Source organism: Olea europaea, unplaced genomic scaffold, assembly GCF_002742605.1.
Source record: "Olea europaea var. sylvestris unplaced genomic scaffold, O_europaea_v1 scaffold398, whole genome shotgun sequence".
NCBI classification, from domain to species: domain Eukaryota; kingdom Viridiplantae; phylum Streptophyta; class Magnoliopsida; order Lamiales; family Oleaceae; genus Olea; species Olea europaea.
The window spans coordinates 4,798-75,621 of record NW_019259379.1 but is presented as its reverse complement, the minus strand read 5'-3'; the positions used below and the strand labels follow the sequence as shown (position 1 = coordinate 75,621).

Genomic DNA, 70,824 nt, shown 5'->3' with positions numbered 1-70,824 from the left:
GTTAACAGAATTCTGTACAAGTTATGGAAAGACAATAGTCCCAACTTATCTCATATGAAAGTTTGGGATTGTAACGCTTATTTGAAGCACCTTGAATTGGATAAGTTCGAGACTAAATTCGATAAATAGATATTTGTGGGATATTCAAAGCAGATATTTGAATATAAATTGTATTATTGGGAAGAAAGTCTTCATCTCACGACATATCGTCTTCTTAGAGAAAATGTTTACTCTAGGGAATGACAGTGGAAGTAAAATAGAACTTGAAAGAGTTCAAGAATCTACATATATAGTTAACCAAGTAGATGAATCCGAGTTTGATCCCACATCTAATATGTAACATACTCTTGATCAGGAAGTAGAGACTCTTGAGGATATGACAGCTTCATTTAAATCTAGTAGAATCATTCGACCTTGAAGAATGTGCAAATCCATGATTACTAATCAGGTATTATTGATTCAGGATGATGAACCTACTAATTGCACAAAAATAAAGTCAAGCGTTGACTTAAGAGAGATAACAAGAGGTCACAAAACCCGAGATAAACTCGACATATGTGAACAAGGTTTGGACCTTGGTCAACTCTCCTGATGGGATAAATCCATAGGTTGTAAATGGTTTACAATAAAAGGTTGACATGATTGACAATATTCATAGATACAAAGCAAGGTTAGTAGCAAAAGGTAACAAACAAAGACAATGTATTGACTGTGAAGAAACTTATTGCCTGTAGCCATGCTGATGTCCATTCGAATTTTGGTTGCAATAGTTTCATACCATGACTATTGGTTAAAACAAGTCTCTTGGGGTTGAAATATTTGATTTGATGGAAAAATCAAAATGTTTGATTTTATCAAATATGAAGACGAATTGTGTGTTTACAAGAAGATAATGGGAACATTGTCGCATTCCTAATATTATAGGAAATGACATCCCTATGTTTCAATTGTTGAAATAATGGTTGTTAAAGGATTTATTCATGAACGATATAAGAAAAGCAACTTGATCTATAGAGATAGATCTAGATGATTGTTTAATTTATCCTAATTTAAATAGATGAAATCTTGATAAGATTTTATATAGAGAAATTGGTTTACTCTTAAACAGTGAGTTGAAAATGTTCCAAACATGAAACAATCGTTAATTCAATAGCAGAAACCTAATACATGATTGCTTCAGAAGCAGCAAAGAGTTGCAACGTGGATCAAGATGTTCATTAATAAACTTAGAGTAGTTCCTAATATTGTTGATTGAATGCCATTGTATTGTGATGACAATAGAGCCATCGTGAAAGCGAATGAACTAGGGTCTCATCAATAATCCAAACATGTATTAATGTGGTATAATCTCATTAGAGAGATAATACATAGAAATGACTAAAGAGAAGAACGAATTTCCACATTTGACAATATTGCAGATCCACTGACAAAGAGTTGTCGTAGCATAAACATGATCGTGATATAGACTATTATGTTATTAGATACATAAGTGATTGGATTTAGTGCAAGTGGGAGTTTGTAAGTGTTATTCCCTAGGTCCAATCAACATTAGACATAAATACTTTTAATATATAACTAATACAATTTAATGGCAGATCTATTATTTAATTAATAGACAATTAAATTAAATAATAAAGTAATAGAGTCCGTAGATTCAGATCTTCGTAATTTGTTAATCACAAGGAGTTGTGATTGTGAGATACAAATTACATATGATTGAATTTTAAATTGTCTGTGGTCGTAAGTAATAACGAGATATGTATATCGTTATTACGGATAGACCATCACGTGTGGCATTTCTTACTTGTGAAGTAAGTAACTGATCTCACAAGTTAAAGTGTGGTGACACTTAAATGAACACGTGGATATTTTGTTATAGAACAAAACATTGAAAATCTGCCTAGAGATTCCACATGGATAATTATCTGAGTATCAGTGGTTAATCTCTAACGTTTGGTGGTGGGATTGGTCTTTTGACTTGAGGTCGTCATAGTATCTTATATGAGGACAGTCATGTTTTGACGATATTGGATGTTGCTCTGCCAAAGGCCGCTAATACGGCATCGTTCGGGTATGTCAAGAATCTTATGAAAGTTATGAATGACCAATAGAGGATTTATCATTCTTAAATAGTAAAAGATTATGATCTTCATTTTATTCAATTAAATCGATAACAAAATTCTTGGTCAAGGTGTACTCATAAGTCGAAAAGGAATTTTCGACTTATATTAATTTAATAATAAAGTGAAAGATATGATCAATAATCGAGATTGACACACTTCCATATCTCGTAATTGATCGGATCATATTGACAAAGGGATTATAGTTTCACGGTAAACGAACGAGTTTGATTTTGTCATACCACGTGACATTTTCCGTAACATGTATTGTCCTGACACATTGCTAGATGTCAATATGAGATTGCGAGTGTGAATTGGTGATAAAATAAAAGGCTATTTTAATTTATCAATTTTGATTAGATCAAAATAATATTTTACGTCGCTAGGCATTGTGATCGGGAATCTGATGGGTCGCACACAAAAGAGAATTGGAAAATTGTGATTTGTCAATTAATTAATTTAACAAGCATAAATTAATTAATTGGGTTGCTTATTTGTAGGCCAATAAATTCACAGATCAGATTTAATTAAATAAGTTAATTAAATATTGGACCAAGTTAGGCCAAACCCGTTTAGGATTATATAACTATGTGATTAGGGTTTACAATTTAGTAGATAATTCATTATTCCTGCTAGCACAAGAAGGAAACCCTAATCTTACAGTCTTGTTCTCTGTGTGGATCACCGTTAGTGGCTGGACAATTGGGCAGCTGTGGGTGACGAATCAAGATCATTGGAACAGAAAAAAAAAAAGCAAAGGGGTTTGTAGATCTAGAAAAATGTACGACGTTTATCACAATTTCTATCTAAATACAAAGATGAATCCTGATGAGAATCGAAAATTGTTTTAATTTTTCACTATGCATGTTAAGTAGATTTTCAACACTTATAATTAGATTGCCCTATAAATTTTGAGCTTTGAAAATTTCTCTAATTTTCAGAATGTTGCTGCTCTTCCGCCTTCAAATTTCTTATGGTACTGCATTCTACAGCAACCTGTTGAGGGCTGATGGATGTTCCTTGAATTAGATTATTTCAATTATTACTGTCATTCAAAAACTGGAGGCCTTGGATCATTTTGTCTTGGAAGGGATTCAATTTATGCCAAAATGCAGGATTATTGTAGAAAGAGAAAGGGTTCTGAAGCTGCATGTGGAGTTGAAGTCTTTCCAGAGCAGAACTACTAAGATTCTACAAATAATTGTTTTCCTCCCCACCATTTGCATCTTTTGGATCCTGATCTGAAATTGCAGATGGTCGGTTCATGCGAGAATTTTTGTGCCTTCCGAGTAACTTTTTCTTCAATCTAGTGTTCCGATAGTTTTAATATCATTGTCTGTTCATCCAGGCAGTAGGGCTGCTATTACAGACCACTTAAGATGAAACAAATTTGAAATAAATAAGCCCATGTATGAAGAATTCAATTATCAAGAATAAATATACAGTAAAAGAAAATTTTGATTCTTGATCTTGAACATTTGAAACGAAAGGTAAAGATACAATGATTATAAGTATGACCGTGCAGAGAATTAAATTCCATTAGACAGCTGTGTATTTCATCTAAATTTCTTGACATGATTATGTATATCTTTTCATGATTTTAATGGTTCTTTGATTCATCAATGGGTGAGATCAATTTGATTGGTCAAATATTTAGATGAATTGGGAACTTGAGAATAAGCGGAGTAGAGAACATGAATTCGTGTCGAGAACCGTCAGCCTGTAAAATAGGTACAGTGACTGTTTAAGAATTTTCTGTTGAACGGTTAAAATCTGAGCTTAGTGTTTAGCAACGGTTAAACTTTGATATTTGTGATTAGTTCACAAGATCGTTGAAGAAAATGAAACTTAAATAAGTCAAAATAATTAGAGGAGCAAAACGGTCAGTTACGCTCGGATATCGGACGGGGATAAAATACATATACGGTAGGTCAGAGAAAATTATTACAGATTTATTGACTCCTGTGATCTTATGTATTCCAAGCGTTCAATCTTTTGCCTTTTGTAGAAAAATCAATGACTAATAACTAGATTGGGTGGTCTAAGGTCGACTAGAAAGGATCTAATTATTGGAGTTTGGATAATATATGTCCGATCAGGTCCTTGCGATAGCTCTATAAGGTATGGGAACTTAATTACAATAATTATAATTTTTTTGGGCTTAATTGTAATTACAATAAAATTTTCTACTTAGTTATAATTAGTACAAAAGTTGTAAACTTAATCATAATTGTAATTGGAGTTCAGCACATATAATTAAATATAAACTAATTGGATTTGGATTTTAATTAAAACTCTTACTTAGATTTTAATTAGAATTCATAGGATGTGGAATTATTATTGTGTAAGGATTGGAACTCTTCTATATCTATAAATAGATATTAGATGGATCATAGACATCGTATTGAATGGAACTGTACAACGTTCATAATACATAATTCCATGGTATTCAAATTTTGGAAGGAGAGAAAATGTTTTTCTTGATTTTTTCAATGTCCAGTTCAAGAATTGATTTCTTAATTTAATTAAAAGAAGGTCCCCACCCACTGGTGTAGCCTTGACTTTGGAAAATATAATAGAAGACTTGAAGAGTTGAAGCACCAAGTTCTGGAATTAAAAAGTTGGAAGTTCGTGATCCAAAAAGCTGAAAGTTTGAGGTTCAGAATTAATTCAAGATTTGATTATCGAATTTTGGTAAAAGTTTGAATTATTTGTTTCTGATATAACATATACGTAAACATCTAGACGATCTTATTTTTAAATTAAAGAAAATTTTAATTTCTAGATAATTTCGCTTCCACATCCAACAACTGGTCAGTGCAATCTAGATCGTTCAAGTGTTTTTTTTTTGAATCTTGATTGCATGTTCTAGTCGAGTGATGTCTAGAAATAATTTATTATATGTTGATTGAATGATTTAATTATTTTAAATTGTAAATCAATTATTTGTGGCTAGTTCTTGATTGTAATTCGTTATTTCGAGTTTGTAACAAGACAAGTGGATTACGACTCCATCATCTTGGTTTAAGTTTTTGTTCAATTAGATTCAAAAATTTTGAGCCTATGGGACATAGGAATTATGTAATTTTTGAATCTCGTAAATTGATTGAAGACAAATACTTGAAAATCGAAGATAGAGGACGGAAAATTCAAGAATTACCAAAAAAAAAAAATAATAATAATAATAATAATAAATAAATAAATCTAGTATGAGCATCTACGGCGTAACCTGCTTCTCCATTAGCAGTTCGCGAAACGGCCTGGTGGCTCTTACATTATACGGTGGTCAGCAGCAGTAAATGGAGTAACTTGTCTCAATTAAAGGAATGTGGGCAACCATCCTTACAAATATTATAAATGGCATCAATGTGATTATTTGATCATAACAGATTTATAGCAAATCAATAAAATAATGGGTATTTAATATGGGAAGAATTCAAAACTAAGAGTTTAACTATAACCTATTTCAAAAATAAGATAAAATGTTTTAAATTTCAAAAATCAGATATATATTAAATTTTATTTTTGAAATATTTAATTAAAAAATATTTTATTAATTAAATACATTAAGGTCACAATTATATACAATTTGGTCACAAATTATCAAAATAACTGATTCCAAATAATTTTTTAGTCACAAATCAAAAAATTTATAGGTCACAAAATATTTTGTGGTCGCAAATTAAAAATTCTATCCATCACAATTTATTCATTGATCACAATTATATACAATTTGGTCACAAAATGTCAAATTAACTGATTTCAAATCATTTCTTGGTCACAAATCCAAAAATTTATAGATCACAAAATATTTTATGGTCACAAATTAAAAATTTTATCTGTCATAATTTATTCATCGATCACAAATTAACTGATCATAAATCATATCTTGGTCACAAATCAAAAAGTTTATAAGTCACTAATTATTTTATGGTCACAAATCAAAAATTTTATCGGTTACAATTTATTCATCGATCACAAATTAACTAATCATAAGCCATTTCTTGGTCACGAATCAAAATATTTATACATCACAAATCAAAAAATTTATAGATCATAATTTATTCATCGGTCACAAATCAAAAAAAATTATAGGTCACAATTTATTTATCAATTAAATTTAACAAATTTCATAAGCTGTAACTTATTACACGGTCATAAATTATTAAATTTTTGGTCAGAAATTAATAAATTTTTAGATCAAATATTATTTATTGATAACAATTTATCTATTTCATTGGTCACGTACTATTTATTTCACAAATTAGTCAATTTATTAGTCACAATGAGCCGATAATTTGTAACCACCGTCGCCACCATTGTGACCGCCACCTCTATTGTCTCCAATATCACCACCGTCAGCACCACCACTACCAGAACCACTACCACATCGTGACAACAAGTAACACTGTCATATCCATGACAAACAAACCACCACTACTTTACCACCACCTCCTCATCACCACAACCACCTATAAACCACCATTTTCAACAAAACCATCACTGCAACCGTCAAATCCAACAAAATCGCCTCCACACAAACACTGTCACCACCGCCACAAAACCTTCGCCACACAACCACCACCACCACCACACAAAAACATCACTCAAATCTCTGTTGCACCGTCGCGCCACCACATCAACGACCATCACAGAAAACATCACCACCACCTTATCACCGCAACGGCACAGCCAACATCACTACCACAACTTAACACACGACCAAAAAATAGATCCAAAAGCACCACCAAAACGACAACCACCATCGGTTGCACCACCGCATCACCACCAGCAACATTACCTTACCATGACAGAAACCCACCCCAAAATCATTGAAGCACCAAAAACCAGATCCAAAATAGGAGCCCACCGCCTTTCCACCACCGTCGGTCCACTAGCTCAGGCGTCGATTATGAAGAGAGGGGTTCATTTGCACAATGAAGTGGCCAGCGGGATGGTCTGGCCGTGGTGATGGTCCAGTGTGAAGGCAAGGTGAGAGAGATGGGGAGAGAGAGGTGAGAGGAAGGAGAGTTAATTAGGGTTTGCATGGGGAGGTATTTGAATTTTGAAATTGGAATTTAAAAAATCTGGCCTCCTTGATTTTCCTCATTTAATATTTAGTGATGGTGGGCACAATTTTTTATTTTGATTTGAGGCAGAAGCATAGTACTAGCACCTGTTTATGCGGATCCAATTTCTTGTATGGTCGTTACGTAATTTTTCGATTACAAGTTCTATTGCTGTTTGGATTGTTACTGTTGGATCCTTGAAATTTTTTGGGTTGAAGATTTTAATTAAGTATTGGGCTTTGGTCCAATTAGTTTTATTTTTTAAATTTAATTCTTGAGTCGTTTTTGGTTAACAGATAATTGTTATTTTTATCGCTAAATGAATATTTTAATTATTGTTTGAAAAATATTATCATTCTAGTTATCATGACATATAAATTTATTTGTGACATCGCTCGTGATACTATGAATATGATGCATATCATTGAACACCGATTTTTCTTTGATTAATTTAATTTAGATTAATTTTTTCTGGAAGGAAATTCTTAATAGCTAGACTGTACATTAATTTGATAAATGTGAACAGTTGATAATTATTTTAATTTTCCTTTATTAATTTAATTTAGATTAAATATTCTGGAATTGGAAAATCATAATAATTAGACTGTATACTAATTTAATTAATATGAATAGAATATTATTTTTTGAGTTTTCCTTAATCAATTTAATTTAAATTAATTTTTTTTCTGGATGAAAAATTCATAATAATTAAACTTTATATTAATCTTATTAATATGAACAGTTGGTAATTATTTATTATTAAAATTCATCACTTAAAATATATTGAGTGGGAGCTAGTGTTTATTTAAATTAAAACTCACGGTCTCCATTGGTCAATCAATAAGCAAAGTAATGTGCTTGCCTCATGCCGGTAATACAATGAATTCCCTATAGGAGGGCCACGTAGTTCAAGCTGCTTGATTGGATTCCTTTATGGTAAGATCGTCTAGATAAGATAATAATTTGTGATCATCGTATAGATAACGAAATTATTTTCAAGTATTTAGAGATTTAAACAAGGGTTATACACTCAAATCGAGATCATCTACGAACCTCCTATAGAGTCTCTCGTTTATGATCTTGGTAACCAAATAAAACGATGTTATGCTTAATGTAGACATTTGTTGTCAGATATATTTTTGCCTAGTGGGAAGGTCTCAACTTGATCAATTGACAAATTGACCTTTCCTATAGAAAGGCATGTTGGATCACAAGGATCAAGTCATCATCGCATTATTGTAGTTAAATGGATCTACATGTGCATCATGCATCATATGCTAAATTGTTATTTGCTGCTCAATTTTAATATGCAATGTATGATTATTTTTAAGTGAAATATTACTTGGCCAATTTTTTCGCTATTATAAAACAAAGCCAACTAATTGGAAAAAATTATGTGGATTTCAAACGTAATTGCTCAATGTGGAAAAACTTAACATTGTGCTTAACGGATGTTCTGTTGGACCTACTAAGGCCATGTGACAAGCCCAAAAGGTTGGGTATGTTGAGTGGGAGAATGTAGAAAGTACCTTCCATTACATACTAGAACATCCACATGAAATTCAGAGTGCTTGTGAAGTTTCATAGTTTGACTATGATTGCACACAAACATAGCTGAGAGTCTGGATGCAACATCTATCTAGGATACTTAGTTTTTGACATGATATTGAATTCTTTACTTGATAATTTTTTATAGTTTAATATGGATTATCACTTACTCAAGATGAATTACCATTGACTAAGTTGATGGTAGAGTTGTAATGTGGAAAATGGTCTTGATGGTACAATAGCGATACTCATGCATCTTTTGGTTGCTCCAAGCTAAAAGGCAGATTTAAAAAGAAGAGAAGAAAGCTATCAATAAGGATGGGAACAACAAGAGATTAAAAGTAGATGGAAAGACTTAAGGCGAGTGTTCCAACTGTGGATGAAAAGGACACTGGACAGAGTCTACCCAGATGCACCAGCCAAAAAGCAAAGTGCGGGTGGGGTTTTCGTTATTGAGTATTGTTTAGTATTTGATACTACAAATTCCTGAGCTGTAAATTTTAGAACCATAATCATAACTGCTTGTTGACGCGGGTACTTTAGGAAAGCAGAAACTCAGTAAATGTCAGTTTAAAATTATAATTGGCACAAGAGCAAGAGTTTTAGCAAGAGCATAGGAGTATTTTATCTCAATTGTGGTAGGTGTTTAATTCTTAAACTATTATATGTCTCACGAATGGAGCAAAAATTTGTTTTCTATTTTCGATTTAATAGGACAAAGTTATTCTATAAAATCAGCGTCTGATATGCTTAGCATTTTAATGAATAAAGTTTCTGTTTGTGCTAGACATTTGATTAATGGTCCTTATATTTTAAACTATTCCACACATAAAATAAAAATGTTACTCTTGTACTCCATAAAATGTCGCACCATACTAGTAATACATATTTAAGGTGTCTTGGATAAATCAACCATAACAGAATATAAATTGACTACAGATGGTTCTCTCAACTTGGTTAAGATCGAACCATTGACAGTTTGTGAGTTTTGTTTGGAAGGCAATAGGACCAAGGCATTCTTTTTCAACAAAAGGATAGGTCCAAAAATGTATTAGAACTAGTGCATTCTGATATATGTGGATCTGTGAATACACTTGGGAAGGAGAGCTATGAGTATTTCTTTATAGATGATTACTCTAGATTCAAATATACTTACTTAATGTCTTGAAAGTTAAAACTTTTAAGAAATCGAAAGAGTATAAAGCTAAAGTTGAGAAATATTGGGTAAGAATATCAACAGATCTAGGTGGTGAATACCTCTTGAAAGAATTCAGGGACACTTAACAGAAAATGGTACTATTTCTTAATCGAATAAGCATGATATACCCAAAAGGAATGGCTTTTCAGAACGAAGAAACGCCACATTGTTAGATATGGTTAGATCAATGACGAGTCTCACTACTCTATCTATCTCATGTTGGGATATAACTGAAACATTTTGATATATTTTTAACTTAGTTCCTTCTAAATCTGTTCTCAAGACTCTTCTGAAATTTTTGAGTGGATACAAGTCCTGCTTGCATCACAACCAAGATTTGGGAGTCCAGTTTATGTGTTAAAGGAGAAGGCAAAAAAGTTGGAGTATAGGTTAGAGATGTACCTGTTTGTGGGATATCCTAAAGATAACAAGGGATAATTTTTATAGTCCTTTAGATATGAAGGTTTTTGTTAGCACGAATGCAACCGTTCTAAAGGATAAGTATATTAATAATCTCAGTCCAAGAATAAGGCCGTGTTGGAAGAAATGAGTCGGAGCAATTCTATCTCATTAATTCCTGAAACATGACTTGGGCAGACATCCCATGGTGTCAAGTAAAAATATGGGCAACGTGATTTGAGTGAGAGAGATGAGTAGTCATCTGATCCAATAGATCGATAGAACGTTGAAGGTAATGGCATCACTTAATGGTAATGTCAGTATTGATAAAAATATGACATTCCAAATTGAGCTACATTCATAGATCAATCGTCCTTTAAAGAAAGTTGGAAGATTATCAATTCACCTTCACCTTCAAAGTACTTGTTGAGTGGAGAGTCCAATATTATGATCTCTATGATACAAGTTGATGATCTAACTTCATATAAGGAGATTATGGATGATGTAGATACAACGATCTATTTATGAATCAAAGCAGACATCATGATCTTGGATAGAGATTCGACAAAGTGATTAAGACATTTGATTTTAATCGGTACTCTGACTAATCCCGTATCTGTAAGAAGATACAAGATAAAATTGTATTTTTCCTAGTGCTTGTGTAGATGATATTCTACTTATTGGAAATAATGTGAGTATGTTATTATCAATGAAAGCGTGGTTGGCCCTAGAGTTTCATATGAAGGACTTAGTGATGCTAGCTATATTCTAGGTTTCAGATCTTGAGAGATCAAAAAGACAAGATGATAGCTTTTGTCCCAAGTCTTATCTACTAACAAGATACTTGTCAGATTTGCTATGCAAGATCTTGCCCTCAGGTGTCAAATCCAACTCTTTAAGGATTAGTCCGCGAAGACTCGTAAAGAGATTGAGTACATGAGTGGGATACCTTATGCGTTGACGTAAGTAGTCTTATGTATAATATGTTGTGCAATAGACTTAACATTTGTCATACTGTTGATGTGGTGAGTCGAGATCTATTTAATTTTAGGATCGAAACATTGAATGGTGATAAAGCATATCTTTTAGTACCTCCGGAGAACAAAGAATTACATGCTCATCGCTAGATCTTATTTCGATAGATTAAAATGATTCAAACTTCCAGAATGATGAGGACCACCACATGTCTACATCAATATCGTTGTTTACACTTGATGATGGGGCCATTATTTGGAGAAATACCAAGCAATCATGTATTACTGATTTCACCATTAATGCCAAGTATGTGGCAGCTCATAAGCTACCAAATTGGCTGTATGACTTAGAAATCCTAACGGACATCAAGGTGGTGCCTGCATTTGCACATGTCTTTACACTGTATTAGGATAATAGTGGGATTGTGACAAATGTTAAAAAACCAAGAGTCATCAAAGGGGTAAACACATTAAACGAAAAATATCATCTCTTGAGAGAGATAGTTGGCAGAGAAAATGTGGTTGTTAGGAAGATTGCTACTAGGATAATCTTGTAGACTCGTTTACTAAGAGCCTATTGACTAAATTTTTCGAGGGACATCCGCAAGACACAAGGTTGCAAGACATGACTCATATACTCTAAGGCAAATGGGAGATTTGTTGGTTTGTGTGTCCATATAGTATATTTTGCTATGATAAAATAATCTTTTATAATAAATAAATTGTGGTTTTATTTATTTATTGTATTATTGATTATTGAGCATGCAAATTAAAGTGCATATGATCACTTGAGATAATATGAGTTGGGTACTTGTGTTGAGAAGTTCAGTATCACAACTTATATTTTAATCATAAATAATTTGTTCACAACTAATGTATAAGGGTTTGGCACATTGTACTGGAAGGTTGTAGTGTTGATCGATTCACTATTTAGATTTGTGTTTTGTCCTTATCACAAAAATACTTAAATGTAACACTAGTATACTTGGAGTGTATTGAACGGACTGCGTGTCGAATTTAATTCTATAGCATGTTGAGAGGAGAATTAAATTTTACTATACCGTTGTGTATTTCATCTAAATCCCTTGATAGGATTATTATATATTTTCGTGACATTAATGGTTCTTTGATCCATCAATGGGTAAGATCAATTTGATTGGTCATATATCTTGCTGAATTAGGAACTTGAGAATGAGCGGAGTAGAGAACATGAATTCGTGTCGGGAACCATCACCCAGTAAAATAGGTAAGTGACTATTTGAGTATTTTTTGTTGAACAGTTAAAATCTGAGCTTAATGTTTAGCGATGGCCAAACTTCGATATCTGTGATTAGTTCGCAGGACCGTTGAAAAAAATGAAACTTAAGTTAGTGAGAATAATTAGAGGAGCAAAATGCTCAGTTATACTCGTACTTAATTATCGGATCTTGGACGGGAATAAAATACATATACAGCATGTCAGAGGAAATTATTACAGATCCACTGGCTTCTGTGATCTTATATATTTCAAGAGTTCAGTCTTTTGCCTTTAGTGGAAAAAACAAAGACTAATAATTAGATTGGGTGGTCTAGGGTCAACTAGATAGGATATAATTATTGGAGCTTGGATAATATATATCCGATCAGGTTTCTACGGTAGCTCCATAAAGTATTAGAACTTAATTATGGTAATTATTAATAGTTTTGGGCTTAATTGTAATTACAATAAAGTTTTGTATTTAGTTGTAATTATTACGAAAGTTGTAAACTTAATTATAATTGTAATTAGAGTTCTACACATATAATTAAATGTAAACTAATTGAATTTGGACTTTAATTAAAACTCCTACTTGGATTTTAATTAGAACTCCTATTTGGATGTGGAATTATTATTGTATAAGGATTAGAACTCTCCTATCTCTTTCATGGATCCTAGACATCCTATGGAATGGAATTGTACAACATTCATAATACATAATTCCATGGTGTTCAAATTTTGGAGAGAGAAAAAGAGGAAAAAATTATTTTTCTTGCTTTTTTTAATTGTCCAATTCAAGAATTGGTTTCTTGATTTAATTAAAAGAAGGCGTCCACCCACTGGTGTAGTCTTGACTTTGAAGAATATCATAGAAGACTTGGAGGTTTGAAGCATCAAGTTCTTGGAATTAAAAAGCTGGAAGTTCGTGATCTAAAAGGTTGAAAGTTCGAGGTTCAGAATTAATTCAAGAATTGATCATCGAATTTAGGTAAAAATTCGAATTCTTTATTTTCGATATAACATATACATGAACATTTAGACGATTTTGTTTTTGAATTAAAGAAATTTTTAATTTTTCAATAATTCTGCTTCCGCATTCCAACAAAGGCTATAGATGATATTATCTTCTTCCTCACTGAATCTGCCATTCTTGAGATTAGGTCGCAGGAAATTTAGCCATCTGAGTTTGCAACTCTTTTCGCATCTCTTAAGCCCTATTATCAACATTTCCAACAAATTTATAATCAGAATATGAAACACAACACATAAATACATACAGAGAGATCTAGGGAGCCCATAATTGAGTACCAATTTTCTGAGGAAGAGCAATCCAATTTCCACCAGTTCCATACTCCTCAATATATGCCTTTGAGTTTTGCATCTTCTTCAGGAGACCATGGTCCCTTCTTAACATTGGCTTTGTCACAGCATGGGGCTCTTCCCATCTTTTTCTATCTCTCTATAAGTTTGATAGTTTTCTTTTTCTCCAATTCTCAACCAATTGAAACGGATAGAATTAGCTTTCTGTAATTTCTGTTGAGGTAAAATGTCAGAAGGGAAGACCTAGCTTTATAGGTAGAAAAGTATGGTTGAAATACTTAGATGAACAAAAAGTCTTACCATCTCAATTCTAGGGTTTGTGCCTCTCTCTCATAGACACACATTTGGATTAGTTCAGTCATAATACGACATGAAAAAGTACTGCGAAATTTTTTCTCAAATTCAATCCTATACTAATATCAATAAACTTTTTTGGATTAGCAATTGTAAGAAGAATGTATTGATCACCAAAGATAGCACAGGCTCAATTTATACCCACTTCCAAACACCACAAGCCGACAACGACCCAAGACAATACCAAGTTCCTCTTCCGATTGCTAATGAGATATTTCACTTTAGAGACCACAAAGGTGCAAGAAAACTCATACAATATCACCACCAAGATTGTAGTCACAAAGAGACAAAGAAAATGAAAGAAGAGAACACACAAGATTGGCTGAGAGAGAGAGGCAGTGAGACGTCTCTCACTTTGAGAGAAAAGAGACCAATTTATCTGGTAGCCAATAGCCCAAATAAGGTAAGTGTAAGTAGGTTAACTAATGGGTTAAGTTAAAGGCCCAAAAGATAGTTAAGTGGGCTCACAAGTTTTTCTCTCAATTAAAAAGGCCATCCAAGGAAGTGGATTGGACCATGAGCAACACTAAAATATTTAGGTTGTTTCGAGTGGCACAATTAACCTTTGGATCGTATCGTCTTGAATGTGGTGTTGGATTCTCATTCAATTATTTGGCTAGGCCGATTGAAAAATTAAACCGAGTAACATCATAACCCGAGGGAGATTGTTTGACAATAAATTGCCTAATAGCAATAATTTAATATGGTATGCAGTTTGTAGGATAATGCTAAAGCAAAAATTAAGAAAGGAAAAGCCTCCATCCTCTTGTAAACTTCCTGGAAATGTTCAATATCTTTGGGGGCATTTAGGTCTGCAATAAATTCAAATTATTTTAAAACATTATCCTGTTAATAATTCAGGATTAAATTGTCTAGGTTTATACGAAGGGTAATTCAAATTGTAAAAGTTCGGAGATGATCAAAAAGACCAAGTTTGCCAGAATAAATATTTGCATCGTGTAGTAAAGTGGTTATCTTACCCATATATTGCTTTGAAAAGTAATTTTTCGATGACATTAAGAACAAGGTTTAACTTTGTCAAAATGAATGAAAATGATTGTACCCAATCTATAGCTAGCCTCAAGGCCCTTAATGATTGATTTCTACTTAGCTCGATTCAGGTTCATTAGGTTATATAGAAAGACAGAGAACTCTTTAACTTAGAGGCCATTAGCATCGGCACACATTTGACATCAAATAGGCCGAATTTCGTGGCAGATTTATCTATAAATGGTAAATGGTAATCCTATAGATTTTTCATCTAATTTTGGATTTATAATACAAATAAAATCCATTTTACATATTAGGATTTATAAATTAGATTAGTGAACTTCTGATATGAAACGGCCTAATTTAAGATGGTTACATAGATATGCAGAATATTTCAAGAAAATCACCTGAAGTACCAAGAGAATTCAAAATTTCCTATTACAAAACATGCTTTTGATGTTAGCTTTAACCAAGAAGCTTCATTGCCTCAACTTAAACATGGTCACAATTGGTTTAACACAAAATTAGAATGAAGGTTATGCATAGAAAGTCATCTAAAAGTTTTAACTTGTTAAAAATGAGCTTTCTTTCATGCAAGATGGATATTATTTATCAAACAAAGATGTAACCACTTACTCTTTTTTATCTTATAATCGAATGATGATAAAATGTGAAATTAAGTCTTTTATTGCTCTGACAATCAAGTCAACTACAAGCAAGACTCGAGATGGACACGGTTTGAGATGGAGGATTTTTGAACTATTTTCAAATCAAACTATTTTATTGACTTAAAAAAATTTCAAACAAGGCCAAACCATATTTTTTGGTTTGATTTAATTTCAGACCACGATTTCAGTGACTAAAAATACCGTCTTTCAAAAAAGTGAAAAAAATAAATATTTTAGTCTAGAATTTACTATAAAACTTAGATTGAAACATTTAAATAATAAGCTTTACAATACAATTATACTTGTTCCAATACAAGTTTAAACCAATAAATATATACAAGTCCAACTATATAAATTTAAGTATGCAAATTCATTCTTTAGATAATTTTCAGGCCGTGGCTCGACTCGAAAAAAGCTCGAGCCCGCTGGCTTGAAGCTCAGACCGAGCCCCATTTTGAAATGTCGAGCAAAGCTCCAGCCGGCTCAAGCTCATGAGCCTATATTTAAAATATATATATATATATATAAATAAATTTTTTTTTTTTTAAGGCAACATTGCAAATTCATTCTTTAGATAATTTTCAGGCCGTGGCTCGACTCGAAAAAAGCTCGAGCCCGCTGGCTTGAAGCTCAAACCGAACCCCTTTTTGGGATGTCGAGCAAAGCCCCAACCGGCCCATGTGGCTCGCCGGCTCAAGCTCATGAGCCTATATTTAAAATATATATATATACATATAAATAAATTTTTTTTTTTTTAAGGCAACATGCCTATTTTAGGCAGCGGTTGCTGCCTTCTTTATTAAATAAAAAACAAAAACAAAACCACAACAAAAATCGAGTCTGCTCAGCTCGAAAAGGCCCAAGTCGAAAGCTCGGGTCAAGCCTAATTTTCAAGCTCGGCCTAAAAAAAACTCGATCATTTTACCCTAGTCAATCCCAACCTTTAAATTTCGGTTCGCGAGTCGGCTCGACTTAATTCGTTGACATCCCTATGTTCCCCAAGCTCGGTCCCTTCCCTTTCTCTCTACAAAAAGTTTTGTGCCCATTTAAGCCCATTGCGTTGTACTTATTTTGTAAATTTCTGTACACGTTCCAACTTCTTACCTATTACCTTGGCAATATTATATTTTGGACATATTCAATATAAAAAGTTGAACCCCAATTTTGAGGGCCTCCACTATCCAGCCCCTGGAGTATCGTGAAGGAGGTAAATCGTGAAATGTACCATAGCAGGTCAGGGAACAAGAGCTTATCTGTACACTGGTGCCCATAAAAAATCTAATTTCATATGTCAGGAATCGAACCCTCACTCTACGGCTACCAACAAGGCTGAAACTACCTCACTCCTGTTCTTTGCACTACTGGGTTATGCCCCGAGGGCAGACATATTCAATATACATTACATAGATATTTTAATTTGTTTTCCTTTTTGCAATACAGCATAACTAACAGTACTAACATCTCATTTAGGTCTTCCATTCTTTGAACAAACCATTATTTTGTACTAGATATCAACTGTCACAAATTCAGAGAAAAATGAAATCCGTTACATAAAATGGTATAGACATATTTATTAACCTTGTCATTTTCGTCTAAAATGTGCATGGATTATGCTACTTTAACATAATGAACACCATAATGGTGTGCATAATGTCCAAGTGGCGCTCCCTCCAACAGGGGGCGCCACTTGGGCATTATGGACACCATTATGGTGTCTATTATGTACCCCAAGCATCACCCAATGTGCATACCCTTTCACTTTGCCACTGCATATTCACCTGGCACGTGTGGCCAAAGTCAAACGTACTTGAGAAATTGGTCTTTATTACGTACAAATTCCTATATTTCATAGGCAGAACATTGGGATATAGATGCCATCATGAATTTGACTTCAAGATTTGTCAATCTCCTACTTAAAAGCGTGTGTAAATAAATAAAAATAAATAGTGAATATATAAATATTACTTGTAATTTGTTGACCTTCAAAATAGCAATGGGTACCTCAGCAAGTGCTTCAATTGGACTTCTTGGGACCTCAGCAGCAGCTTTGAAGGCACCTCGATTAGATCTCTTCTTATGCCTCGGTTAGACCATTTCGAATAATCTTTAGACAGCTTCGGATTGGGTTTAGAATGCACATTGGCTGAGCCTTGGAGGACCTCGGTGGACTAATTTGTCAGACACTTCGACCATCTAGGAATGCACCTCGGTTAGCACTTGAAGGCACCTCGACTAGCCCTTTAAGGCACCTTGGATGACCCCCTTGAGAGCTTCGGCTTGGGCTTTTACTTGGCTGCCTCTTGGGCCTATGTTGTCCAACTCTAGTGGACCTCGTCCGGGTCCAATAATAAGGTCCAATGTGAAGTGATTTATGTGTACGTGAAGTGATTTATGTGTATAACATATTTTTTATAAAATGTATCGATAACAAATACATTGATAACACATTTATTTTTTCTTCTTTGCCGTTATCTTCAATTCCAAGAAGAGCGCTTATGAAAGCAGCTTTTTCTTTCACAACTCTCTCTGTCACAACAGAAAAAACCTCATGATCCCTTTTGAACTCAATTCTCTATAAATTCATTTTTTTTCTTAAACTCATTTTCAATTACACATTTGCTCAGTAAAATAATTTATAAGCAAACCAAAAATTTCCCCCCACTTGTTAACTATTCATTTTTCAAAAAATCACTAATACAAAATCTATTTCTACCAAAAATAGAGCTCAGAAAACCCTATATATTGATCTAATTTGCATATTCAAACCTTTTTAACATTTATTTTCGGCTATAACCACTACATCGGTCTGTGTAATTAGAATGTTGCAGTAGGTAACTCTGTCTTCCAAACAAGAAAAGCAACTGTACGAAGCAAGATACCTAAATAATAATAATAATAATAATAATAATAATAATAAATGGGTATGCACAGGGGCGGAGGCAGAGATTTCGTCCAATACGGGCACAATTATAAGTATTGGCTACGATGATTTTTTTTTCCTTTTTTTTTCCCGAAATTAGTCTATGAACAAAAAGAGTTTCATATGATCAATGCAAAGTACATTTTTTAACAATAGAAGATAAAATGATGGGGTCCATTGTATAAACAATAAATTGATGGGCCGATAAATTCATAACAAGGCCTATAAATTTTTTTCTAAGAGCCTAATTACAGAGTAGGGCCAAAATCTAAAAATTAAAAAATTGGCCCAACTCCTACCCTTCTTCTTCCCCCTATGCTTCCTCTTCCCTGTTGTCGGCAAATGTTATTTTCTTCCTCCTTTCATTCTTTGGCCTGCAGACAGCACACGCTTTCTTCTTCTTTCTTCCCTTTTCTTCTTTTTCTTCTTCTTCTTAGTTCAGACGTCCAGTGCAGGTGAAGCACACTGGAGTTTCTGTGTCAAGTCCAGAGTCCAGTGTGGGCATTAGCCTGCACTGGACTCCATGTAGCTATGCCCCTAGGTATGTACCATCAACAGAATATGTAAACTTGTGCCTCGGGCTTTAGGCTGAGTCGTGCATGTTTTGCATGGTCGAAGTAAAGTTCGAAGGGTTTATAATCAACATTTTCACCATCCCCAATTAACAAACTTAAATATAGAATGAACAGAGTCTCGAATGACAATTTTACAACAGAAATTAGTTACAAACAATAACACTAGCAATATTTGTACCAAGAAATATTGATATTTTCATTTTCTCCTATGAAAACCAAAACCTGTTCAAATATTCATTCTTCCTATCAGTCGAACACATAAATGAGCAGAAGAAGAAACCAAATACTCTTCCCTCATACAATTCCAAGCTAAGCTTACAAGAACGCACGCGATATGTCAATAAAGAATGCTTTGCGTAATTCATATAACCATGACAATTGTTTTAGTAAACATCTCATGAAAGATTCACACACACAATAAGTTCCACTTACTGTAGAGTAGAGAAAAGATTTAAAGGAGATGCACAAGAGTCGTGCTTAGTTAATGCATTCCAAGTCTAGTCAATATCCAAGTATCACATTGGTCAGAAGACAGAAAGGAATATGCCCTCAATTTCTTTTTTTTTGTTTCACTCAAAAGCAAATACAAAAACAGAATATAGATGCCCCAAGCTTCACAAAGTGAACACCACAGAAAAAGAAAAAAATTTTGATTTTCATCCACACTATGGTATTATACCTTCTACATCTCAAAATTACTGAAGGTAGAGCACAAGGTGTAATTGTTATTAAAATTGCAGAGTATTTAGTATAAGATAGCGCCAGAGTATATGGTAGATATATGCCCGACTATATAATGTGAAGCTTAACAGCATAGTGCAATATTATCCCATCAAATTCAAGAGACCGGGAATCATGAAAAACATCCACGTCCCTGCACAATTAAACAAACAGGAAAATTTCAGAAATAAGTAATAAATTATAATTTACTTTCTGGCACTGCAAAATATCGGTCTCTGCGTACAATATGTAAAGTTTGTGCTACCAGTGGTGTGTCTAAAGGCATATTATTGCACTTTATACCATGAGAACTCATGTAAAGAATACAAATATCAAACATTCCATTATTAACATGTGCGTTCTTGTGACTGAAATCCTCTTAAGCTGACAAACCTTCCGAGTAAAGTTAGAATAAATTTTCAATGAACACGTCATTTCAGATTCATTCCTGCGGCCATGTTTCTCAACCTCTGAGAAATTTCGGAGAATGAGGGCCTCTCGGCTGGATCACAGGCCCAACAACTTTCCATCAACGATTTCCATTCCGGGTCACACCATGTTGGAATTTGTGGGCGCAGTGTGTTGTTCACTATTCCTCCTACACACCATAAACAAAATTTTGAAGTCAAAAAAACAGTTGTAATTTTCATTGTTGATATTGATTTAAATCTCAACAGGATTCTATAATATCAAACAGAAAAAAGGTATTCAGGTCCCACCAAAAAAATAAAAATAAAAAAATTTCAGTCCCTTGCATTATTATTTCAAAAAATTGGAAAATGTACACTTTTGCTCCATAAAATTGCTGTCAACTCTCAAGCAAGCTAGGAAAAGGTTGCTGGAGTTTTACGCACATACTTGCAAGCCTCAACAAATAACTTGCCTAAGCAAGCCCCAATATATATTCAAAACTCTACCCTCAATGCCCGCAAACATACAGCAACAATTAGTGAATAATTGCAACTAAGCAATCTGTGTCCCTTTTTCTTCTTTTTATCTTGATAGTAAGTACCACATCATGATCATACATAAAATAAATGAATCGCAGAACAGAATGGAAACACAAAATAACTCAATTATGCGGCACGTACCAATTATAGAAGCACAATGCATATCTGCATACGGTTCATCTCCGGTAAGCAATTCCCACATGACAATCCCAAATGAATAAACATCGATCTATACAGCAGAATCAGACATCAAATGAATTAGTTAAGGGGGGGAGAGAGTGAGAATGAAAGAATTTAGTGATCACATTAGATATCTTTACCTTTTCAGTGACCATGCTACTTTTTCCACTCAGGAGTTCAGGTGCCATCCAAGGCAATGTCCCACGAACACCTCCAGATACTAACGTATGTTGCTTCACCTTTGACAAGCCAAGATCACCAATCTAAATTGGAAATTCAGGCAAAATAAGCAAATGTGAATCAATATAACACCAAATACACTCAGATAAAGAGGAGAGAAAACAACGGGGTTGGAGAACCAGAGGCTGAAGTAACCTTTGCAACAGAAGTGTTATGCACTGTAAACAAAACTTAAATGCAAAACAAGCTGATAACAGAACCTAAAGCTTCATATCCCACCAGGGTCCAATTACAAAGCAGCTTGTAGAATAAGATATTGCACACACTGCATGTAATTCATGACTTCCAAAAAAAATTCATATGTCTAGGTCAGCTATTCAATCTGCATTTCACACTGGTCTATGTGGATCTCTCATTTACTCCAGATACTCATATTTTCGATCAAAATGAACAATTTCCTTGCGTGTTAGTACTTCTTCCCAAATGCACTATTCGTAGCTATTATGAGTGTTACTGTGTAAAGCAAAGAATATGTACTCAACACAATTGTCTGGTTCAGCTGCTCAACTTACCTTGCACACTGGGCGATGCGGATCTCTCATATTCACCAACAGATTTTCACATTTTAAATCAAAATGAACAATATTTTTTCCATGCAAGTATTCCATCCCAAATGCAGTATCCATAGCTATCATTAGTCTCTTGCGCCGATCAATAGTCCTGTTTAAATTAGTCATCACAGTAAAACCAGTAGTAGATGTAGTGAATAAAATCTGGACTAGGTCTGAGAAAGATACCTGTCCTTTTTCTGCAGAAATTGTTTTAAGGATCCATTGACCATGAACTCTGTCACTGTTGCTAGAGATCCATCAGGGCCATCACGAACTACACCATAGAAAGCAACAACATTTGGATGGTGCAATGAACTTAATATCAGAGCCTCCTTCCAGAAATCTGCAATCTATACATCAAATAAGATGAATTCAGTTGCCTATGACCGCCAAAAGTTGCACTAGTTCAGCCCTATAAATACATCAATGGCCACAAAGTTATTATATTCTTTCAAGTCTGAAGAAAAGGCAAGAAAGCACATGCAGTTGTAGAAGTCACTCTTAATAGATAAAATGGCATTCTGCATGTTTTACACTTACAATACAGTATAGCAGGTATATCACAATTATCTATGGAAAAAAAGGACGCTAATATCAAAATCCATCAAGCACTTCTTGTCCCTGCAACAAGACTAGAAAATCATGGAGGATGTCAGATGTTCTTTTATTCCCCATGTCCAGCTTCAGACGCACACAAAAACCAAGCTATGTTCAAGCCAAGTGAATTATTTATCACGATGCAGCGAAAATGCATGAATGGAGAATACATTTTGATCTCAATCTAGTAATTTCTGTTTTTAGCTCAGCAGTTGGTCAAAATTAACTTTACAAATGTTGCTTCTTGACTCGGATTCACACGAGCCAATTTCTCTGAGACCAATATCATCATGTCAATTACTTTTTTCCATTGGCAATACTACGTGCCTAATAAAAGGTCTATAACACAGCCACAGGTCATGACTGTGCAACTCCATCATGCGACTAACAATGAGATCATAATGTTTTCTCAAAAAGGGCATATAGATAATATAATATTTTCTCTCCTTTAAATTCAAGAAAAAAATAATCAAAGCAAAATAAAAGTAATGGCAGTTAAAGTGGAGATGTAACAGAAAAAAGACAAGGTAATCAAATTTACGAAAGTGTACCAAGCGCTCCCTTTCAGATGGCTTTCCGGCAAAGCAGCTGGATTTGATTCTTTTGATTGCTACATCTGACCCCTTCCACTTGCCATGGTAAACAGCACCATAGGTTCCAGAGCCTAACTCTCGGATCTCCTCCAGATCTTCATTTTTAATTGTCTACATGGAAAATGACGTAGCAACAACAGATGGTGGAACGTTAGAAGACAAGATACAGTTACTTAATACATCGATTTTCTGAAAAAGGAAGTCCCAAATGGATGTAGGTGGCAAACAGATAGAATAGTATGCTTAACTACATGTATATTGAAAGTAAAACAGATCATATATCCACATGTAAAATGGGAACCTGCAATCCTCTATCAATTGCTTCAGCCTCAGCAGTAGTGGGCTCGATCTTGGAATTGCTGAGATTGTCATTATCAGAACCCATCTCGAAGTCCCCATTGCCACCCTATACAACAAGAGAGGATGTTTTAATGACAAAATACACAACAGAAAATTATTAAGAAAGATTGTGGTTGATTCTCACCAATCCATCCGCGTCATGCTGTGCATCGTCTCCTGCAACTACATTATGCTCAATCCCAAAATCAGTATCTTCTCGAACTTTAGCTTCCACCTTCAGACTTGCCAAAGCCACTTCTTTTACAGAGGCAACAAACTCAGGTAACAAGCTCAAACAGTCTTCCTGCAGCTCAGCAGCAAGGCTAGCATTGGTTTCTTCCACTTCCGTCCCGTCATTGCTTTCCACTACAGAATTCATAGACTTGGCAGGTTCCATTGCATCAGGATTTTTGTCATTGACTACATGCATGTTAGTATCTCCAGCCTCCCCTCCAAGATTCAGTTCTTTGCTCCTTCTATAGATACTGTCCTCATCCAACTTGCCCGGTTCAGCAATATCAGCATCATTTCTCAGGTATGACATGGAAGCTGCAGTGACCAACTTGTCATCAAAAATGAAAGCAGGATCGGATTTTGCAAGGTGCGTTACGGGACCAGCAAATTTAGTCATGTCTGGGACTGATGGGTTGGACTGCATAGTATATGGGCCCTCGACAGTGGGCACCAATGTTGGAGCTTGGCCACGAGACTCATCAAAGCCCACAAGTTTTTGTGGCGACTCTACCCAAGGATTTTGATTCTCCAACTCAGTTCGCAACCTGGGACTACCATCCACTGTACCCCTAATAAATCCAGTGCTCACAGAGCCATTTGCTAGCTGAGCTAAAACAGGTGTTTCATAAGAGGGACCTCCTAGCAATGGGGCATGACCATTTCTCCATAAAGCATGCAAAGGCACATGGCCACGAGGAACCTGGTACACATTATCAGCTCCATATGTACAGGGAAGATTGCTGCAATGAACTCCATGCTCATCCAGAGACGGAACATGAACCTGTGATCCAGTGGCCACAGCTTGGTCGTTGAACACTTGATTACCAACGTCTGCAACAGGTCGGGCATACCGTATGTCTTCATGATGGACATAGTGAGATTGCACAGGGTGGACATCGCATAAACTGCCTTGCCCAAGAGGAGTATTTGTAGCATTTTCCATTATATAGTTATCAGCCACTGCCAGTCTTCCAGCAGTAGAAACATGGGGTCCAGGTTCGTCAGGCCGAGGATTTAACTGATGTTGTAAAACCCATCCTCTTTCATGACCACGACTCTCGTTATAGAAGTATGGATGGTGCACGTTTGGATCTGGATTCAACGTGTACATTTCCCTATTAGGGGGGCACTCAACACAAGAATTAGTGACTGGATGATATCCATTCCCCATGTTAGTTGGCTCAAGACGTGGCTGTTCTCCAGGCTTCCAAGGGGTATCTGGATAAAGTTGATTTCTTGGAAACGTTATCTGGCAATGCTCACAACCAGTGCCATGAAGTATATTACCTGGAAAACCAACATTTTCACTGCCTACAGGTCCTGTTGTAACCAAGACCATATTCTCGGCATACTGCAGCGGCTGCTCATATATGTTATGATGATTGATTGGAGGCCGATTGTATTCCTCAGGCATTCTATCAAAATTTCTGTCTGAAAACTCCCCATATGGAGCTCGATAACGGGAAGATGAAGGCGAAATTGGATACTCAGCCGCAGGCTTTTGGTCCAGGGTTCCAGGTTGCCGAGGTGAATAGTAAGCAGGACTCCATGGAGCCTCATTGTCAGAGTACCTCTGAGAAACTGGTTGTTGGGGCTGCCCAGAACCCAAATGAGGAATTGCAAGCTGACGCAAATTAGCATACGCCATAGGCAACTCTGCATTCCTCTGACCATGGATGCTACCCTCTAGACTCATCTGATTAAAGTACTGCTCAGCAACATTGACATCATCTAATGACCCCATTACCTGAGACCCACCTAGCTGATTCCTGAATTCAGGAGACTCGTTAAGGTTGTTCAAAGCATCAACATACCTCCTTTCATTTTCCCTTTCATCTCCATCCCCGAAGTGCACCGAACCATCTTGATCAGGATTTGAAAACAGAAAAATCCTCAATCTAGTAAATCCATCTCCAGAGCCTAACTTGTCATATTCCTCCATCATATTGGTGACATCATCATCATTCACAACCGATACTAGAGCATCAAGATCCTCATCAGGCTGCTGGTATTTTAGCGTTGTTGCCCCTTCAAAAAGCTCCCTCATCTTCCCCATGAGCTCCTCGTAGTTAATATCACACGGGACACTCAATATACGTGTCTCGCCACCTACATACCTAAGTTTCCCATCTTGGGGCCGCGGCATTATACTACCTGAAAAGCTACACAAGAATTTGACACGCGGCTTTTCATCATTAGAGCTCTGGTTAGAGCCTGGGGTCCCTGTAGGGCTATCCATCAAGTCCACAGCTTGGTGTTGCTGATCAATAATTGGATTCTCAAGTTCCAATTCTGATTCAATCAAATTTTCAACTCCCTTGCTGCAACACATCAGCCGTTCTCACGGGTATTTAAAAACACATATCCTCATTCCAGAAGACCCTCAAATTTTCCAAGACTCAATACAGATCCCAGCTTACGTCTCCTATTAAAACCAATGACGAAACAATAAATTTAACGTTGAATAGCCTTGTGCAAAGGGAAATCAAAACTTTTGAGCTAGGATTTACACAAAAGAACCAACTTTTCGTCCAAAGATTCAAACTTGGTACTGATTAAATCCGGGTAATAAACACAAATCAAATCAGAGTACCTGGAATTGGAGATTATTCTGATAACAGAAGAGCCCTAAATCTTTCCTTAAATTCAAGAAACCCTAGGAAGAAAATCTTCCGCCAAAAAATCTTGAATCTCAATTACACTTTATATTTTATTTACTTATGAAACATACATAGAGTGAAAGACGGAAATTATATATTATATTATCTGTACTTGTGTTTGTGTTTGTTACATCATATGACTATATAGAGAGACTCAGAGAGAGAGAAAGAGTTTCCTAATTTGTTTCCGAGTTCCGGAGGAGAGATGCCTCCGAGGTATGGGTATGATGGGATGTTTTGCGGGGAAGCTCAAGTTGCCAGGTGGGGGTACACGTGGCAATTTTTGAGTTATTCGAATTGGAGAATCAATTTTAGCAGTGCGTGAGCATATTCTTTCCATACATACCAAGGGCATCTTCGGTAACAAGTATAAGCATTGATTTTTTGATCGTTAAAAATAGAAGTGGATCTTACTTGTGAATGAACAAATCAAAAATGACGACTCAAATAATGAAATAACGATCAAAGAATTGATTTTCTGAGATGAAAAATTATTCCTATAGAAGGGCTAATTTCGTTCCTCCTCTCCTTTGTTGGAAAAAACAGGGAAATATAGTAAATTAACTGGGAAAAGTAAAGTTGGAGAGAAAGCATTGCCGCCTGCCTTGACTAACTAGAATTCTCTCTCTTGATAGAGATTTAAGTTGTTGATGACAAAAAAGTGATTTTCGATTATTAGATTCTTAATAAAATAACAAATCTTCTTACGTATGAATTAAATATCAAATATATTTAGTAGAAAGTGCAATAAATATCAAGTCACGTTTTATTTTTTCCCACAAAAACTCACCTTTTCTCCCAAGCTCCAAAATATGCCAACGTGTCAAGAATGTCAATTACGTGCACATGGAATAGGCATCCAAGATTCCCATGATGTTTGGCAGAAAATATAAGGCTATGAAGATCGAATGAGTCATTTGGTATCCACTTTTTGGCTTTCTTGTCTTATTTGACAAAAATCTTTTTACTACCTACGACGAATGAAGTCCATGATCACACCATAAGAAGGTTTCTGAGGCCATTTCCATTCCTCTACAAAAAATTATGATAAATTTTGTACAATTATACATCAAATTTTGCATCAAACTAAAAATCATTTCCGACCCATTACACCAAAAGTTATTTCAAATAAACAATGTTTAATTATTTTGCTTATTTTTTTATTATTAACAATTTATATATCTGAAAAATTATTTATTTATTGAATTCACTACTACATAAATTTCTACATAAATAATTATGTTTCGTTAACAAATATATTAAATTCGCTAATAAATTTTAAAAATGTAGTACAATTAATAAAAATACCATAACTAAGAGAAAATATTAAATCATAATAATAAAAATTAAATAATTATTAAATCATAATAATAAGAAAAAAATTATTAAGGTTTATTACCAAAAAATAATAATAATAATAATAATTAAAAATTAAAATTCACGTATAATATAAAATGACACAAATACCCTTAATAACATTTGGTGCTAAATGAAAAAAAGGGCCCAAAAAAAAAAAAAAACCTTTAATCAACTATGTGCAAATTTTGGTTTTGGGTTGGAGTGATATTGCATCAAATATTTGGTGCAAAATAGGGGAAATTGGTGTTTTTGGTGCAAGGGTTAGAGCTACCCTTATGATCGTGATACTAACAACTAATGTAAACTCGTTTTAAGCTTTCCAAATCCATCTGAGATATGGTACAAAGGATTTTAAATTCTAAATAGAGAGTTGAGAAACCAAGGTAATAGTAGCAATATATACAAATTGCATGACTGAGATAACTGTACATGAGATCTGGACAATGTTCGTCTTCCAACTGCTAGACCATACCGCAATATAGCAATCTAAAATCGAAACTAAAACTCATGCCAGAGCTTCGACCATTATTGAACGATGGGACAACTGCTGCTCATAAAGTTCACGGAAGATACGATATTTAGCATCGTGGTACTTCTTCACTTTTGGGTCGTTAGATGGATAGACAACCTGCCAAGATATAAGCAAACAGCGAGAATCGTTGATCTTAAGATGAGAAAGCTTATAGCTTCAGTAATTAACTTCTAATCTTATAATCACTTTCAACAAGCAGCAGACAAAAATAAGTCAACGAATAAGCTAAAAGTGTGTATACCAAGTTTGAGTTGACAAGTTCCATGGAAGAATATGCTACATTAATTAGCCTAATTTCCCTTTTTAGAGTAAATCCTAATTATGCAATTAGCAAACATTTTGCGTACCTGACCGGCTGAGTTTAGCGCTAGCATAGCCTCTCGCATGGTGGAATATTTCTTTGAAGCAACGGCACCAAGAATAGCAGCACCCAAGAGCACTGATTCATTTTCCCGTGGAAGAGTAATAGGATAACCTGTCCAAATTCAATTACAGTCTAGAATTCATCAAATTTTTATACCAATGCAACTGATGAGTGAAGCACGTTGCACATAATTGAGGTTAGGAGCTAGTGGTAGCCGAAATTTATACCCCAAAACAACCCTGTAGATATCGTTGATGAATGATACACATAATTTGGCTAGGATCTAGTGGGGCTTTTGAAGTGTCAACCTCATGTAAACTCTGAAAACAACGGTGCTTTTGTATTTAACTTTCTTTAGATAACATTTTATAAACCACAATATTGCAAAATTTATCTTAGAATGACACTCATTCTGTTCATTCCACATTTAAAAGCCAACAATTTTAATGGAGAGGTGAAGTCTAAACCCGAGAGCCATGAAGCTCCCTGGAAACCTTGATGGTGCAACACAAGACTAACCAACAAAAGATAAAGTTGAATATATGGAGATAGAAACGCGATGCAAAACCAGTTGAATGTCCACAAATAATAAGAGAAATCAGTTACAAATTATAACATGCTTTCCCCACAGTCCGTCATGTGTCTGTATTGTGTCTGAAGAAACTTATTTGCATTTATCCTCTCTCTCTCTCAAAATTACCAATGCAATGTGATAGGTGAAGTGTCCAACTATTTGCATCTATGTAATACCATCTAAGTTTTATCTGCATATGACCTGGAACTACAAACCCTTGAGGGATCTAGAATCATGCTCTTAGAGAAAAAGGTTTATAGTTTGACTGGTGCTATACACCTACGATATGCATGCTTCAAGTAGTCACTATAAATGTGTAGAGTTGGCGGACATGTGATATATATCTATCAGATTGGTATAGCAATAGGGAACACAGAGAGAGAGAGAACCTATAATATCTGCATGCTCTTGTATGAACAAAGAATTCTTAGCTAGTCCACCGCATGCCAGCAATGTATTGATCTGGAAATCAAAAGGTAGCGAAAGAACATTTACTCCGAAAGCAATAAGAAAGCCTTGCACGTAAAATAGATATTTATGTGTCATAAACTATGGGGTGTACATAGACTTCTAAAAAACATTATCTGGCACCTGGGGTTTTCGTGCAACTTAAAAAATGTTTTCCCATCAACTGGGGACGTAGGCACTAGTAGGAAGCGTGTGATATTACAGCTAGTTATTACACCCACCTCAAATGATAATAATAAAAATCCCAAAACGGTATTACAAACTTCAGTAATAATAAAAGACAGTGCAGTATTCACGCTTCATGATTTTCAGATCAGATCATGTAGTTAAGACTTTTATTTAGAGGGCAAGGGCATCTAGAATAGTATTAAAAATAAATATGCAAGAATCTCCCTACTAGATCTTGTTTTAACAGGAGATGTAGTTTCAGAATATCATAATACACTATCTAACGTAATCGATTTTGCCAGTAATTCTTGTATTAGCTTCTATTTCTGCAGCTTATTATCAAACCCTTTGTGCATTAAATCAATATCCTAACCCAGCACATGTTATATGCATTTCTAGTTTACCTACAAACATTTTATATACATCTTTATTTTACCATAAACTTGCTAGCTTAAAAGCTGACAAAGTCTACAAACGAACGTACTAACATTTTCCTTTTTATTTTCACTTTTTTCCCTTTTGGATTCAGTTTATACACTGCAACAAATTTTAAAGAAAAAACTAGGAGATTTCAAAAATGGAAAAAGGAAAATTTTGAGGTACAAGTATTTGCAGAAAGGCGCTTCTCTAACTTGCACCGTCTTCCTTTTGTATAGACATCAAACAAGAAAATAACATGATTGTGATTTGATGTCATCATGATAATATTATGATTCATCTTTATCATGTGATTTGTTGTATTTTACATGAGAAAGTAATAAACAAATTATACTAGAGTTATCAGTAATGGCAAAACTGATACGTGGTCAACGGTGTTTTGAAACACTAGGTGACAAATGTCCTTACTTTGTGCCCATGGGCATTGCAGTGCTCTACAATATGGCGTGTCCCATATGCAATACCCTGTATGGTTGCAAGGTATAGAAGAGCCAGTTGTTTTTCACTTGTGTCAAGAGTTAAGCCACATATCGTGCCTTTCGATTTTGGGTCTGCAATGGGAGATCTACACAAAAGGTTCAGTGTTAACTATTCATTTGTAGCTACACGAGTACGCAATTGATATTGAAATTCAGATCTTTTACCTGTTTCCGTGGAAGTCAGGGAAGACATGTATATCATCAGTCAATGCAGCAATAAAAGGAGAACCTAATTCTTGTTTAATTGATTTCAATATCTCATTCAAAAGTTCAAAGATTGAAATGCCTATTAAATCAAAATGATGAGTGGTTATGCCAGTCAAAAGTAGAACACGGGTAGCAATACATCATTGTTGAAAGTAACATTTTTGAAGTTGAGAAAATCTCACATCGAGAAGCAGCTCGATTTGCCAGGTGTGGAGAAGCAACGTGGTTCTCAATAATATAATCTAGTAATGCACCAGTGGCACTCTGACCTCCTTCTGTGAGCCAGTACTGAGGCACCATGGCTAAAAATATTTGTGACAGTGAGTGAGAATAACTTTAATCCCACGGTTACAACTAAAGAAAGATATGAACTATCAATTAACCAGTAGAAAGCCACCTAAAATTTTGTTCCTAATAACAATATAACTTAAAGCAAATTTGAACACAAGACCCCCAGCTTAATTATCTAGTTGGGTAAAACTCATTAAGACTAAAGGCCTCCAAGCAAGTAGCCATTTATCAACTGTTGAGCACAGAAAAACTATGGATTCCTGCAACTTGAGTCTCTTCATACCTAATAGACGGAGAAAGAAAAGGTTTAGTAAACTTGGTAGATTTGAGTTGTATCTATAATCAGATAAGGTTGTTTAGTTTCTTGGACATTTCAGTCAAAGCCCATGGCCATAGCACTGGCAATGTCTCCGGCATAAATGCAAGGAGGATGTATAGCTGTATATAGCATCTTGTGAAACAAGATTTGATTTTGCAAGCGATCGGTAAATACGAAGAAGTATTGATAAAATGCAGCCAGATGAAGAAGACTCTGATAGGATTCACTATGCAATTTGAGAACACAGTTAGAGCCAGTAATTGAGATGCTGTTTGATAGATGAAAACTGATGGAAATTACAAAATAGTAAAAGAACTCATAGCCATTCAAATAGGTGAATCGAATGGCAGGTTTGTCGGATTAAGATCGAGTGGTTGCTTCAGTAGATAGTCTAGCTATTGCTCTTTTTTTCCTCCTTGTATCACATGGACATGGGATTCCAATCCATCCAATAATGTAAGTGTAAAGAGGGGTGATTATTAAACATTTCTTTTCATTTCAGGCAATATCGTGTATTTAAGAAAGTGATCCCCATAGCAGTACATCTCAAGAAAAATGAAATTAAAGCAAACATTATTTAATGGAAAGGAATATACCTGACCAGAATGGTCCCCAGACCCCAGGAATAAACAACTTGCTTTGTGAAATAGCCAAATGGCAAGTGGAAGTTCCACAAACTAACACCATTCGATGACATATTGCTTCCTCATCAACATCTACACTTGCAGCATAGTCGGTTGTAACATATATACAGAAAATACAGATTCATACAGCCAAAAACCTTGCAGTTAAAAGACTATGCAAACAGAACCTTTAGCTTCAGAATCTGACACAGGCATACTTTCCATTACACCCACACCACCAGCATGAGCATCAATTAATGATGTTCCAACTGGTATCCCTGCCAACAGACCCAATTCCTGAAAATAAAGAGATTCTTATTGAAAGAATGAACTATCCATGCAGAGAGCTAATCACCCTTCCAGAACACCCAAAAGGTGCTTTTTGTTGTTTTTACTCTAATAACGTTAAGCATCATTTGTAGACTCAAGCAGGCATCACTTGAAATCAAAGAGAGTGTCACTTGCCTTTGCAGCATCAGGTGTTAGACCAGAGCCCAAAGCATGACCAGGAAAAGCTACACTTCGTCCTGTACATGATTATTATCAAGTAAAAAAGCACCAAAGGATTATTGAAAATCAGATAAATACTGATGCCAAAGAACTTGTTATGAATAATTATATGCAAAGTTTCATAAAAGCCAGACATTTTGAAGTACTCAAAAACTTCCCCCATGAATGCATAAGAAAAGTTAATTGGGTATTTGCATCTTCTTCTTATTCTTCAGTGAAGCATCTTATTTAACGCCTGTTGTCTTTTTTAACTCAGTTAAACCATAATTACAAAATATTTCTGCAAATTGTGTAACGTGTTGAAAGCGTCCCAGTAAATAACTTAGTTTGTTACATTGGTTAAGCTTCATAAGAATAGGAAAACTAATAAGAATGACAGTGAATCAGAGACACGTGAAACTATCATGTAGCAAAGGTGAATGATATGCCGAAACAAAAAATGTTAGGAAGGCCAATGCATATAAGTAATCAATGGCGAAAAAATAATTGAGACTTTTCACCTAGACATCCTACTAAAGTTCTGATTTATCAGATGACTAAAATTTTTTTGCAGAAAGAATTAGTGACTGTGAAAGTATTAACCCGCTACATCATAAATTTATCAATTATTAGCAATAGACAAACACAGCAGGTATGAGGAAGCCATCAGACTTTCTTAAAGTGCTAAAATTTCAATAGTTGTGACCGGTAAGGATAGTTAGAGGCATACTGCATACCAATCTTTGAATGATGGCCATCAACAAGATCAGCTAAACCAATCTCTTCCCAAAAGTCATCATCCCATCCACAAGCTTCCATATCACGGGAATCTTTTTCATTTATCTGTTGCATGTGTGCGTGACCTAAATATGTCCATTTGCAGACTGTTGTGCACAGACTCCGAGTATCATCTCCTGTTGCTCTGGAAAAATAATATCAATAAGAAGGGTTTTGTTTCCACTGCACAAAAACATATTAATTGAGATAATTATGGATGACAACTTAATGGCCTACCTATAAGATAGCCAATCACTCAGATCCATCCACCTAAATGCCATTGACCAAGACTCTTGCAAATTTTCTTTGACCCACAAAAGCTGCAATTACAGTTTACAACAAAGTTCAGTCCATAATACAAACAGGAGAAGCAATCTCTCTGTTTCACGAAGCATTTAACAATAGTAGAGGACATATTTTCCGAAGGGAAGAAAAGAGAATACTGACACTGTTATACTTGCATAAATACCTTTGGTGGCTGCATCTCTGGGAATACAGCCCCACCACAGTATTGCAATACAGGTGAGTTAGAGGAATTGATCCTCTCAGCTTGCTGCACAGCTCTGTGGTCCATCCACACTATGATATTTCGCCTCGTATCACCACTCCAAGAAACTGTTACAGGTTGTCCGTCAGAATCAACAGCAACTGCATACCAGACAAGTTTTCCCTATTAATTGTTAGGACACAAGATGCACGTTCCTGAGTATATAGTTCAAGGAAAGGTGATTTGTCCATGTATACAAACCAAGAGAACAAGTAGCAGCAAATCCCAAACTAGTTACTTCTTCCCCAGAAATATTTGCAAGAGAGCATGCTGCTTTCACTGCCGTGCAAGTTGCAAGCCAAATATCAGTTGAAGATTGCTACAAGAGTCAACAAAACCAAACATACTTTAATGTTCCTCCTGGACAAATATTAAGAAAATGCATTTCATTCCTTAACCTTGCAGTCTAGGGTATGCCTTCAACTAATATGAGCAAGGCACAGTATACATAAAGTAATTCATCGAAACACACACTGATTAATCATTTATCACCTCAACACAGTCACGATCTTTCCATATTTGTATCGGGCTACTAGCAGAACCCAAAAGTCTTCCACCATCATCAAAAAGACCTGCATCAAACAGCAAAGGGAGATAATAAACAAGAAGCACCTTTAAAAATATGAATCGTAAATAACCAAGTGTCTTCAGAAATTAGGAGTTCAAATTTCAACTCCCATGGCAAAGCAGCATACCAATTTAAGCATAGTTTCATCATTAGCAAGAAAAAACATTATATGTACACATACTAAACGATGTATGACAATTCTATAGTAAATAGGATTTCTTGTTAAAATAGGGCTTTTTCTCTTTTTCTTCTTTCTTGTTTAGAGTAGGATTTCTTCTTTCTTAATTAGAATACAATTTTTTTCTTTTACTACTTTTAGGATTTTAATTACTCAAGTCATTAGGATAAGGAAATTAATTTGTCTAGTAAAGCAAAGCTTTGTACACTTTTTCATTCACCAATTTATTACAATCAAATAATTTTCTTACAAACTTTCGAGTTTCAAATTTTCTTCTTGTTTTCAAATATTTTAATTCCGGTACCTTACCACTGAATCCAAGGGCTAAAAGGAATATATGCGAAACTTCCATATTCTAAAATATCATTGGTTAACATATTCAAACGAATTCAATTGAAGTGTGCGTTCTTACAGTTTAAGCCAATAAGACGTTGGTTATTTCGCATTGACAAATTCATCAAAAACATATCAAAGATCTCAGATATCGACAAATATACATGTACCTGATGATCCTTAATTTCAAACAGATAAAAGGAATGAATTGAAAGAACAAACTACTAATAAGGCATTAGAGCAAACTGAAATTTCAACCTAAACTACCTCATAGAGTTATTGGTATAAACTACTAATAAGAAATTAGAAATGCACCAAAAATGCAACATTAAACCCTAAAAGGGAAAAACAAAATAAAACCCGTTCCATACCGAGAAAGTTTTTAGCACTCCAGGAGTATGAAAACTCAATACTCCTAACACTATTTAATTAACATGTGTATTATTGATCCACGTTTGGATGCAATTATTCGATACACGTGTCATTTAAATAATGATAGAGAGTACTTCATACTCTGAGAATACTAAAAATTTTTCGATACAAGTGTCAATTAAATAGTGACAGTGAGTACTCCATACTCTGGGAGTACTAGAAATTTTCCCCTCCATAACCAATTATAAAATTGTAAACACGTTTATTTAACCTTTACAATGTTCCTTCCATAAATTCATTTATTTGATAAACTATGGATAAATTCCATTTACGGTAACTATACTTTACTCTTCAATCAGTAACTGTACTTAAATTTTATTCAATCCAATAACTACGCTTCGATTTGATTTCACTCGGATAATTCCTTTCAATTCCATCATTTGAACTAACAAAAATCAATGATGTTACAGCCAATAAATGATGGTTGTCATTTGTTTATACGAAGTTAAACTTATTCAACATTCGCATCATTTATTGACTGAGGCATTATCGATATCTTTCAGCGTAGTTGAACGAAATTACCATAATTGAAATTAAACCCTTGTTTGAACCCCACTTTGGGGAAGAATGAAATTTGGAACAGTGGATTGATGGAAAATGTGTGGTTAAAAAATAAGAAAAATTTTAGGTTTGCATGTAATATTATTTTATTAAAAAATGTGGGGTTGAAAATGAGTTTCGAAAAAATCAATGTTTAGAAAAGTGGGGCTCAAACAAGGGCTAAATTAATCTATAGTTATGCGATTGAAATCAAATCAAAATGTAAAGTTTACAGCTAATAGAATTTAGAGATTGTTGGAAAAAATGGTTTAATGGGTCAACTTTGAGCCCAAATTTCAGTGGGACCCACCTTTTAAATAATACGGGACCTAGCATATGGTATGCATAGAACACAGAGAAATGACCAAATACAAAATAACACTGCACCGCAATACTGCATCATATTTGCAAAATCAATGTGTTCATAGAGAGGAGAAGATAGTAGAAGAAACCTGCACGGGCGCTGCCGGTTCCAACGTCAACACCGAGGAAGACTGAGCGGCGAGGAGGAGGGGGAGGTGGCGGGATGCTCATTTCTACGGAGGAGGATAAGCGGCTATTGTATTGATTATACCGGCGTCGAAGGGGTTCGTGAAGTGGATTTTGATCAGACCTTGCTTTTCTTAATTGTGAACCAGACATTTTTTAATTATTTTTGGCTCCTTTTTTTATTTTATTTTTTCATTCCTTTTTTCTCTCCATTTCTATTTAAGGTCAAATAGCGTGGGTCTAGCAATGAGATGATAATGGTGGATGATCTATCTAATCTGATTTTTGGCTAAATTAATTTGTCTTTAGGCTTCACCGGCGGCTATAAGTTATGCTTGAATAAACAATATTTTTACTTAAATAGGAAGTTTTTAAATTCTTACTAGTATTTAGAGCTAATTTGGCATGATTTTTATTTTCGTTTTTGCTTCATGTGAAAAAATCTTTTGAAAGAACATATTTTAATTTTTATTTGAAAACTAATTTTTTTAGTAAAAAAATCCTATTTAAAAGTATTTTAGAGAAAATTACATTGACCAACTTTCTCTAAAAATTTCTTTTATTTAGAAGAAGCAATTTCATAAAATTAGAGAGTAATTGGCACAAAACGTCCCTATCTTTCATACTTATTGTGAAAAATGTTCATATCTTTCAATTTTTGACATTTTTGCCCATATTTCCAATTTTATTGGCATTGAACGTTCTTTTTATCAATTTTGAACAATTTTACCATCCATTCAAAAAAAAAACAAAAAGAAACAACAAATAACTAATTGCAACAACAGCCTCCAATTTTTAAAAAATTACAAATCAGTCACAAATATATATAAAATTTTCAATATAGGTACCAACAATCATGGAACCCAATATTCGGCACCAAGGCCACCGAATTTTAACACCACCACCATTTCTTCATCAACCTTAACATCCCCACGCAAATTCCAGCTCTAAATCCCAGCAAAATCGCCCCTCATGCACGGTATTATGGCAAATTCTACCAAATCCACGGATGCCTATGTTCAATATAACCCACAGGTTACTCAAACTCATCAATACGCATTCATACATGTTCCAATTACAGCAAACAACCCAGAAAATCGAGATCTACAGCCAATTTTCGAGTCAGCGAACTCTCGATCGATCTCTCTTCAATTGGCATCCCTCCACGACTTCAATCTACAAATTGCACCAACCAGCATGCAATTGAAGGTTAAACGACACTGGTATATGGATTTAATTGCTTCAACTCATCAATTAAACGCAAGAATTTTGGATTTGACCTCACGGAATGTGCGGCTGCTAGAGGAGGATAATTCTTCATCAATTCATGAGCCTAATGTGTCCCAACATATGAATCAACCCGCGGACACTCAAATTAAGCCCTAAAAATACTGGGTGATCCTTCAATTTTAGAAATTACAGCACCCGCTTGCCGAATTTTGGAGTTAATTAGTGTTATTCACACACTTGAAGAAGAATGAATAGAAACTGGATGCCATTTGTAATTTTTTAAAAATTGAAGGCTGTGATTGCAATTAGTTATTTGTTGTTTATTTTCTTTTTGTTTTATTTGGATTAAGGGTAAAATTGTTCAAAATTGGTGAAAATGACGTTTAGAGCCAAGAAATGTGGAAATAAAGACAAAAATGTCAAAAAAAATGAAAGGTATGAATATTTTTTACAATAAACATGAAAGGTATGGACGTTTTGTACCAAATACCCTAAAATTAGGCAAACAAATTAAAAATAACTTCTAGGTCTCGAAAATTCTTTTCGGCTTTTCAAAAGTTATATCAGACAGACCTTTAACCATTATTTGATTTATTGTCCATGTCTAGTCCTCCCAACTTTTTTTTTATACAAAAAATATTTGTTTATTGGAAATATGTTAAATCCACTAATGGCCAACCAACTTCATATTTATGTCATCATGGTCATTAAATTTGATTTTGTTTCATTATAACAACCCAACATTATACTTAGTGTCATCTTAGTGATATAGCTTGACTTTATTTTACTATATAGCCATCTAATTTTATATAACGTTTCATCATGGTCACCCAATTTCTTTTTATCATTTTTACTATTTTAAATGAGATAAAATGGTAATTTTGCATTATATATATAAAATAAATTTTTAAAAAAATAAAAGTTTTTTTTTCTATTTTCAAAATAATTTTTAAATAATTTTTTATTTTATATTATTTTTCCATGTAACTTTTTTAAAATAAGTTTTTATTTTAAAAACCAGTTTTTAAAAATAAGTTTTTATTTTATTTTTTAAGGAACTTTTTTATTAAAATAAATTTTTATTTTTTTAAATAAATTTTTAAAAATATTTTTTTATTTTATTTTACATTTTTAAATAAAGTCTTTTGAAATAGGTTTTTATTTTATTTTATATATAGTGCAAAGCTACCGTTTTGCTCGTTTTAAATTAGTGAAATATGATGAAAGGAAGTTGGATGGTCATGGTAAAACATGATATGAAATTGGGTGGTCAGAGTGAAACGTTGTGAGGATGTTTGATATGGATGAAAATTACTTTTTTTTTTAATATATTATGATAGAAGTTTAAAAATGTGCGGTTAAAAAATTGTGGGACTTATAAAAGATATAGTTAATATTAATTATTTGACTTTGATTTAAATTAAAAATAAATTTTAATTCAAACCAAACAGACTTTATATAAGATTGGGTGGTCATAATGAAATAAAATCAAACTATGTGGCCATGTTGACATCAGAAATAAAGTTAGGTGGTTATAGTGAAACAAATCAAAATGGGTGACATAGTAAAACTAAGTATAAAGTTGAGTGGTCATTGGAGAATTTAACCCAGGAAAAATTAAAAATTTATTGGGTCCGGTTGACCCCACTAAGTGGCCCTCCACTGACCCACACAAAATCGCTTACAAGTCATTATTGCTTTCATTACAGTGTTATTTGCGTCAATTTTCTATTTAATAGATGTTAAGTGGACGTGGTACAACAAGCCTCTGGACTTGGGCTATCTTTCTAGCCCACTTAATGCTTCTGAAAGGAAGCCCAATGCTCCTTCACGCGTTAATTTAAGTTGGGACTATTAGGCCGCTTAAAGAAAAATACATTTTACATTTTATATAAAAGTTTTTCGACACTACGATGTTGCTAATATTTGATGGGTCAATGAAATGACAAAATAATGGATGACTAGGTTTGATTAATTTTCTAATAAACAAAACTTTTATCGAGCAAACACTTCATCATATATATTGCATCCACAGTCTTAATTGCGTCTATAGTTTGTGTATGAGGTCATTTTTCAATTTATAAAATTGCCCATATTGACAATCAAAATCAGAAATTTATAAAATTTAATAGAATAAATAGAGGAAATTTCACGTAATGTCCATTTTCAGCGAGTCATTTGCCAAAATGTCCACAATTTTGTCAATGTCCATTTTCGAATTATGTAGACGAAAATACCCCTGTTAGAAATATTATTTTCACACAAGAATTCAAAATTGTCCATATCACTATTCATGTCAATCAACGTAGAGAAATGTCAACCAGCATTAAATGCTTGGGTTGGATAGGTGTGGGTCGATGTGAGTCGAGTTATGGGTAAAAAATGGAAAACCTGATATAACTCGACCCGAATACAAAAAAATAAAAATAAAAAAAATAAAAGAAATGAAGGCGGGGGAATGAAAAAATAAAAGAAGCCCTAAACTAAGTCCTCTTAACTCTCACTCTCAGTCTCTCAATCTTCACTCTGACCCAACTCGCCGACAACGAGCCTGTCCATTTCTCTCTTATTTTCCCCATTCCCATTTGCCCACCACACTTCAGAGTCCAGTGCTATAGAGTAAGTTTATTTCGTTATTTTTTTTTTATTTCGTTATTTTTTTCACTTCCCCAAGTCTCCCCTCTTCCAAAATCCTAAGATTTGGCTAGTTTTTTTTAAGCAATGGAAATAAATTTTAAGAATTATTGTAAAAAAATATTTTCCTTTAACTGATAATTTTCATGTAAAATAAAGTCAAACGAACAGCAAAAGATAGATGATTTTTTTGAATTTCTTGAAATTTTTTTTTTTTTGGGTAATGAAAACAAATTTCATTCCCAGTACCAGTAAAATATATCCCTTTAATTGACAATTTTCATATAAAACAAAATCAAACGAATAGCAAAAAACACTTTTATTTCAACATTTTTCACGTAAAAAATTATACCAATTAAACACAATAATTTACAATTTTCAGAAAAATAATTTATAAACAATTCAATTGCCTGAAATTTGTTTTCAATTCAATCTTTACAATCAAACCAATCCTAAAATGTAACCCCTTTTTCTTTTTATTTTCCAGTCACAATTTCAGTTACAACCCTTCACCTTTCCCTCCATAGTACAATTAACCGTATTTAAGAGCGTAAATTCCGGTGATACGGCGCTCCCACTTCGTCAGTTTTGGCAACAACACGCGTGGAAGTTTTAAATCAGAATGGTCGTCAAACTTTACTATAGAATTGTGAATCTTTAAATATTTTATTCCTTGCTCACCTAAATTTGAATAAAGATTATTAATTTTGATGAATAATTTTGTTTAAATTTAAATGGATATCAAATAACATTTCAAATTTCGATTATCAAATAATAACTTGTCAACATTTTAAAGATCAACATAAGAACAATAGCATAGTTAAGTGACCATTGTGGTATGTAGCAGACTGTCAAACCTGACATTGCCTGTCATTTACTCATCGCCTTTAGATCTTCTTATCTTTTGCTTGCACTTCGCTCAACATCAAATACAATATTTCAACTGCACTATAAAAATGGAGGTTGCGTTCTATCGATTTAAATTCGTAAGACGTGAACAAATTCATCAACTAAGAAAATATTCATAAACATGAGTTCAAACCAACATATATTTACTTCAAAAGAAGAAAACTCAAAACATGAATTGAGTTTTCATCTAGATTAGAACTTGCAACAAGAAAACAGAACTTAATCGAAAACTCAGATAGCAATGAGTTCTCATTTAGGCTAGAATACGAGAAGTAAACATATTATTTAAAAACATCATTCTAATACTTATTATATTTAATACGCTTATAGCTTGATTTTGGAGCCACTTTGTTGGCATAGGTAGTGACTTTCTTGAACTTGACTTGGGTCTGGTACTCAGTGCTGGAACCTTGAATCTTGTCATCAAACTTGACGCTGGATTCATACTTAACCTCTTCTTTGAACCCATAGTTTCCGTTGCTTTTATGGTAAAAGTCTCCGGCCTTCTGCTTCTGTGAGAACTTTGTTGAAACCCCTCCTCCGTAGTCTTTGACGACAGTTTTCGTAGTATTTTCCAGTTCGCAGGATTCGTTTCTTCCCCTCTTGTTTGAACTCACCCCGCCAGAATACGGGACGAACTCTATCAGTCCACAGTGGCCGACGATGGGAGCTTTTGCTTTGCCTGCCATTAGTGAGATTTTTTTTGTGAAGAAAGTGAAAAGTTCATAGGATACGAGGCAGTTTTTACAGGGCTATTTAAAGGGGACTGGAGGTCTAGCTTGTTTTGGATAAGCGTAAAAGTTGGTGTGTTGAACAAGCTACTCGTACAATTATCGAAGAAAATTAAGCCTCCTTTTTTGCCCTCATTATTTGAGTTTCTAATTTTTAAACTAGTATTTTTCTTAAAAATTGACAGGTAGCATTATTTTCATAAATAATATATAATTGATAAGAAGAAGAAAAATTGAATTATAGCCCTAATTTAGCCCTCATTATTTGAAATTTTAATGGTAAGTATAGTATTTTTTGAATAATGTGTGATTAAAAAAATAATTTAAAAATTACGTGTAATATTATTTTGTTTAAAATGTGTAATTGATAAGAAAAGAGAGAAAAAATAATGCCCCATTTGTTTCTTATTAAAACGAAAAATATGATTATTATCCATCACATCAAGCCATCAAATTTAAATTTTTATCTCTTATGTGAGGTCGTAACGACTATATTTTTCATTCTCATTCTTCCAAAAATGATAAACAAATGGAACTTATAATTTAACGAGGGCGTCCTCAATCAAGATTTTGATGGATTTTAAAATATTATAAATTCTAATGGATTTCATAAAATTTAATGGATTTCTACAAATTCCATAAAAATCTTATCAAATTTGATGAAATTTCAAAAGATTTGGTGATATGTGCTTTTAAGATTGAAATCTATCCAAAAATTTTAAAATCATTTTATTAATGAAATTTTTATAAATTTACGAATTATTGAGTATATCTAAATTTTAAAAGAGTTCATTGATTTTTTTAAAAATCTCAATTGAGAACCCCAAATTTTGAAAGATTTTTAAAATCTATCACAATCTAAATTGAAATGCGGGCAAAACAAGGGCATAATTTTAATGTGGGCAAACAGTTTTTCTTCAACAAATTAGGATCTCGGCAAATTTGGTTCACTATTATTAGTCTCCTGTTTAGTGATATTGAAATTAGATTTTAATAAAAGTTAATAAAATATGTAATTAAAAAATTGTGGATTACAAGAATTGCATAGTTAAAATTAATTACTAAAATTAATTTAAATTAAAATTTAAGAGGGTGTCCACTATAATTTTGATGGATTTTAAAAAAAATCATAAATCATAATGAATTTAGTGGATTTGTACATATTTCTACAAATTTCATAACAATCTCATCAATTTCATACAACCCACTATAATTTTTATTTGAAAAGTAATTTTCCAAAAAAAAAATCCTATTTAAAAAGTGCTTTTAGACAAAATTACATTGAACTAACTTTCTTTAAAAGTTTCTTTTAATTGGAAGAAACAATTTCATGGAATTAGCCAAACGAATTAAAAACAGGTTTTAAGTCTCAAAAATCCTTTTTGACTTTTCAAAAATCATACCAAATTGTCCCTTAACCATTATTTAATTTAGTGAAAATTACTCTATATCCTACTTTAAAAATTCAAAATATAAAATCTTATTTGATATTTCATTATTCAAAAATCAAATGTTTGATTAATTAATTAATAATTCTGTCCACCAAACTATTGGAGTAATTAAACTTGACGTTGTGATCGAGCCGTAACAGTTCAAGATCAATTTGAAAAAATATAAATCCACCCAAACCCTAAAAAACCCAATAATAATAATAATAATAATAATAATAATAATAATAATAATAATAATAATAATCTCATAACCTACATCCTCTTTCTTCCCCCAACGACTCTGGTAACAAGATGTGGAAAAATAGTGGCTTCGATTATGTCGATCATGTAAGGCGTTACTGTGCGCAACGTTGTGCTCGTCGATCGACGCCTCGCACACGATACACAACAGCAATGCCATTGGAATCGTTGAAGTCGTCGTTGATGTGATGGTTGTGCTATTTTTTAGGATGGTTTTTTGGGGATGGTGTTTTGCAGGTGATGGTGACAATTTGGGGATTTTTTAGTGAAGGGTGGTGGTTGCGGTGGTGGCGGATCAGCACTGTCGGAATTGTCCAGGTCGTTGAGGCTATGGTTGTTGTGCAGGCCGTGAATGATGGGGGTTTTGGCTGGATTTGGTAACTTCGCAAATGATAGGTAAGATGGGTTTGGGGTGGTGGTTTCGATGGCGATGGTGTGCTATTGTAATGTTGTGGGTGTGGCGGTGGTACGATGGTTAGGTGAGTTCTGTGATGCTGTGGGTTTGACGACGGTGATTCTCTGATGCTGTGGTTGTGGTAGTGGTACGATGACTTCTGTGATGCTGTGGGTTTGACAGTGGTAGTTCTATTATGCTGGGGTATGGCAATGGTGGTTTTGGTGTGAAACAATTTTGGTGGCGTTGCAGCTAATAATAGTTGTGAGGTGGTGGTTACAAATGATTTTATTGACTGTGACCATTAAATTGGTTAATTCGTGATCAATAAAAAAGATAAATTATGACCAATAAATAATATACAATCTAAAATTTTGTTAATTTGTGATCAATAATTTGATATTCTTTGACTGATGAATTATGATTTGTAAAATTTGTGATTTGTGACTTATAAATAAATTTTGATTTAATTTTTTTTATTTGTAACCAACGAAATTTTTTATCTAAGATTGTTAAATAATATTTTTGATTCGCGACAAAAAAAAATATGTGACTAGTTAAATCGTTAATTTGTGATTAAATTATATAGATATGTGACTTAATATATTTAATGAATAAAATATATAATTAATTGATTAAATCATAAATAAATTTTATTAAATATCTAATTTTTGAAATTTGAAACTTTTTTCTTAATTTTGAAATGGGTGATACTTATCCTCTTACTTAATAAATTTTCGCTTTGATTTATTGTCCATGTCTAGTCCTCCCAACTATTTTTTTATACAAAAAATATTTGTTTATTGGAAAAATGGCTTAAATCCTCCAATAGCCAACCAACTTTATATTCAGTGTCATCATGATCATCAAATTATATTTTATTTAATCATGGTCATTCAATTTTATAATTAGTGTCACCATAGTCACACACTTTGATTTTATTTTACCACGACTATCCAATTTTATATAACGTTTCACCATGATAATCCAATTTATTTTCACCATTTTCACTAATTTTAAATGGTATAAAATGGCAACTTTGTATTATATATATATAATATATTTAAAAAAAACACAAAAATAGAAGTTTTTTTTTTCTATTTTAAAAACATTTTTAAGTCTCCGTTTATTTCTCATTATTTGTCCATTAAAATGAAAAATATGACCGTTATTCATCACATCAAATTACTATATTTGACTTTCTATCTCTTGTGTAAGACCCGTAACGATTATATTTTTCATTCTCATTTTTACATTAATGTATATCACACAGGGTCTAAATAAATATTTATTTTATTTTTTCTTTCCATGTAACTTTTTTATTAAATTAAGTTTTCATTTTAAAAACCATTTTTTAAAAATAAGTTTTTATGTCATTTTTTAAGGAACTTTTTTATTAAAATGACTTTTTATTTTATTTTTCAAGTAACTTTTAAAAAAAATAGTTTTTTTTTAAGTAAAGTCTTAAAAATAAATTTTTATTATGTTTTATTTTATTTATTTTAAATATATAGTGCAAAACTACCGTTTTGTTCCTTTTAAAATTAGTGAAAAATGATAGTCATAGTGAAATAAAATCAAATTTGGTGATCATAGTAAAATTAAGTGTAAAGTTGGGTGGCTATTGGAGGATTTAACCGAGGAAAAATTGTAAATTTATTGGGTCGGGTTGACCCCCTAAGTGGCCCTCCACTGACCCAGACAAAATCGCTTATAGATCATTACTGCTTTCATGACAATGTTATTTGCGTCAATTTCCTATTCAATACATGTCCAGTGGACGTGGTACAACAAGCCTCTGGATTTGGGCTATCTTCCCACTTAATGCTACTGCAAGGAAACCCAATGTTCCTTCACGTGTTAATTTAATTTGGGAAACTTACAAAAATACCCTTAAAATGAGGAGTTTTTGGAAAAATCATATAAATTGTATTTTGAAAACAAAAAAAATATCGTGTAAGATTAAAAAGTGACACAATGCACTTTTTTATAAAAATTATGTCACTTTTTTAAAAAGTAAAAAAAGTAACGCAATGTTACTTTTTATTAATTAAAAAATGACACACAATGTAACTTTTATTAAAAAGTGATAAAAATCAAGAAGATAATTGAAAAAAATGACAAACACTAAAAAAGTGACACAAATTCGTCACACTCAAAAGGTTATGAAATTAAAAAAAAAATGACAAATACTATAAAACACGACAGAAATTCCCAAAAAAAAAAAATGTAACATATTTGTCACTTTTTTTAGTAATTGTCACTCTTTTAGTCACCTTCTTGAATTCTATCATTTTTTTAGTGACAAACATCACATTTTAATAAGAGTGACATTGCATGTCATTTTTTTACAATGTCACTTTTTTAAAAAAGTGACACAATTTTTATAATAAAGTGACATTGTGTCACTTTTAAATTTTATGCAGTATTTTTTTATTTCCAAAAACCTTTCATATGATTTTTCAAATGACACTTAATTTTAAGGGTATTTTTGTAAGTTGTCCCCAAAATTTTGTTGGTTTTGGGCCAGGATTAGTTTAATTTTGGAACCCAGCTGAAGCTTAAAAAAGAAAGGTTAACATATAAAAATAAAAATCATATGAAAAGTTTTTGAAGGTAAAAAATACTGTGTGAAATTAATTAGTAACATAAAATCACAATTTTATAAAAATTGTGTCACTTTTAAAAAGTTCAGTATAACTTTTTTATTAAAAAAATACATACGATGTCACTTTTATTAAAAATTGATGTTAATTACTAAAAAAAGTGATAAAATTTTGAAAAAGACGATTGAAAAAAATGAAAATTACTAAAAAAATGTGACAAATTCAAAAAAATAATAGAAATTAAAAAAAATGACGAATTTAAAAAAGTTACACAAATTAAAAAAAGTTACAAAGAATAAAAAAAAAGTGATAGAAAATAAAAAATAAAGAGAGAGAGATGACTACTCAAAAAGTGATACAAACTCAAAAAAAGTGACAAACACTAAAAAGTACAAAATTCAAAAAAAATAAAAAAATAAAATCGACTAACACTAAAAAAATGACAAACACTTAGTTGAATAATTAGTTTTTATTTTACTCTGTTAAGACTTTTGGTAGAAATTTAGAAATAACAACAATTTTCAAAGTTCTATGAAAAAATTAACTAGAAGTCAATAATTAGCTCCAAATATGCAATAAAAGTTTAAAATCAAGTTTCAACTACTCTAAAAAATGTCCACAAAATGGTTTGAATATCGAAAAACAATAGCAACATTGATTGAATTAATTACCAGTCCATAATTCACAGGTGCAAGTGTGCAGCTCACTACAATTGCAACATTTAGAATTATAAATTTTATAACATCAAGTCCATAGTTCATAAAACAGAACAATGAACTGATAGGTGAAAGCAAAAACGTGAACATGAAAAGCTCAAAAAGAAAATGAAACTAAAGAAAAAAAATGGTATATATAAATTGATCCTGAAAAACCCAAAATGAAATTAAAAATTAAAAAAAAAAAATTGCATATGCTGATAATAGAAAATCAAAGATTAACATCAAGCAACATATTCTTATTTATATCTTAAGCACATTCAAATGTACAATACAGAAATCTAAAATAGGAACTTAAAAAAGTACATTTTTGACTGAGAAGATTAAACTTTACAAGAAAGAAAAAAATACTTACAACTTACAAAAGAGTGGTTACAATTACAGTTTCGCGCGCGTAGTCGCTAATAATTAAAAAGGGATCAGACGATTGTGTAAGGAACAAACTTCTTGAGACAAAGTCCTAAAAAAGGGTGTTTTATCGACAATGACTTTACAATTGGAACTTAAACAGAAATGCCTCCAAGGGGCGTAAGCACACGAGTACTGAAAAGAAATGTTTTAAGTCTAAACTAAGAAATTGAAATTACATATTCTCTATTTGAGAGTGTTTGATTTGGTCTTTTGCTCTAAGTCTTTTATTCCTTTTATATTCCTTTGATGCTCTCTTTGTGATCAACCGCTTAATTGCTTTATAACTGTCTACTTTCTTCATGGTGGCCAACTTATGATGGAACTACCGTCTCTAACTGCTGTCATTACTCTTTGTCGTTCAATTGTCCTCAACTGAACATCCTTGAATTGTGGAACGTGATAAGATTACCCAATAACTGCTTCGATAATTGCACTTTTGGATAACCACAACATCTCATGTTTGCTAAGATCCTGGGCGATTCGAAAGTTTTGGCGAGAACAGGGTCATAACTCTGGGCGACTGCAAGGCACTTCATTCGCTCAGATCCTGGGCATCTTGTAAGTTTGGGCGATGGTGTTACCGCGTTCGTGGGCTTCCACTGCATTCATTAATAACCCTATTTGGGCCTTTATCTTGAATTGCCCAGTTGGGCTTCATTCTTTGGACTGTTTGAATTGGGCTGCACTTTTAGCATGTCAACAATTACCCTCCAATATGACAGAATTAATACCAATTATTAATTTTTGCCATATTCACTTTTTGTTTCCTAGCAACATTTGAAATTTTCAAGATTTTTAATCATTATTTTCTTCCATAGCCTGAAAAGGTGCAACGTTGCAAACCCTTATAACCCCCAAATACACGCCATTTCATCGCACTACTAAATCACGCCTCATTGCTTCGCGCTTCTCTCTCGCAATATTACTGTTCATCTTCTTGCTTCTCTACTACGTTTCTCAAGCAAACTTCAACAAAGCTTTATTTTGTTCCTAATGGCTGCTTCACAATCCCAATCTAGTGACTCTTTCAATTTCGAAGACTTCCAAAAACTCCTCACTCGGCCATATATAACTCCTGACTTCCTTGCACCAGCCAATGCCGAACTCAACGAGTTCTATCTAGGTCCCTCATTCAATAATGCCGAGGCCGTCGAACAAGTGGCGGTGGACCAGCTGTTCCCTTCTACTCAAGGCCCTCCGTTTCTAAACTCTTTGTCGCTGAGGCCGCTTCGCGAAAGAAGTATTCGCACTTGGCCTAAATCTGATGTTGTTTTCCGTAGATGACATGCTCGCCTTGTGGACCATGGTCCTACCAAGGCTATTTTTTATAATGCTAGGATTTCTGATTTGTTAGAAATCTCTCTTCAACCCCCTATTTTTGATTCAGCGTTTTTTCCTATTGCATTAAATTTTTGGTCCTCTGAGTATAATACTTTTGTTTTCCCTCTTGGTCCAATGTCCATTACTTTAAGGGATGTTGGGGCCTTAATAAATTTTTCACCTTTGGGCGATACCATTTTCCCTGGTATTTTGATTTCTGGTATCGTCCCAAAATTTGACAAAAAACTCACCAAGTCCTATTCAAGCCTGCAAGGCTGTTATAATCACTCGAGCGCTGAGCCTTCTCATGCTGAACGTGTGGCCTTTCTTCAGATTTGGATTTGTAAATATATTTTGTGTGTGCCAAGCCTGAAGCCTTCTATGAGCTATTTATCCATAGCGTACGAATTGGCGCGTGGTAGACCTCTGAATTTGTGCTATTTCTTTTTGGCCGCCCTCTATAGAGGCATGGCTTCTCTCCAATTCCAATTGAAGAATGGTGCATCTCCTACTGGCAGTGGGCCTCTTTGGTTCACTCAAATGTGGTTGAGAGCCTATTTTCCATCACTTGGTGCTCTATCCCTTTCCCTTCATTCTGCTAGTTGCTATGGGCTAATTATTGACCCACTGAGCCCTGTACATATGTTCAAAAGGGATATTTTTTCATTCTTTTATACTTTGAATTCAATTCCTTCTTTCTTTCCTTTTCCTCTCTTTTTAACTCCTGATTATGTGCATCCCCCCATCTATCCTGGACAATGCGAGCACCTCTTTGTTCGTTTGGGTTCAGTTTTTGACCGGGAGGGAGTTGTTCCATGATATTTTGACTGGAATTAATGCCAAAGCTGGGGTTGAAATATATGCTCCCTAATTTTTTGCTCGTCAACTTGGTTTTGGCCAAACTTGGCCTGTTTCCCTTTGTTATTCAAGAAATTTGATAGATCGCTTCTACACCATAAATAAGGCAGAGGCAGAAGCTATAAATGCTCGCAATATTCTTTTGACAAGTAACTTTTCATTAGCTCCTTTCAATCCTAGCCATGCCACCCATCCCATTTTTGAACAACTCTGACCATCAGTGCAGCGCAGATTGTTTGCAACTGATGCTAATCGCGCTTTCCATTCACTGGATCAGCCGGACATTTCTTCCACTTTCCCTGTTTTGATCACCCCTGTGTCCATTAGGAGTCCTTCCTCTTCTGCTCGTGCTAAACAGTCTGTTCGTCCATCTACTTCCTTTCCTGCCAAGCCTACTGCATCTAAAAGTATCCCAAGCCGCAAACAGCCAGCCTTAGCATCTCCCATTTTGGAGGATGATGATGATGATGATGACACTCCTCTCATTGTCTTACTCACAAGCATACCTTTCTATACTTGAAACTTTTCTATGTGCTGATGGTTTATTCGGATTTCTCAAAAAAGTTTAGTCTCTCCTTCGAAGGCTTTGGTGTTGGCAGCTCCTGCTCCATCACCCTCTGCTGAGGCTGCTTCATCCAAACCAGCTGATGAAGGGACTACGCTTAAAGAGAAACCTTCAGTCTCGGAATCCTCATCACAACCAATGGATGAGCCACCTTCTTTCCAGGTCGTCAGCCCCCCAAACGTTGAACCAGAAGGTAATACATTTTTTGATGTTTTACCTTTACTTGTGCTATTGGTTTTTGATTTGTTGCTTTTTAAGTTTTGCAGATGCTCCCATGGGTTTGCCCGTTGTGGCAAAGTCTTCTCGCTCAGACAAGGGGAAGTCTTCACAAGTGGTGGAGCCACAGGTGGGGCTGGGGATATGCCACCTCTCAAGATTGTTGATGAGGTAATCTCTGCTTCACTTTTACTTCCACTTTGTTCATTGCAATGAAAACCTTCAATGTTGGCAACTTTCTTTGCAGGATGCCGATAAGATTGTGCTTCCATCCAGGACTTGTTCACTTCCTGGGGGCAAGTCAAGACGTCTCGCCCTGGTTCAACCAGTCGTCTTTCTGTTTCTTCAGAGGAAGTTATGAAGTTCCTCAAGCAGTCGATATTTGAGTATGTGTCCTTTATGGATATGGGCATCGGTCAAGCTAGTGCTGTCAAACATAAGGATAAGTTTGAGCATTTGAATGTGAAATTGGAGCAAGCACTGACACTTCCGTCGCTCAATCTTTATGCTGATTTTAAAGCAACGTTGAAAGTTGTCCATTCCGAGGTTCTCTCCTTGCTGGTCAAAAATGTTGAACTGAAGGCCAAAAGTAGTCAACATCTTCACGCTGTATCTGAAAGAGAATCTTTACTTCTGGAGATCAACAAAGCTGAGGACGAATTGAAAGAAATCTCTTCTGAAGTCATGATTGAAGACTCTTTGATGACAGTTTGGCTGCACAGGTGAAGGAGCTTCAAGCAAAGATGGACGACTCCAAGGCGAGAATGGCAGCCAAAAAACGTAATGCCTCCCAAGGAATTGAGCGAACCAAGTCTTTGGTCGAGCAGTACAAGAAGCTGGAGCTTGATGATGATTTTGTGGCCGAATTGAATGTCACTTCTTCTCAGCAGAGCGAGAATTGGGGGAGACTTAGGGAAAGAATTTGTTCAGTCTGGGGCGATTTGTAATTAAGACATCTAATGCCTTAACTTTTCTTTTTGTAATTTCATATTGATTTTCCCCTTGTAACCTCGTACTGAATTCTGAACATACCAGCAACCATTATCATTAATGAACGATTAACTTGTCTTCTTGTGTATTTATTGACGTTGTCTTTAATCATCAACCCCCTAAACATTTAACTGCTTTATGCTAAGATTCACGCACATTTTCTCTTGGTATTTCTGTCTCTTTCCCTAAAATTTCAGGCCATTTGATTCTAGTTACTAAGCACGAATGTGGCTGTTCATATTCTATCTCTTCACCTTCACGCCTCTATAAATGCACTTATATTCCACACTTATCATTTTCACTTTCATTTTCTTCTTCAAAACCAATTTGCTGCCATTGTTTAGCATTTTGACAATCGATCCAAAACCTTCGTTTTCCATGGAAATGGATCATTTGATCCGCCCATTTTGCCATCTTTCTTGATGTCACCTTTGGTATGGGAGATATAGGAAATATTCTTTGACCAGCAAAGTTCTTCCCATCGTCTCCATGTTCCTTACAAGGAGTTCGATGATGGAAGACAATTTTTGAGGATGCCTGCAAGCCACCTTGCTTGCTGAGAGTGCTTCTCAGCCTCCTTGCCTGTCATTGCAGCGATGCATTTAGGAAGGCGATGTGAGGACGCTTCATCTTCCTTTCTGCTTGTTGAGAGTGCTTCTCGACCTCTCTGCTTGCCTTTGTAGCAGTGCGATCAGGATGGCGACCAAGACCAGTACACCCTCTTACTCGACGATCGATTGGGAGATTAGTTTGCTCTTAATTATAGTTTATAGAGCATTTAGCATCTTGTATTTTGCAGCTTTGTAATGAACGTTTGATAATAAAGGAATTTATTTGAACGTATTTCGCTCTGGCCCTTTTTACTCTACGATCATTCAACGCGATTTGATTACGCTTTTATTTATTCACTTTCCCATAAGGAATGAACATATTTTTTTAAATATTTGCCATTAATGAACCTCATGTGCTTGGTGCCGTCTAAATCTTCCAAATGATAGGCTCTATTAGGCAACACATTATTTACTTTATATGGTCTTTCCCAATTGGGCGACCACTTGCCATACTTTAGATCTTTGCTATCCAAAGAGAGTACTGTTTTCCAAACCAATTCGCCCAGGCTGAACGATTTGGCTATAACTTTTTTATTATAAAATTTAGCCATTCTTTGTTTTTTGAACTTGCAATCTATCTAGGACGTCCAACTTTAATTCGTCCAACTCCAATAAGTTTTAAACTAGTGATTTGGTATACTCATCACCACTTAACTTATGTTGCAAACACACTCTAATCGATTGCACGTTGATTTCCATAGGCAAAACGACCTCTTGTCCATAAGTAAGTTGGAAAGGAGTAATTTCTGTACTTAACCGAAGCGACGTCCTATAAGCCCCTTGTTTAGACATTCGTGCCAATTTCGGGCATTTTCATCTATCATTTTCCTTATGATATTTTTTAGAATCTGATTAGAAGATTCTGCTTGCCCGTTGGATTGAGCGTAATATGGTGTGGAGTTCACTAATTTAACTCCAAACTCGCTCAAGAATTTATTCACTTGATCCCCATTTAAAAATGTTGCGTGATCTACCATCAAAGTTTGTGGAATTCCAAATCTATAAATGATGTGATCATGGATAAATTCTACGACATTCTTTTGGGTTATCTCTTTTAAAGGTACCGCTTCTACCCACTTAGTGAAATAATCAATCGCAACAATAACAAAGGTATGTTGGTTAATCTTCCCTATTAGGTCTATCGCCCAACCCTTAAACGGCCAATGTTTGATAATAGGTGCCATCTCTCGTGCTGGCGCTCTTTGTATTGGACCATACTTTTGGAATGCTAGACAACCCTTTGCATACTGAACGCATGATTCTCCCATCTTCGGCCAAAAATATCCACTCCTAATAATTAACCATCTCATCCTTTGGCCAGCTTGATGAGCTCCACATATTCCTTCGTGCACTTCAGCCATGATCGTCCTGACTTCTTGCAAACTTACACATTTTAGCAATATACCATCAGAGCGTTTCTTAAACAACTCTTCATCTATCAGTGCATAGTTTAGCAAACGCAACTTCATTTTTTTACTATCTCCTTTATTAGGTTCTTTAAGGAACTCCTTAATCTCTGCCCTCCAATCCATTGCATCTCCATCTTGTATGCAATGAATTTCAATCGTTCTCGCCCTTCTTTGGATCACGGGCAATATTGTTCCATACTCACAAGTGGATTTCCAATTTAAAACCTTTGAGTACCCTGAGGCCATTTGGGCCAATTCGTTTGCTACGTCATTATATATCCTATTAACACATTGAAGCTCTATTTTGTCGAATTCTTCCAACAACTCTTGGGCGATTTCATATTGACTTATAATGGAATTACTTTGGCATTTAAAATCACCAATCAATTGGTGAATTACCAATTGAGAATCGCCTCTAACGATCACATTCTTTATCCCCATATCTATCATTAATTCTAGGCCCACGATTAAGGCTTCGTATTAGGCTTGATTGTTGGTGCACATTCTGTCCAAAGTGAATGCGAACTTGTAACAAATCCCTAAAGGATTTATCAATGCTACCCCTACTCCTACACCTTTAGAGATTTTCGATCCATTGAAATATAAAACCCAAGGTTTTAATTCAAATGAATTGATCTCTAACTTAATTTTTTCAGGCATATCAAGGCATGGATGATTGGCTAGAAAATTAGCCAAAGCCTGATTTTTTACTGCCTTTTGGGGTATGTATTGTACTTCAAATTCTAATAAGGCTAATGTCCAAAGGCCTACCCTTTGGTGCAAAATAGGGCGAGAGAACATATACTTAACCAAATTTACTTTAGAAACTAAATAAACGGTTACGGGCCGTAGATAAGCCCTTAATTTTGTACATGTGAAATACAATGCAAGACATAATTTTTCAATTGCAGAATAATTACATTCACATTTTGTTAACCGTCTACTCAAGTAGTAAATCGCCCTTTTTTCACCAAATTGGTCTTCCTGCGCGACCATTCCAACTATTGATTCTTCTTCAGCCAATACATACACTTTCATTGGCCGTCCTTGAATTGGTGACACCAACACTGGTGGATTTGATAAATATGTCTTTAGGCTTTCAAAAGCCTTTTGATGCTCTTCTTTCAAGACGAATTCGTCCTGATTTTTCAACTTTAAAAGCGGCGAAAAAGCTTTAGTTCGCCTTGCACAGTTAGAAATAAAGCGTCTTAAAAAGTTTACTTGGCCTAGAAACCTTTGCAATTCTTTTTTATTGCTAGATGGTTTGGCTTCTGAAATGGCCTTCGCTTTATTTTTATCAAGTTCAATCCCCCTCTTGTGTACTAAGAAACCAAGAAAATTCCCTGCATTAACACCAAATGCACATTTCAAGGGATTCAACTTTAGTTTATATTGCTTCATTCGCTCAAATGAACATCTTAATTGTTCAAAATGGTCCTCTTCTTTTATGGATTTGACCACTATATCATCTACATATACCTCCACAAAATTGCCTATCATATCATGAAAAATCAAATTCATTGTCCTTTGATAAGTTGCTCCTGCATTTTTTAGACCGAAAGGCATAACTACCCATTCAAAACATCCTAGAGATCCAAGGCATCTAAAGACAGTTTTGTGTATATCTTCCTCAGTTATGTAAATTTGATTGTATCCTGAATATCCATCCATGAAGGAATACATTACATGTCCAGCAGTCGAGTCTACTAAAGAATCTACCGTGGGCATTTGATATTCATCTTTAGGTGTGGCTATGTTTAAATTCCTAAAATCTATGCACACCCTTAGTTTACCATTCTTTTTTAATACTGGCACGATATTGGACAACCATTCAACATATATGGTCGTTCTAATAAAGTCTGCTTTTAATAATCGCTCTATCTCTTCCTTAATTTCAGGGAGTACATTAGGAGCGAAACGCCTAGGAGGTTGCCTATGAGGTTTAAAATCAGGTTTGGTTGGTAATCTATGTTCCACCAAATCTCTATCTAAACCAGGCATATGTTCATATTCCCAAACAATACAATCTTTGTACTCCTTTAATAAAGCGATTAATTTATCACTAACCTCTTGATTGAGCATTTGGCTGATGAACGTTGGACGATCTTCTCCTTCGTTGCCAATATTTACTTTAACCAGGGGGTCTTGTGCTTGAGCGTATCCAGGCTTGGCCATCCTTATCACTTCGTCGTCCAGTTCCTTTGTAGGCACTTCTTCTTCTAAACAATTCACCTTGTTGACTTCTCGGCCAATACTTTGTTCCAACTTGAACACTGCCAATTTGTCTCTCAATGCCATTAAGGCTGCTGCTTTTTTCGTCTTGTCCTTGCATTCTTTATTGAAAGCCATTAATTTGGCTTTGAAGGCCTGAATATCAGCCATTTGTCTTTGTTCCTTACAACTCATTTAAAACTCCTTGATTATTCTTTTGCCAATTACTGGCTCTTCCAGGGCCACTATGTTTGGCCTCATCTGACTGAACATTTCAGTAAGTGCATCCATTGAAAACGGCTCTTCACTCTGCGCGACAATCTAAGTTTCTTCTCCATCTTGGACTACTCTGACAGGTCCATAATTTCCTTCGTACATGAACCTTTCTACTGAGTTTGCTTCAGCGACAAAAGGCCTATGATCGGCCTGTACCACCTCTGCTTCGCCCTTGTCATTCCAAAAAACTAGGCATTGATATAGCGATGAAGGTATACAGCAACTTCCGTGTATCCAATCTCTTCCTAGTAGCACATTGTAACTAGTGGGACCATCTATTACAAAGAAGACTATGGTCCTAGTAGTTGTTCCTATAGTTATGTCCAATGGCATAACCCCTTTGGCTGAAGTTGCTCCTCCATTAAAACTCGTCAGGATGACTTCCGTTGGGATCATATCTCCTTCTGTTTTTGCGAATTTCCTCATCATCCTAGATGGAATGATGTTTATATTTGCTCCATTATCGACAAGCACTTTTGCCACAGGGATGCGGTTAACTAGAGCTTTAACGTACAATGGCCTCAAGTGTTAGGGCAATTTCATGGCTGATCGCTTGAAAATAACTTTTTCGGCAGCACCTATTTCCACTTCCTGCTTGTCCCCTGTCGAGTTACCCTTTTGTGATAGGTCAACGTGCAGCATATCGCACTGAGTCTCTGTCTCTTGAATTTCCTTTTTACTGTTTTCTAATGCTTCTTCTTCAGTTACCCAACTTGTGGGAGGAAGCATTATTCTTGGAGGTGATCCATACTTTTCAGAGCGAGGCACTATTTTCTTCCTTTTGGGCGTTCCGTACAGCACGTAAAAATCGAAAGAACGCCCAGATGGTTCTCCCAATAAGTTTACGTCACGAACTCCCTCTCGATGTAATTGCTTCAACAGAGTGTTATACGATACTCCTCCTCTTCTTCTTTCTGCCTCTAGATCTATTTCTTCTTCGATGTCTGTCATACCATCATCTTCTTCACCATTGTAGGCCTCTCTAGAAGTTTGGCTTTCTTCATATTCCAGCATACATACTTATTCTTCGTTATCCTCCATTTCTTCTTCTCCCTTCTCTTTATTCTTGAACTTATTGGCTAGTAAATAGTTATTAGCCACGACAGGAGGTAATGTACCAAATTGAATGGTAAGGGGCTGATCTGGATCTTCTCCATCCCTTCTATCTCGTTCAAACTTTGACCTCCCAGAAGAAGTCTCTGGTAATTCTTCCATAGGTTCGCCTGTTCCAGTCTCTTCACTGTCTTTGAGAATATTTTGATTGGCTGCCTCGGGTAGTCTAGGTACCTTTGGACGTAGCATTCCCTGTTGTTGCCTCATCATTCGCCCATAGTTCCATTGAAAACGCCTTTGTTGGGTTCTAGTCATCTCGTTGAAAGGTATCGCCTTTCCAGCCTTATACTGGAACGAATGTCATACATTTGGTTGGCGAGGTTGCGGTCTGAATGTTCTTCCATTATTTACTAGCCTGAACTGCCTCTCAAAAGGCGGTCCCTTATAGAACGATATACCCTGCCTCTACCAGGCTGAGCGTTTGGGAAAAACTAGAGCGATGGTGATGCTGCCATATCCCTGATTTCTCTGCATTTGCACTCACTTCTTTTTTGCACCTTGCACATAGGACGTCTTCGTCCTTTTTGGGCTCCTTCCCTTTGATACGTTCCAAGCCACTGGGATGTGGTCCAGCTTCTTCTTCTCCATCATCTATAACCAACTTGAATTTTAGCAACTTGTTTCTGAAACCAGACATCACCATGTTCACTCCAAGTGGCTGTGGAAAAGGATTTTTATCCACTGCCATCTTCCTTTTATCCTCGAACATAATTCGTACTTTTTCAATGACATCCTGTAACACATGGCGAAAAATCAAATAATTGTTAGTCAAATGTGACCATGCATTATGCCACTTACAATATTTCTTACCCTTAATTTGTTCAGGGCTTGGCAATTTATGCTTATCGCTTAGCTTTATCTGCTTATCCTTATATAATTTATCAAATACAAGGTCAGCTTTGGTTACATCGAACGAGAACGTTCTAGCCTTTATGTTTTCATCTTTTATAGGCTCATCTTTGCCTGACGGTCTAGGCTTAGCCATTATAGGACAGGTATATGTGTCTCCTTTAACTAATTCGGCCAAACACATTTCGATTTGATCGTAATACTCATCGTTAATGGTATGAACATCAAAATTTGGGTCTCTATAATAAGTCCCTTTACTGGAATTTTTCATTTGTTCTTCCTCTCTTATTAATCGTTCATACCTAATCACGTTCGCGATCAATTGGAAAAGATCAGGAAATTCCTTGTCTTGGAACTTTTTCTTCAAATCAAAGCTTAGACAATTTTGAGCGATTTTGACAAACTCTTTTTCGGGCAAAGGTACAAAACATTTACTTCTTGCTGTTTTGAACCTTTGAAGGAAACCTTCTGTCCATTCGTTTGTCGTTTGACGTAGATTCGCTAAATCAGCCAAAGTAACTTCAGACTTAGTCTTATAAAACTGAGCGTGGAACAATTGCTCCAATTGTTGCCATATTTGAACAGAGTTTGCTGGCAAATTGATGAATCAGGAGAAGGCTACTCCTGTTAATAAACTAGGGAATAGCCTCATTTTATGATAATTAGTTACGTCACCACTTTGCAGTGTGAATCGTCCTATGTGTTCCAGAGTAGACACCTCTCCTAAACCGGTAAACAGTGAGAATTCTAGCACTTTATACCCTCCAGGCCACGGATATGCTTGGTCTACCCAATCAGGATATGGCTTTATGTAAGTCGGCCTAATGACAAGACGTACTCCGAAAACCATCTGGTCCTGTACGATTTCCATAATCTGATTCCTCAACATGACGTTGGGGTCATATGGAATCCCTACAGGTTGGTTGACCGATTGATTTGCTTGAAGCCTGATGTTTGGTTCTTGATTGGGAACAAAGTTACCATGATTTGGGCCATTGTTACCATTAGCCTGAACATTTATTCCCTCATTAACATGTGGGGTATTCTGCCCATTATTTAGGACATTATCTCTTACATTTGGATTACCCCCCAAGTTAGACGTACCAATGCCACTATTCTGATTTGGTATTGCACCACCCCACTGGTTTGAAGTAGAGGGATCAAAAGGTTGTTCTACCCCTTGATTCAAACTTAGGACTGGGGGATTATGTCCCACAATTGTCCTAGTTTGAAAGTGGTTTGTAAGAGGCACAATTGGCTGACAAATTTGGCCTACCAACTTATTCATTATTTCGTTCAAAGTATTCAATTGTCTGGCCATGTTGTCATAATGTGCATTCCCATTCTGGGTAAATCTTTTCATATTATGAATACTTCGTAGATTTACCTGTTCAACGACATCTTGTGTGAGTTCTCCGAGTAATGCACGCATGGTTCGAGGACTCAACTCTGTCATTGGTTTGTAGCGATTGTGATTGCCCTGATCCTGTCCATCTGTTCGTGGAGAGTTATGCTGTTCCTCATATCGCTGGATCACAGACTCCCTGGCTTGCTATTTCCTTATCGAATTTCTGAGGCATATTATTTCACCTTTTATATCTTCAACACCAAACACCAATGTCCCACTAGGCATGCCAAATTGTTTCGCGCGGGTAGTCGCTAACAATTAAAAAGGGATCAGACGATTGTGTAAGGGACAAACCTCTTGAGACAAAGTCCAAAAAAGGGGTGTTTTATTGGCAATGACTTTACAATTGGAACTTAAACAGAAATGCTTCCAAAGGGCGCAAGCACACGAGTACTGAAAAGAAATGTTTTAAGTCTAAACTAATAAATTGAAATTACATATTCTCTGTTTGAGAGTGTTTGATTCCGTCCTTTGCTCTATGTCTTTTCTTCCTTTTATATTCCTTTGATGCTCTATTTGTGATCAACCACTTAGAAACCGTTTAATTGCATTATAACTACCCACTTTCTTCATGGTGGCCAACTTATCATGGAACTGCCGTCTCTAACCGCTACCATTATTCTTTGTCGTTCAACCGTCCTCAACTGAACATCCTTGAATCGTGGAACGTGATAAGATTACCCAATAACTGCTTCGATAATTACACTTTTGGATAACCATAACATCTCATGTTTGCTATGATCCTGGGCAATTCGAAAGTTTGGGCGAAAACATGGTCATAACTCTGGGCGACTGCAAGGCACTTCATTCGCTCAGATCCTGGGCGTCTTGTAAGTTTGGGCGATGGTGTTATCGCGTTCTTGGGCTTCCACTGCATTCATTAATAACCCTATTTGGGCCTTTATCCTGAATTGCCCAGTTGGGCTTCATTCTTTGGGCTATTTGAATTGGGCTGCACTTTTAGCATGTCAACAATTACAGGCAAGAACATTCGAACTAGAATGAGCAACGATCGAGATTCGAACCAGGGAGAGTAGAAGAGTTAGGGCCTGAGAGCTTAAACGAATTCACGGAGAAAAGAGAAAACTGAGAGTTTAATGTCAATAATAGACAAAAATTATCATTCACACCAATGTTTAAGCTTCTTCTCTGCATGGGTTAATGGACTTCTTCTTGACGTGGGTAAGGTTCTCTCTTTCTATGAAGGATAGGCTCTTTGACTAGTTTTGGGATTTGGACGGTATTGAATTTTATTAACGTATTAATTGGATTTTGAAAGGTTTTACTTTGTTTTAAGTGTATTAATCTATTTGATTTCTTTTTTAGAGTAGCGGGGCTAATTTCCTCCAAAAGTAAAAAAAGAAGGGGGAGGAGGGGGGAATCACATTTGAGGGGTTGTGTTTACCCTAATTCAAAAATCAAGTAAATAGTTTGAAAATTCAAAAATCATGTATGTATTTAAATAATTAAAAATATTTATTAAATAAAGATAATAAAGTCACGGTTACATGATTAATGGCCACAGATTCATACTTATAGGTTACAGGTTTATGAACTGGTCACATATCGTCATATTAATTGGCTACATATCATTTCATGGTCACAAATAAAAAATTTTGTAGGTCACGTATTATTTCGAGATTACAGATCATTTAAATTACAAATCATATTTTATCTATGGTCATATAAGTCACAGTTTATTGGTCACAAATTATTTTTTAGTCACAGATACTTAATGTTTAGTTCCAAATCAGCCAAATAGTTGGTCATAGGCACTTAATATTATTGGTCACAAACACCCCACCCGTCACCGTCATTGCTATTGCAACAACCACCACCACCACCATCAACAAGACAACAATGATTGGGCACCAGCGCCTTCAGAACCACCTTCACCTCACCAACATGAGCATCACCACTTCCTACAACCACCATCATAGCACCATGGTGCCGTAACACCACCACCGCACAACGCACCACCCATAGCACACCACCACCACCATCATTTCCTTTATCTCCATTTTGACTGTAACTAACCGCCACTCCCACCAAAGAATCCACAAACCCATCACCACCACCTCAAAAACGCAACATAACATGCTGAAAAATCACGCCGCCACCACCAAATTCAACAACCACCATAGCCGCCACCACAAAATCTCCACCACACAAACATCATTACCACCACCACATAAAACCATCCAAACCCCATGCCAACGCCAGCCACTGCCAAAAATACGCAACCAAAAATTCGCTTCTTCATTACAGTAACTCACCTAAGTAGGTGAAACTGCTTCGCCTCTTCATTCCACCGCCGCAACTCGCCGGAGTGGGTAGATCTGCATCGAGGTGGATCTACTTCGCCTCTTCATTACAACATCAAACATCTAATCATTCCTCTGCTAAGTATAAGGGAGTGAGGAAGCGCAAGTGGGGAAAATTTGTGTCTGAAATCAGGCTGCCCAATAGCAGGGAAAGGATTTAGCTTAATTCCTATGATGCGACGGAGAAGGTAGCTCGTGCGTTTGATGCGGCACTGTTCTGTCTTTGGGGAAAGAATGTTAAGTTCAATTTTCTCGATAATCCACTGAAAAATATTAATGGGACGTCTATGAACCCGGTTCAAATCAGATAGGTGCCACCCAATTTCTTCTACTGTTGCAAATCGCAAGTACTCCATCGAAGTAGTCGCCGATCACGAGTTCTCCGTCGAAGCAGCCACTATATAACTCGCCAAATCATGTTTTGGTTGAAGTCCACCCTTTTAATTGGTATCATCGTCGTCGTGTGTGATGCCGCTTTTCGACAGTGGATGTGCCATCGTCGCCGTTGCCGGATTAAGTTGGGTGTGGATAGGTGGAGAGAGTGAGAAGATGGGGAAGAGTGAAAATACATTGAAATAATTTTTAGAGTTTGAAATTGAATTGGGTTGAGATATTTAGGGTGCGTTTGGTAGCGATTAATTTTAGTCGGAAATGAATTTTTAGACCGTTTCTCCCCACCAATCTGACTTACCACGAGAGTAAGTACTAGCATCCAAAATCTGACTTTCCTCTACTGCCCCACCCACCGAAACAAATCAGAAACTACCATTTCCACAGAGAAATCAAGCAGCCCACACCGAATAGACCGTACTCCCTCCTTCCGGTCGACAGCGGCATCCTCCCCACCTTCAACTTCTCTGACATACACAAAGTCCCTGCGTTGAACATCGATTATACTCTCCGCAAGCACTGCCGAGAGAAAATAAACTTGAAGTGGAGATCTCCTATCGAATCTGCACCCTTCCTAAGATAAACATCGGCCTTTCTCCATCGACCGAACATGGGTCCAGCTTGAAATCAAGTACAACAACTTTGTTCGCCGTTTTTCCCACATTTCCATTCGATTTTGTCTCCTTGTTTCTTGACAAACTGTTGATACTGTGCAGCCGAGCACGACCGAACAACGCCAGTCGAAAGTCGCTTATAAATTAGCGTGCTCCGCGTCCAAGTCCAAAACCTACGCGCGCTGGAGCATGGACTTGAATTGAGCATTCATGGCTGCTTGCGAAACGACAATAGCTGAGGGGCACCAGAATGGCCGATGTTTCACCAAACACGGTTGGGAACGCATGGCCAAACTGTTCAACTCCGTCACCGGGCACAACTGGAGCAAGCAACAGTTGTGAAACTACTAGGATGGAACGCGGCGAATCCACAAATGACTGTCAGAGCTTGTGAACAGCAGCGGGGTACAATACGACAAAGCAAGCGGCCGCATCGTTGCGTCAGAGGAATGGTGGAGCAGAAAGGTTAAGGTAAAGTCTGAAAACTTTCCCAGTTCGACCAATCCTTACATTTGTTAACGAGAATTTACATTCAGCCACCTTGTGAAATTGGCATTCTGCCGGCGTTAACAAAATTTACCCAATTTCATCGTTAATTTGAACCTGCTCCAATTGATTGACATGAATTACTCCTTCCCCCTTAGTGCTTCGAATAATTATAGTAATTGTACATAGATGATGAATTGTGTTGTATTGTCCACTGGACTTCACTACAATATGGTCATGTGTTCGAATTGTTTTGTGTCAGTTAATGGGTTAACCCTTTCGGCAATATGGTGGAATTGATAAATAAATTCGGTCTACGGTTCATGCGTTTACATGTTGTAATCGATTTTAACGTGAAAAAATGTAATCATGTTGTTGTCGTGTACAAATTCATGTTGTTGGCGTTATCAGGTTCGAACCTCATAACGTTGGTACTGTAACAGTTTTTTTTTTTGGTTGGTTATCGCTTATACTAAGGTTTCTAGTTCCTGTTCAATGCATTCTGGCAACATCTCTATTTGTAAAAAATGCATACGCTACATTATTTACCAAATGGTGTCCGTTATTCATTGGCTTGTCGAAATTGAAATTATTAATGGACATACACAATATTTTGAAGTCATAATGGAAAGGCAACGCAACAAAAAAAAGTTAACCTTCGTAGAAAATTAATTAGCTTGTTTGCATTTCTCCTGTCGAAGCACAATGAATCAGGCATAGGTTTAAATTGACCAAGAATTGTGTATTCTAGTGTCACGCGATTAATCTGTCCTTACGCATTCGAAATTCAAGTGCATTACTAATCTATCTACTTAACCCGTGCTTTGCAGGAGAACAAGGAGTATAACGAGTTCAAGAATAGGGACGTGGGCGAGATCTACATACGGTACCGTCAGCTGTTTGGAGACAGCTACGAAGGAGACAAATACGTCGTCACTCCCACTAAACTATGCAGAATGGGATTCGGCCTGTACAAGGACAGTGCGTTGGAAGACAACAGGGACGCTATTCCGGGCGACGTTTAGAGCAGTGGTTCAAGTGACGAGGCCGAACCCACAACTGTCGGGCTACGCGTAAACGTTTCCACAACCACAAATGGTAGTAAACGAAAATCTTCTGACAGCCAGAGAAGAGGGTGGAAGAAGAAAATGTCCGCTCGTGAACTATTTTTCTCAGTTGACCATGCCACTAGTGCTGCGGAGGAGGTGGCGGCGACAAAGATTAACATGATGATGGCCACAAACAAAAGCGTCGGCCTTGCCTATGTCGAAGAGCTGCTGGCGACTGGACGGCTCTAATGGCGGACGCCTATGAACTTTTTTGCTTGCACGCTTCTGGCACAGAAGCATTACCGGGACATACTCTCTGTCATGAACGACGCCGATGAGAAATTTGAGTGGATCGAGTGGATGTTTAACGATCGGGGAAAGTAGTGTTGTCGATTGTCCTTGTTTTTTCTTTGCTCTGCTATGTAATTGTGAAAATTGTTTTTTTTTTCTCTTCTGTTACGTAAGATCGAAAACTGTGTTCTAGTTTCGGGACTATCCTTCCATCGTTGTAATTTATTTGGACTAATATTTCGTATGGCTGTATAATCGTTCTCACGAACCGTGCTCCATTACTTTGTTGCATTGCGTAACAAATTTTCACTCTGCATTATAGGCAAACGTAGGCTTCAGCATGATGGATAGGACAAGTTTGTCACATGAACATTTTCGCCAAAGTTTGTCACATAATCACGTCATTGTGAATGGAAGAATAATTTTAATTGGAAGTGAATAATGTATGCGCTTTACTTTTCCTTATGGCAATCAAAATGTCCTCAATTAGCGTGCTCCATTATTTACTTGCATTGTGTTCTAAGCAAAGGTAGGCTTGAGCGTAATGGGCAGGACAAGTTTGTCACGTTTATATATTGTCAAAGGTTGTCACGTTGTCACGTCACTGTCATTGACATAATTATTTGAAATGAAAGACAACCTGGGGCCCCTGTCTCAGAATGAAGTGTGTGCAAAATAATTGCAAGTGTTGTGGTAATTATGCATGCAGAAGCTCTATAAATTCCCACAACAACAGGCATCGATCAGGAATGAGAGCTTTGTGAGGCTCTGACGTTTATATGTTCATGCTTATAGGAAAAAAGGTCTTGTTATTTCAAGCAGTTAAGATGTTTGCCAACACTAATGTTTTTAACCTAAACTGTGTCCTGTTGCCGAGATCCGATGACGAGGAGGACATGGACGAATGAGAGTTCCTCAACTAGTTGGCAGTAGATGCAACTGCATGGATTACATATTACAGAAGTGTGGGGAGCGAAGCACAGCAGTACTTTATGCGACAACGTCATTGTGTCTAACGATTTCTATTCGCAAGAAACGATCACATGTTCATGATGGAAACAATGAATGAGAATGAACAGATGTGCTTTCAAGAATTTCGTATGTATCCATCAACGCTGTGACATTTCGCACATGTATTGTGCGATGAGCATGACCTTCGAAGTAGTCAGCATGTAGACATCTATGAGCAGGTTGACATGTTCCTAAGCATACTTGCACACGGAAAGGGATATCTGCAAGTGATGACACTGTTCAACCATTCTTTAGAAACCGTGTGTCACTTCGTCAAAGAGGTCCTACGTGCGGTAGTTGCGCTTTCCGCGCGCATGATTAGGCCCAGTTCGAACTACAACGATGGTTTGGACCCTCACAGGCCTGATTTGAGCAAGCACCCACTTTTCACAGATTGTATCGAAGCAATTGACGAAACGCATGTGAAAGCAATGCTATCGGGGCACGAGTGTATACACATCATAGGCCGAAAAGGCAAGCCAACGCAGAATATGTTGGCCACGTGTGATTTCAATTTATGTCTCACATTCGTCTTAGCAGGCTACATTGGGAATACTTACGATGCTAGACTATTCGCGCGTGCTATTTACTCGCCGGACATTCATTTCCCATTGTCCAGGCCAGGCAAGTATTATTTGGTGGACTCCGAATTTGCACATCAGTCGGGGTATATGGCACCGTACAAAGGGTCGGACATCTTGTACCACTTTCAACAGTTTCGGGATGAGCAAACGGGACGATGCCATCGCTTTCGTAATGCTCGTGAGAAGTTTAACTTCCGACACTCGTTATGCAGGAACATAATCGAACGTGCGTTCGGGGTATGGAAACAAAGGTGAAATATATTGGACCATATGCCTAGCTACCCGTACCAGATGCAAGTTGCTATTGTTGTTGCCACGATGGAGATATATAATTTTCTACGACGTCTAGAGTGGTGGACGAGGCTTTCAAGAGAGCAGAGGAGGACGACGACGACGAGGCCAAGGTTGAGCTACGCAGCGCCGAGGACGAGATGTATGCCGAAATGCATGCACCGGAGCGAGTGGGACAAACTGCGTGATTACCTCGCGCAACAGCCATGAAAACGGTCCAACGATTGTAAGACAAAAAATATAATAATAATAATAATAATAATAATAACAATAATAATAATAATAATAATAATAATAATAATAATAATAATAATAATAATAATTTCTATGTGCAAAACACATAAACGAGCAAGGTGATGTTTGGATAATAATTGGGTCGGGTTGACAGGCGTGGGTGGTGTTGGATAGTCTTATACCAAATTTTTTGCAACGACTATAAAACAACAAAAAAATAAAAAATAATAAAAAAATGTATGTGCAAAATAGAGAAATGAGCATGGTCATATTTGGAGAATAATTGGGTCGGTTGTCACATGGGTGGTGTGTGGGTTGTCCGTTACCAATTTTGGTTCCAACGATTATAGGACCCAAACAAAAAAAAAAAATTTAATAATTTGAAAAACAAATGTTTTCGAATAAAAAACTGCATGTAAAAATATTGGGTAAAATACGGTGGTGTTAGAAAAATAATGGGGTCCGTTCTCATGCGGGTGCTCTTTGGATTGTAATGTACCCAATTTTGTTTAAACGATTGTTGAACAAAAAAATGGAAATAATAATAAAAACAACATACAAAACAAATAAAACGTAGTTATGTTTGAAAAATAATTGGGTTGCTTTTCACGTGGGTGGTGTTTCGAATGTCTTTTACCCAAATACTTTCAACTAGTATTTTTCAGCGGAAAAAAAAAACGAAAAGCAAAACAAAGAAATAAGCCTACTGATATTCGAAAAATAATTGTTGGTAGTCACGTGGGTGATGTTTCGGTTGTGTTTTTCCCACTTTCTTATGACATAAAAAAACAAAAATCGTGCAAAACAAAGAAATAGTTGGACCGGTTATGATTTGGGCGAAAACTGGGTTGTGTAAAAATTTATTCCCTATTGAATTTTTATAGTGTTTTGGAATTTTTGCGTTCAAAACCATGTGCCATTTTCAATTTTCTAGCCTGACACAATTGATCAAATTAGTTGCACAAACATTCCAATAATGACAAGAAAGGCCAGAGTGAAATTTTGCAAATTTTGAATTTGAAATGGTGAGTAAAATATTGCTTGGACCCCACGGTGATTTGATAGGAAGAATGCGTTTTCCTAAATAATAGATATCAAACGAGGACTTAATATTTAATTATTATACTAATACGTGATATGTGAATAAGTAAACTTTATAGCTGGTTTATAAATTGTAATCCTTAAAAACCTGTTGGCATGCAATTTCCCTAAGAAAAAGATGGACATTTGGCTAGCTTTTGGGCCCAATAATCTATATATTATGTTTTAGCTTTCATAAATGCATTAGAGATAATTAGACGCAGCACTTTAAAAAAATAAAAAAAAGAATTGATTAATGCAGTTAAATCAAATTAAAGTTTTAATAGTCATATTAATTACATCCACCAATAATATAAACATTTGAAAATCAACAGAATCATTCCAAAGACGACGGCATTCTCTCGTTCTGATATTTTCCATTTTTTGAACATTTTATTCTTAAAAAGTTTTCATTAGATACGATATTTTACACTACAATTATCTATTTAAGCAATTCAAAATCTGTTAGAAAGCTTGCAATGTGGTTTTTTTTTTTTTTTTTTTTTTTTTTTTTTGTTATTCGTCACTTTTTTTCTATCACTTTTTATGAATCTGTGTAATTTTTTTTTTTTAAATTTGTCACTTTTTTAAAATTCCTATCACTTTTATAAATTTTTGTCACTTTTTTTTAGTATTTGTCACTATTTTCAATCATCTTTTTAAAATTTTCATCAATTTTTTAATGACAAACATTATTTTTAATAAAAGTGGCATCGTATGTAATTATTTAATAAAAAAGTGATAAACTTTTAAAAGTGATGTTGTGTAACTTTATTTAAAAAAAATGACAATGTGTCATTTTTTAATTTTACATTGTATTTTTTTTCTTTCAAAAAATATTTCATATGATTTTTCAAAGGAATTTGCTATGGGTACATTATAGACACCATTACACCCAGAATTATTCTTTTTCAAAAGACCCTTACTTTTAAATGTATTTTTGTAAGTTGCCCTTTAAATGGGGACTGGACGATTAGGCTGCTTTAAGAAAATACATTTTATATAAAAGTATTTCGACACTGATGTTCCCTCCATAGTACAATTAACCGATTAAACATAGCATTTAAGAACGTAAATTCCGGGTTACGGTGCGCCCACTTCGTCAGTTGTGGCAACAACACGCGAGTACGTAAGTTTTTTAAACTAGAACCACCCCTCTCAGAGATAATTTAAACAATGGTTACTGCCCCGAGACATAGTCTAGTGGTGCAAAGGATAGGAGTGAGGTTATCTCACGCCTTACTGGCAGTCGCAGTATGAGAGTTCGATTCTTGAGACATTGAATTGGACTCCTTGTAGGCGCAGTGTACAGACGGCTCTTGCTCCCTGACCTGTTGAGGTACATCCCGCGATTTTCGTCTCTCACAAATCTCTAGGGACGGAACAATGAGGACCCTCAAAATTGGGGTTCAACCTTTTTTTTTTTTTAATTTAAACAATGGTTACTATTTAGCCCTCAAACCCATTTTTTGGTAATGAGAAGATGGGCAAAATAGTGTTTTTTTTTTAAAAAATGAATACTTAAAAAAAAAGAAAAATTTTCGATTTATATGTAATATTATTTTATGAGAGGTTGTACGATTGAAAATAACATAAAAAAATAGATTGTAATATAATGTAATTTAATAGAGGCCAAGCGAAAACTTAGTTATCGATCTCTAAAAAATTATTCATGGCTCACTGTATAATGATTTAAATTACTACATATTCATCTAAAATTACTAATTGCTCCTATATAGATAACAACAATAGAAATGATAGAAGTGATTGATTAATAATTTTATTTAAATTTGGGGAAATATCAAGCAATCTTTTAGGTCACCGTTACATTAAATTACATTACATTTTTCTCTCCTATTTTCAATCACACAATCTTTCATAAAATAATATTACACGTAAATCGAAAATTTTTACTTCTTTTTCAACCTTTCATTTTTCAAGAAAATAAACTATTTCGTCCATTTTTACTTTCAAAAAAATGGGGGCCAAACGTGGCTAAATTTCGGTGATCTAATAATAATTTTTTAAAGATTAGCATAGTTAAGTGACTGTTGACTCGTGTTATGGAAATTGCTGTAGCAGACCGTCAAACCTCACATTACCACTCATTTACTCATCGCCTTTACTGTTGCATAAATTTGAAAAGAACCATATTCATAAAATCCTTTCACAAAATCATAAATTCCATGTTGAAATCAAAGAGACAACAAAAAGTGCGGAAACATACCTTGATCCATGAATCTTACTGCTTTAATTGGGTTTTGATCTTCCAATTGATACGTGATTTTCCTTCCTTTTGGTTTTCTTGAAAAGTCTCTGTTGATGGGAATGCAGAGATATCATAAAAAAAAATCACGTTCAAATTGGGGACCATACCCACTTTTAAAATAACTGCTATTGGCAGTTATTAACTTTAAGTTATTTCAAATCGGCCACTCATCAATTCAAAATAACACCTTCTGGTTTCTACACTTTAATCCCATAAAATTTAATACCCCATTAGTCCAAAATTAAATCCAATGGATCACTTTATCGACTATATTTACTTTAAAATAGCACCACACATTCTAATAAATGTACATGTGTGGCCCCCAAAGTTGGAATTTTTTTCAACAATCTCCCACTGAGCCAAACATGTTACATTATAAATGTGTACAGACTTATGAGCTCAAAATTGTGCTATAGTTATTAAAGGTATTTCCAAACAATCT

General features: G+C 35.3%; 2 protein-coding genes across 3 annotated transcripts; both read right to left on the bottom strand.

Annotated features, from left to right (window-relative positions):
* Positions 1–19,822: 19,822 nt before the first annotated feature.
* On the bottom strand, positions 19,823–26,656 carry LOC111387282. 2 transcript variants are annotated; one of them, XM_023011824.1, is made up of 9 exons: positions 23,688–26,656; positions 23,505–23,609; positions 23,162–23,314; positions 22,200–22,363; positions 21,975–22,122; positions 21,363–21,485; positions 21,184–21,271; positions 20,486–20,690; positions 19,823–20,246 (listed from the first exon to the last, which is right to left on the bottom strand). In XM_023011824.1, exons 1-8 carry the CDS (start codon positions 26,106–26,108, stop codon positions 20,524–20,526), a joined length of 3,369 nt encoding a protein of 1,122 aa, XP_022867592.1. In that variant the 5' UTR covers positions 26,109–26,656; the 3' UTR covers positions 19,823–20,246; positions 20,486–20,523. The 2 variants fall into 2 exon arrangements, with proteins under 2 accessions (XP_022867592.1, XP_022867591.1); XM_023011823.1 differs by lacking the exon at positions 19,823–20,246 and having other exon boundaries at positions 20,364–20,690; positions 23,688–26,201; positions 26,370–26,656.
* Positions 26,657–28,128: 1,472 nt separating this feature from the next.
* Positions 28,129–36,805, bottom strand: LOC111387277 (FGGY carbohydrate kinase domain-containing protein). The gene is made up of 15 exons (XM_023011820.1): positions 36,575–36,805; positions 34,564–34,643; positions 34,273–34,390; positions 33,994–34,172; positions 33,762–33,844; positions 33,485–33,669; positions 32,724–32,785; positions 32,447–32,555; positions 32,232–32,351; positions 31,208–31,327; positions 30,984–31,104; positions 30,748–30,904; positions 29,655–29,727; positions 28,675–28,802; positions 28,129–28,423 (listed from the first exon to the last, which is right to left on the bottom strand). The coding sequence occupies exons 1-15, from the start codon at positions 36,762–36,764 to the stop codon at positions 28,301–28,303; spliced, it is 1,848 nt and encodes a 615-aa protein (XP_022867588.1). The 5' UTR covers positions 36,765–36,805; the 3' UTR covers positions 28,129–28,300.
* Between the last annotated feature and the right edge of the window lie 34,019 nt (positions 36,806–70,824).

Excerpts from the sequence above, each read along its gene's own strand:
- LOC111387277 (XM_023011820.1), bottom strand. The coding sequence starts at position 36,764 with ATGTCTGGTTCACAATTAAGAAAAGCAAGGTCTGATCAAAATCCACTT. Across the intron at positions 34,391-34,563 it reads AAGATCGTGACTGTGTTGAG|CAATCTTCAACTGATATTTG; the intron begins GTGATAAATGAT and ends TGACTCTTGTAG. Across the intron at positions 28,803-29,654 it reads AGAGCATGCAGATATTATAG|GTTATCCTATTACTCTTCCA; the intron begins GTTCTCTCTCTC and ends GAATTTGGACAG.
- LOC111387282 (XM_023011824.1), bottom strand. The coding sequence starts at position 26,108 with ATGTGTTGCAGCAAGGGAGTTGAAAATTTGATTGAATCAGAATTGGAA. Across the intron at positions 22,123-22,199 it reads TTTCTGCAGAAAAAGGACAG|GACTATTGATCGGCGCAAGA; the intron begins GTATCTTTCTCA and ends TAATTTAAACAG. Across the intron at positions 20,691-21,183 it reads GCATTGTGCTTCTATAATTG|GAGGAATAGTGAACAACACA; the intron begins GTACGTGCCGCA and ends TATGGTGTGTAG.